Raw genomic sequence first — 72,089 nt, forward strand, 5'->3', positions numbered from 1 at the left:
TAATTAAGACGCGAGGATGTTTATGAAACGAGCGCAAGTGAGTTTCATAATTTTCATACGAGCGTCTTAATTACCATTATAGGCAAGTTTCATACGACTTTTTATGCTCGACCATATTTCTAACTTGAAATTATTCGTAAGTATTCATGTTATTATGTGAGTGCAATAGCCTACCTCATGAATTGTGAGATGTGCGCAGACGCGAAAGTATTGATTTTTTCCGAGAAACGAATGTCGACGACCTTGATAATAGTAAGATAAACATTAGTCTTGATATAACCTTGAAATTGAATTCGACATTGAAAAACTAGATGACAAATTGAATTTATTTGAATATTATTTACAATTAACGCTAATTATTATAGTAACAGAACGTAACCTTCTGCGACAGTATTGAATTTTTTCAGCGTCCGTGACCTTTCGATAGTTTTCTTTCGATTGCATATCCGAGAATAATCAAAAACCTGAACTTTAATGAATAGGTGTACTTTAATGATATGCATTAAAGGACTGCTACCAGGTGTATAATTACTACATTTCGGCATGGTCGAGCATAAAAAAAATTACAAAAACTAACAAAATTACATCACTCATAACACTGCTATTGAGCATTTGTTTATGGTGAAGGAATTTCCATAAGTTTCTTATTCTCCTACAAGAAATTGGGTTTCCCTTGGTAGTGTAGTTGGTATAGTGCTGGCTTTCTATGCTCGAGGTTGCGGGTTCGATCCCGGCTGAGGTCATGGCATTTAAGTGTGTTTAAATGCGACAGGCTCATGTCAGTAGATTACTGGCATGTGAAAGAACTCCTGCGGGACAAAATTCCGGCACACTGGCGATGCTGATATAACCTCTGCAGTTGCGAGCACTGTTAAATAAACTATAATTTATCTATTTTTTTTTTACAAGAAATTGGAAAAGTCAAGAAACTGTATTTGAAATTAACTTTGGTAACTAACAATGCCTTCAGTCTTCAATTTTGTTTCTCCTATGTCCATATTTTGTTCATTCTGGGGAAAAAGTCTTTCTACAGGAGCATAGATTCCAGGCAGGGATAGGCCAAGTTCTGAAATTTAGCAATGTTTCTAAATGACAATTTTATTGTCGATAGGTGAAATACTGGAACATTTCTACTCATCTCATATGGACTTCGTTCTCATCTTTATTCCATTGAGTTATTTTGTCTGCACTAGCAAATAATTGCTTCACAAACGAATTCGTTGAATATGGCTTTGCTATCAATATTGGAATCTCCAGTTTCTAATGTTTGTAATGATGTATGTATCCAATGCCTATCCACTTCACTTGCTTGATTCGGATTTATGTTTTTAATGATATCTGTTGGCCTACACATTTCAACATCATTCCATTTTGCAACTTCATTCAGTGAGATTCTTTTTTGTATTTTCCAACAAAAAGGAACTACTTGGCATATCAATAAGAACCATCGGGACATGGGATAGTATGTCTAAAAATGGGACTGTCTCTTTCAAATGGTGACATTTCTGTAGATGAAAATACCAGTTACGATCTGATGTTAATGCAGAAAGGCACTTTGGTTAATATGTGGACTAGCAAGGAAGGTATGTGATTCTGATGAAGTGATTTTACATTCTTGGGAAGTTCTTATTGAATAAAATAGTAGGTTTTCCTCGTCAGTAAGGTGGAAATAGCATAATTAACCATTAAGTAGACGCCAAATAAATCCTGTGCCATAATAATTGAGGTGATGTATATGTAGGGTTCCCAGACGTCCCGTAAAATACGAGATCGTTCCATTTTTTGCTAATGTGCCCTGTTGCCCCAAGAAAAGTCTTTGGGACAACTTTCCATCCCGTATTTTAGAGTTCTAAACTGAAGAAAAACGGAAAAGTTACTATGTCTATTCCATATTACAAACATCGCACTTCATCATTGCAGGTGACTGTAGATGGACTATTATGAAGCAATATTATTGTGAGTTATTAATTTCTCAAAGCGAGTGATTGTAACACCAAACATTTAAATGAAGTCTGGGTGGTCTTTTTCAAAGTACTGAAGGAGAACTCTCAAGTAGAGGGTAGTGGAGTTAATTATGTGTATCTCTGGAACAAATGCGTGTGTTGAAAGATTATTTTCTTGCATGAACGCTCTATGGACTGATGAGAAAAATAAATTTTCTGTAAAAACAGTAAAATCATTCTTCAGTGGGGACTGCGTTGCTTTTCATGATATGATTCTTCAAAATAAACAATTGTTAGGTGAAATTCATTCTTCAAAGAAGTAATTCGAGGCCAAGGCAGATTGATTTGTAAGAATATTGTCACGTGAGTAACTTAGTGTATTTTGTAGCTATTTCTGTAACAACTTAATAAAAACAATTTGAAAGCAACTTACATAAGGACGCTTAAACTTAATGCAAATATGCTCCCTAACAATTTTGTTTACTATTTGTTTACTTACCCGTAGTAAAGTGTGTGTGTAGTAAACTTACTACACACATACTTTGAAAGATTGACATGTTTGATGGGTGCACATACTAAACTTAGTCAGTGATAACTGATAAGTGTCCCATATTTTTTTTCCAATATGTCTGGGAACCCTATGTATATGGACTTGTCCACCACTAAGATTCAGATTCCCGCCATTTTTTTTTTATATGTTTTAAATATATGCACATTTCTAGCTTCTACAAAAACATGACACACTTTATATTGATTGTGCAAGTGTGTATTATGTCGGTTATAAATTTTACAAGATATTAGTTATTTGTAATGAGATTCTAAGCATATTCCTTCCAATACCAAAAATATTGCATTTATGTAGCAATTTATTATTATTTATAATACTATGAATCAGTCTGATTTGATTTGGAATAAATCACCATCGTGTAATGTTGATTTCAAATTATGAAATATTATTTCTGATTAAAATTATTATATTTCTTATGCAACATTCCCTGATAAACTGACTTGCAGGTGATTAATATGAACAAAATTTGTCCCATAAAGTTATCATCATTGTTGGTTATTTTTACCTTTTTCTTCTTTTGTTGTAATAGCATTCATTAAATATATTAAATTTATGTGAAGTAATAAACTGACACTAAGATTTCTCACTTGAAATAATGTATGTATCTAATACCTACTCACTTCACTTTATGTGATTCGGGTTCTGCATATTTTGGATAGATGGTAGGATTGTGACCCAGTGGCACCAACTTTTGGAAAACATTGAGCGGGCTGCAAATTTGTAGCGCAAACAAACCTGATGATTGAGTAGGCTCTGAGTATGGTGTGATGAAGCACCGAAACAGCTGTAAGCCGCACAGACTTACATAATTAACGTGAGTAAGTCTGCTAGTTAATCAATTTTATTACTTATATTCAAGTGTTAAAAGTAGTGTACGCAAGATTCAAAATTAATTAAATCCCTTCTGAATACAATAAAATACAACTTTCAAGACAAGCTCGAACTTCAGCACCTTTGAGCTCTCTGGTGAATAATACAAAGATAAATATTAATTTTTGGAAATGATTCATGCTTATTACAAGGATGAAGAATGGGTAGAATGGAACCCATTCTTCACTATATGGTAATGTCACAGTCTAGTATATACAGTCACGAAGCTTGAGTTGTGAGGGTGCTAGGAACAATAGATTGTGCCGGTACTATTTCACATTGTAATGAGGCGATATTAGCGATCTTAGTGGTTAGCAATTATCTATGGATGCATATTTATTACGTATTGAGCTTCGTGACTGTATAATAGACTAGTAATGCAGAATTCCTACACAGAAATATATGTACTTCAGCACACCATAGTAATATCACAAGAAGCAATGAAGCCATTACGCTTATCAGTCACTGAAGGAGCTCCATCAGTTATAGCAACAAGTTTCTAAAGAGGTAGTGGAAAAATGTCATTCTACATTACACTTTTAGGAACATACACTACCATTATACAAAAAAAAACAGGTTTGCTTTTGTATTGAATAAAACAATGCTGATCTTCCCATTCACTATTAAAACTACTGTCGTTTCGTGGCTGTTTATCCATAACTAGATCACTATACTGGAGCTAAATAATAGCTGTGAGCAGTATTGGATGAGGATAAATGTAAATAAGATGAAGACTATGGTTATCAGAAGAAAAATGAAGATGGTAAACTTGCGAATTCGAAACTATGCAGTGGAACAAGTGGACATCTTCAAATACTTGGAGTGTACTGTAAGCAATAACGTGAGCTGCTGCCAGGAAGTCAAAAGGAGGATAGCAATGGCAAAATAATCTTTTAATAGAAAAAAGGAGCGTCTTGTGCGAATCTCTGGAAAAAGAACTAACGAAGAGACTAGTGAAGTGCTTTGTGTGGAGTGTGCCATTGTGGATGAGAAATGTAGACATTACGACGAAGTGAAGAGAAACTACTAGAAGCATTTGAAATATGGATATGGAGAAGAATGGAGCTTGTGAAATGGAGAGACAAAATAAGAAATGAAGCTGTGCTAGAAAAAGTGAGTGAAGAACGTATAATGCTGAAACTGATCAGGAAGAGAAAAAAGGAATTGACGGGTCATTGCTAAGAAGAAACTGCCTAGTGGAGGTTGCACTGGAAGGAATGGTGAATGGGAGAAAAATTCTGGATAAAAGAAAACTTATGAGAAGATTTACAACATTATGGGATATGGATTGTGTGTGGAGACCTCTATTTATTTGTCTGTGGTGGAGACTACAAAGAAAGCAGAAAATAAGGAAGATTGGAGAATGTTGGATTTGCAACCCTGAAAGACCTGCCCTTGAGCAGAAAATTATGAATGAATGAATATTAAGATATTACTGATTAATAAGAAATGCTATAATCATACTCTACTTGTAAGTTGTACATGTGACAGCATCAAAATGAACGGAACTACCGGTACTTCTTCCTCTCTTTGGAAGTGAACAGCACATCTTGTAACAATGGTAAGAAGGAAGAATTTATTGTATTATTTTCCAAAATGTTCGAAATTCACCTGGAGAAAGTTTTATGACTCCTTGGTGGTAACAGTGACCATTTCCTCTAGAGTCGGGTCTGCTGGTGTGATGAGAAATGCCTTTATTTTGCAGGAAAAGTGCTATTGGTGTGTGAAGAGATGGTCGGGCATGTAGGTAGGGGCCTACTTAGATGGGGAAGAAGACCCATGGGATAGTGGTGCAAAAGAATGAACACAAAAAAGGAAGGGGGAGAAAAATAATGTATTGATGAAGATGAGATGAAAATTAGGTACCTGTACTTTTAGTTGAACTCAAAGTCGGCACAATAAATTTTGCGTATGGAAGGCATCAAAGAAAAATGTTCGTGAGCCATGGCTCCCACAGGCATCACGTTGGACAGAACGTGTATTTTGCATGGTTGGGAGATATTATGGCTAAAGCCATTCACTCCGGAGAAGAGAACTTTTACGTGCTGTAAATTCTGACATTTTTTTTTATAACGTGAAACATTTACGCCCAAGGGTGAAATGGAGAAAATATTACGGAAGTTTTAACATCAGACATCAGTTCCTCTTTGTAAGATATAGTTCTTAAAGTAGATTATAGGGCTACCACTATCGCTTTCGTTATTGCATTAATGGATAGATGGTAGTTCCCAAAAATAAATACACGGCCTAGTTCATTAATTTAAGTAGGCTTTCACATAAATGGTAACATCAAAGACGTCTTTGGGAACAACCCTGGTCACATATATAGCACATTGGCCATCCACATGTTAAAATCAGTAACATGTGGAAGAGAATCGCCACCGTCGATTGAGAACGACCGCTAGATGAAAGCACGGTTGCTCCAAGCGATATTTACTTTACTTTTTGTTGTAACGTTCTTATGCAGTAGCTAGATGGCAGCACAGTGAAATTGATAAAGTCGTTGCCGTTAAAGCCTATAAGGCTGATCAATCTCTTATATATTAATGTGATCTGGGGTGACATCATACCAATGATTGTAAATTGAGGGAAATTTCCCCTCTTCGGGAAAATTCGAGTTACCGATTTTGGAATAGTAAGTAGGGAATATGCAATCTAGATATATACGTAATCAATGTTGTATGAATGACATTCAGTGGTGCCAACGACATCTAGTGACTTTCCTGAGTTCCTATTTAGCAAAAACTGTTGGCGTGCCTGAGAATCATATGGCGCATACGAGCATTGGTCTTTGGATGAGGCACGTGTAGTATTTGGATGTTGATGTGATATCAAACATAAATAAATATGGGGAAGAAAACAAAAATTGGTAAACAACGTAAGGATAAATACTATCAACTAGCAAAAGAAACAGGTAATGTCGCTTTTAAATACGTTCTGTGAAATATTTATGTATACCATGTCATTTATAAAAGCTGACTCAGGTTGTTTTTATTAATGTATTTGTTTATATTTCAGGTTACAGATCTCGAGCAGCTTTTAAACTTATACAATTAAACCGTAAATTTGAGTTTCTGCAGAAATCTCGAGTATGTGTCGACCTGTGTGCAGCACCAGGTGGTTGGATGCAAGTTGCGAAACAGAACATGCCAGTTTCGAGTGTTGTGATAGGTATTTCTTCCTCAGTTTTACTTGCTACAAGGTAGTCCTAGTGCACCAAAGTTCTGGCTTTCCTACTGTACGCGACACTGAATCTTCCAACTTGAATTTTTCTAAGTTTTTCTGTGCGGAATCTTCCCGTGTAATGTGCTTTTCGCGTTATATTTTGAAGTGTTTTGCTCTTCATTTCACGTGTTAAATAATGACTTTTAGGTTATCTACACCGATCAGTTCTTTCCAATTTTTACCTATTTTCTAATAGTCTATGACGCCCTATACGAATTCTTCACCTTCCAAACTACCTTCCCTCTGAAAATTAGACAACTTTTCCTTTTTTTTTTTTTTTTTTTTTCTTCTTTCATCAAAGAACCTTCAGTGTCGAGTGCTATAGAAAGCCCAAACTTCTTTGTAATTATGTACTGCTGCCTTCTAAATTTTAATTTCACTCATAAAGATCTAACCAGCAGTCTGATTTGTTCAAATCTAGTAACTTCTTGATTGCATTTCAGTAAGTATATACAGACTTATTCCCACCTAAGTACTTTTTTCAGTTTTACTATCTAAATAGTTTCATCGCACTGAATAAATCCATTATTTTGACGATCGATGTTTGTCTTACAATGCTAATTATAGTTTAGAAATATATATTTAGTAACGGTTAAAATATTCTGATTGTAACTTTCTTTGGGTTAAATGTTTTAGGTGTGGATCTTTTCCCAATCAAAACCATTCCAGGCTGTGTTAGTATAAAAGGAGACATTACTACAGATGAATGCAGGGTTGCTATTGAAAAAGAACTTCAGGCATGGAAAGCAGATGTGGTATTACACGATGGTGCTCCAAATGTTGGTATGTTTGTTGCTTTATTTCTTTCATACTATTGATAAGGTCTAAGAATCAGTCGCTGCTTTTCCAGATCAATTGGAGATTTATGACGCGATATATGACTGACGCATGATGGTAATACTTCAGAATATTAATTTCATCGGGAGCTGTTGCCCTCGACATCGTCGCTACCATCACTTTGTTTCTCTCCCTCCCTTCTCCATTCCACTGGACTTCCTTCCTCACATATTTTCTTGCACTTTCCTCTTTTTTAAATTAGAATACATGACTTACCTTTGAATATGCCAGGATTCGATCCTAGGATCTTTCATTTAGTGAACTACTATCATAACCGGTACACTACAAATTTATTGACAAACACACTCTTAAAAGTTATACTTAGGCACAATTAACATCAAATACCCCATCTCCTGGCCTAGTTGCCTCATAAGTGGTGCCTTCTTGGTATCATTTGTGAGGTCTAGACCTGTCTTCGGACAGTTAACTATACAACAATTCCAAAGGTATTAAAGATATAACTTTATTATTATAATAGAACTGAATTAATTAATTTGCTATTAATCGTAGCACAGTTAATATGGCAAATAGATCACGAATTAATTAACTTATATTGTACAAGAAATTAATATGATAAATATCCGAATGATGGCGTTACTACACTTATCCATTATCAATTGTTTTACTGTATGTATGTTAAATAGATTCATTACACTACTACTTTTAGTATTGTATTAATTTTTAATTGAGCTACCACTTACACAACTTATGAGGAGACGTCATTCAATGCCGGTGGACTGTGAAAGGAGAACCAATGCTTTTCCCATGCATCTCTCTCTCTCTCTCTCAGTTCTGCATCCCTGCTCTAGCATCCCCAGGAAGAGTACAGGAGGCATTCCACAAGATTTTAAAACAAGTATTTAATGTAACTTGTGTTCTTCATATACGTTTATAGCAAGGGAAGCATTCAGAGTAAATCTTTTATGAATAATAAACTACCTTTAAAACTATTGACCTCTTGCACTCCAATATTTTTCAAAGATATTATCATGACCAGCCACTGAAGCACAGATTTTGAGGTGTTCCGAATCCATTTCTTGGTTTGAGTTGCACAATGGACAGTTAAGGGACTGATATATTCCAATTCTATGCAGGTGTTTGGCCAAACAATCATGGCCTGTTGCCAATCTAAATGCAGCTACAGACGATTTTCGTGGTAAATCGGGAATTAACTGTGGATTTTGATGCAGAGAGTTCCATTTTTTCCCATGGGATTGTGTTATCAAATTTTGTTTGTTGAAGTCTAAGTATGTAGATTTAATAAATCTTTTCACAGAGTAATACGTAGATTTAGTAACAGGTCTGTAAGTAGCAGTGCTGCCCTTCTTTGCTAAAGCCTCCGCATTCTCGTTTCCCAGGATTCCACAATGGGATGGTATCCATTGGAATACAATTCTTTTATTGAGTGATATTAATTGAGAGAGCATTTTAGTTATTTCTACTGTTTGAGATGAAGGTGTGTGTTTAGAGACGATTGATAGAATAGCTGCTTTGGAGTCTGACAATATAATGCATTCCTAAATTTATTGATGTGGCATAGAAGATTCCTGAGACTTTCACTTATTGCAATGATTTCTTCATCAAAACTTGATGTTCCATACCCAAGAGATCTATAAAGTGAGAAGAGACAGCACGTAACACCTGCACCGGCATCTTGTTCTCTGGAGATCAAGGATCCGTCAGTGTATAAATGAAGCCAGTTTTGTGGAGGGTATCTAATATTAATTGTCTCTAAAGACAATTGTTTTAGTATTTCAGTGTTTACTTCTGATTTCAGTATTTCTTCTGTTAAATTTAGATTATATTCCATATTTAATAGAGTTAAAGGGTTCGGTTTAATTTGTAGGTTTTCTTTTAAATTCGGGATTTGATTTTCTGTTTTAATTCTTGAACAATGGATATGAAACTTTTTTGAGTTTTCAATCTACAGAGAGGACTGTATGAATGCCAATTGTTTCCTGGTAATATAATAAGTTTTTCATATTGAATCAGTGCTTTTTCTTCTATTGTCATTTTGATGCTGTTAATATTAGTGAGAAATCTCATAGAATCTATTGGAGTTGTTTTGATTCCACCAGTAATGAGTCTGAGAGCTTGGTTTTGAACATATTCTATTTCGTTTATGAAAGGTGAAGTAATTAAAATTTCTCCGCAGTATGTCAGCACTGGCTGTATAAAAATTTTGTATGTAGTGTTCAAAGTATTCCTAGAGCATCCCCATTTCTTTCCTGCTAGTCTTTTTAGAAGGGAGAATCTTTTACGAGCTTTTTCAGAAATGTATTTCAAATGGTTGCTCCATGTTAACTTACTATCGAAAATAACTCCCAAGATATTTGGATTCATAAGTCCTAGGAAGGTGTTGGCCATTGTATTGGATATTGAATTGAATGACTTACCCTCCCTATTAGAGGAATCAAACATGAAAACAGCACTATTTGCAGATGATATAGTTTTGTGGACTTCCGGACCTTACAGACATAGAGACAAAATTCAAAATTTCACTATTGAATTTATATGTGACTATATAATTGATGGTTTCAGGTAAAAACTGGCTGCATGACGCATATCAGCAGGCTTGTCTTACGCTGAGTGCACTCAAGTTGGCTACTCGTATCATGCGAGCTGGAGGATGGTTTGTAACCAAGATATTTCGTTCTAAAGACTATCAACCTTTGATGTGGGTGTTCAAACAACTATTTAAAAAGGTTATATATACTTATTAAAACAGTGCTTAATCTTGTAATCTGCATTCTTAGAAGAAAGAGTAGGCTGTTATAACAAAAGGGCTTCACTTTCATAGATCCTTGTTTTTTCTAGTTCTGATATATATTCTAGCTGGATAAAATAGCATTCTAGGCTAACTGGGATGGAACTCGAAACAGGCCATGCATTTCAGGGATAACCCTATTACTAAATCTATGATGTCTCTAGACTATATTTGTGAAATATCTTGTTAAGTATTCTTAATCTTTTGTCTGATAAAAAGATGCTTGTATAATGACAGAATATAGAAAAAGATATCGAATTGAACATTAGATATCTCTAGAAATATTTATAATTCACCAGTTTGCTAAGAAAATGTTACTGAAATACTATGAACATGGCATATCCAGGAATTTAAGATGGGGAGGACAAGCTTTGGGAAAGTCACGTGACAAATTTCCCTATAACTTATGTACAACAAATTTCAGGGAAGACAGTAATAAATTATTGCTTAATACTATTGAATTTTAAATCAATTTACACTCCCAAATATTTGTTATGAAGCAAAATCCATTTTTCGTTGTTGCAGAATGAATGAACAGACCCTAAATAAATCTAATTATTGTGTTGAAAATGATAGCTTCATGGTTTCTTTGAAAATCATTTCAGTTTAAAACAATCTGTGAACAGAAATATGAAGTAATTGTTATTCTAAATATATCATTGTTGGTAGAAACAGTCAAAAATTATTTTTCTTCCAGAGTTACACTCACAACACCAGTGGCGGATTATTTCTTCATAGTTTATATCTAAATATATATAAATTTTTAAACATTTCTTGAAAAATAGGAGGGGTTTGAGCCTGGTAGAAAGCGTCAAACAATATTTCTTATTCAGTGCCGCACTTGCAACACCAATGATGGATTGTTTCTTCATGGTTTAAATCTAATATACTGGTAATTTTAAAAGTATGTTTCTTGAAAAATGGGAAGGGCTTTAGCCTGATGAACCTCTCCACCCCTCACCCCCCACCACCGATTATGTATATTACATGTAGGTAATCCTATACCGTCCACATCTGTGGAATAACGGTTAGCGCGTCTGGCTGCGAAACCAGGTGGCCCAGGTTCGAATCCCAGTCGAGGCAAGTTACCTGGTTGAGGTTTTTTCTGGGGTTTTCCCTCAAGCCAGTATGAGCAAATGCTGGGTAACTTTCGGTGCTGAACTCCGGACTCATTTCACCATCATTATCACCTTCATCTCATTCAGATGCTAAATAACCTAAGATGTTGATAAAGCGTCGTAAAATAACCTATTTAAAAAAATAATCTTATACCTTGTTGATTGCCTCCAAGTCTGGACAAAGTGCGTGTGTGCCAGATTTTCTTCAAATGTTTACTGTTCTTTACGCATTTCTTGGATGGATGCACAAATTAATATCGAGTGTTTTTCACTGTACAGTATTGTGTTAAAATACGAATATTATAACTTCCACAATTTTTTGTGTGTTTAGGTTCATGCTACAAAACCTCAGGCATCACGAGTTGAATCTGCAGAAATCTTTGTTGTATGTCAAGCGTACAAAGCGCCAGATAAACTGGATCCTCGCTTTCTTAATGCAAAACATGTATTTGAGGAGCTTGACCTAGAACCACAAAATAAATTGAGTGTATTTCATCCAGAAAAGCAGAAGAAAGCAAAACCTGAGGGTTATCCAGAAAATGATTATACATTATATCACACACTGTCCGTGAGGCAGTTCCTGGACTCTGAAAGTGCTGTGGATGCATTACAAGGGGCGTCAGAGGTAAAAAACACTTTATATACACTGTTATTCCTTGATAAATTATTTATGAGATAAATTTGATCTTTACAGTGTTAGTTCGTCTGTAAATTTTGTTACTATGTTTGTAAAATGCAGGAAACATAAATTTGTGCACCTTTGAATAAATAAGAAATTGTCTGAATTAAATATTCACTAAGCAATTGACAACTATTCTTTTTGTTTCCAATAGAAATGCGAAGCATTGTGACAAGTGAAGGATTTGATTTATTGTTACAAATACTGGAATTGTAAAGACAGAGCAGTGAAAGATTTTTGTGATGCCTCATTGGTATAACTTATGAGGTTCAAACCAGTCTTCGCACTTTTGACTTAACATATAATTGCAAACAAATACTGTATTGTAATTTCTAGAGGAAGAACTGTTATATTTCAGGGAAATAAAACTACACATAAATCTACAATAACACTATCTGCAAGTAGTAATATTTAATATCTGTTACTATGGAAACAGAGTATTAAAGATCAATAGCAATGAAACAATTGAAATCATTTGTAATTTTTTTATCTTCTAAATTGTAAGTTAATTAATAGTAACATGCGTTACAAGAGCGGTATGTTGAAGTTTTCATGTTCGAGGAAAAGTTTGAAAAAGCGAAACGTAGTTCAGCTTTTTTAATTTCCGAGAATTGAAAGAAAAGATACCACTCGTGTATCGTACATTATTTTGTGCAGAATATCGTTTATTACATATCTGAAAGAGGAATTTCTAATTAGTTGCAATGAAATCTCCATCTTGGTTTCTGTTCAATGATGGCAAATTAGCAAAACAAAAATATCTATCTTCAACATTGTTGCTTTAAAATGTTTTCTGTCTTTACTATACTCCAGCAGGCCGTGATATATGTCTGTCTTTTTTTTCCCCCAGTCTATGATGAGTCTGGAATCTTGTTGATTTTTTCACGGTTTCCTTAATGTTACTTGCATCACGAATGCAGTAACTTTAGTAGAGTTGTAGAGTTTACTTAATTTTTGCAAATATTTAAAAACAATAATTAACAGTGCAATTTAGGTGAAATTGCAGTGGTAAGTTTCCAATTTACAATTATTACTATATTGAGCGTGGTGCCGACCACACCACCTCATTCTAGTGCCGAGATCATGGAAAGCATGGGGCTCTACCTTCATGCCCCCCAAGTGCCTTCATGGCATGTTACGGAGATACCTTTACCTTTTTACCTTTTACAATATTGAACGTCTCTAAAAATAATATGTTAAAAGCCTAAAGCAGTAAAATCAATATGTCACTTCAGCAGTAAGAAGAGGGAAATTGTTATGTGTTAGGTTGGGAATACTGAATGTGGAATTTTAGACTTTCCGCGGATTGGTTTTGTGCGGAAACCAAGCAAATACGCACGATCTCGCACAAATTTTATTACTTGTCTTTGATGTAGATTTCGATCATTGTAAAAATATTTCTGTTACTTTTATCTTATTCACTTAAGTAATATAAATCACCACACAGTAATATGATACTAGAAATGAAGCCTTCATACTAATTGTTAAGTACATTATATGACAATATCTTTACTTAGTTAGCATTTAATAGTTATTGTGATTAACTTTCAGATACTATTAGATGATCCTGAAGTAGAAAACCATCCACTGACCACAGCCGAAATAAAGGAGTGTTGTAAAGACATTAAAGTCTTGGGCCGTAAGGATCTTCGTGCTATTCTTAGCTGGTGGAAGGCTCTGAAAAAAGAGAAGACTGAAGCAAACAAAAAGAGTGAAGAGACGACAAATGAAAGTGAAGTAAAGGTATATTTCATTTTAAAAATCATTACAGAATCAAACATTTCATGACTTGCTTGAAAAATTGTATCTTTAATTTCTTTTAAAGATAAAAGTAGCCATTATTGTCAGAAATACATAACCTTAAAATATAGAGGAAAAATGTTTATTTATTATTAATTAATTTATCTATAGCAAAGTAAAGCCTCAATTACAATAGACATTACAACAAAATTATAGTCACTTACGTCATGGAAATGAAAGTAAATAAAAAAAAAAACATCGAGAAAAAGATAAATACAAGGTGTAAATGTAAAAATAAAAATTGGAGAGGAACAGATAAATAGCAGTATTATTTTAAGTTGATTGTCTTCAATATTTTAATAAGAAAAAGACTGTATTTGATATAAGGAATGTTGAAATCTAGGTCCAATATTTTATAAAACTCTTTGGATTTAGAACACATTCTTAACAATGGTGCATTTTTATGTGATAAGGTGTTTGGTTTTTTGTTGTTTAATATTTAAATCATTCACTCGAACAACGTTGTAACCAACAAAAAGTAAATTTTACAGGAGAGTAAAAAAAATTATAACATTGTTCAACTAAACAGTAATTTTAAATATCTTTAATGGTGCCAACTGTTGATTTAGGCAAAAACAAAGTTTCCCATCGCATGCAGGGCAACAGACATAATGTCATTCCATCTTTAACTCATATTCAACAAAAAAGTTGGTTACAACATTGTTCGGGTGAATGATTTAGTTGACGATTGATGAAAAATTTTTATGTGATAAGGTATTTGGTTTTTTGTTGTTTAATAATTTATTCATTCACTTGAACAACGTTGTAACCAACAAAAAGTAAATTTTACAGGATAGTAAAAAAAATTGTAACATTGTTCAACTAAACAGTAATTTTAAAATATCTGTAATGGTGCCAACTATTGATTTAGTCAAAAATAAAGTTTCCCATCGCATGTAGGGGAACAGGCATAACATAGTTCCATCTTTAACTCGTATCTAACAAAAATGCTGGTTAAAATGTTGTTTGGGTGAATGATTCAATTAACGATTTCTTAAATTTTATGTTCGAGCATTAAACTGGCTTTGTGACAATATTTTACTATTAACCAATAGATCATTGAATATTTCATACAATAACAATTGGTCAGCAAGTAATCTGTAGCCACCGGCGTAGCTCATTTGGCTAAGGCACTTACCTGCCAATTCAAAGTTGCACAGGCTCGATTCCTGCTTGGGTTGATAATCTGGTTGGGCTTTTTTCAAGATTTTTCCCAACTATAAGGCAAATGTCAGGTAATCTATTGTTAATCTTCAGCCTCATCTCGCCAAATACCATCTCACTATCACCAATCTATCGATGCTAAATAACCGAGTAGTTGATACAGCGTCGTTAAATAACCAACTAAAAAAAAAATTGTAATTTGCGACTGGCAAGAGACATTAAATGAAATTCTATAGGTTGATTGTTGTACGAAATTTTGGTAAGGAAAGTGGTGAGAGCCACAACTGGCTGTGAAAGCTGTCTGACACCTGAGTATTATTATTATTATTATTATTATTATTATTATTATTATTATTATTATTATTATTATTATTATTATTATTATTATTGTCATTAGGGGAGACTGTTGTACCTTTAAACACTTTTCATACTTTATTTTTTTTTAATTTTGAGAAATGAAATTTTTTAAATGAAAAAATGCTTGAAATAATTATTGAAGATTCCTTTACAACTTCCTGTATGTATTTTCCTGTTTTACAGATCTATTAAGGATGGAAAAAATAAAATCAAGGGATATGTAATGTGTTCAAAGGTACTACAGGATCATGTGCCTTGGAACATACCCTCTTGTAAGTTAGAACACATGGAATATAGGTGGGAATATAGCTGTAAAAACTGACAATCCTATTTAAAATGTATTTGCAATCATAAACCAGAGCAGGCTTCTCTGATTGAGATTTTATTTCCTGGAGGAGCAATAACTGCTTCAACAGCTTTCTTCAAGGCATCCGAATCAATTGGGGATCTCTTTAATTCCAGACTTACTTCGTGACATGACCTTAAAATAAAAGAAAAACAAAAACCGATAGTATCGTGTAATTTAGAACATGTTCCATGGTACAAGATATTTTGTGTTCAAAGGTACAAGAGGGTGCTCGTTTAAACAAATATGGCTCCAAAAACTAGAGAGTCAAATAAATTATGGAAATTAAAATATGTTATTACTCACCAGATGATAGGGAACACACCGTACTTGAAAGATATTAACAAATGCAATCTGGTTTTGTGTTAGAAAACATACATCAATAAACGAAATGTTTACTTTTGGTACTTAAAAAACTTCTTTTGTCTACGGAACTCACACTTTGCAATAAATCAAACTGAAACTACGACCAGAGCTACTTAGCGGCTTTCTCTACAATCTACTTCATTTTGAGTCCTTTAGATAGCAGCAAAAATTAAAAAAACAAAAAATGTTGAAAGGTACACAATGCTAAAGGTTCAACAGTCTTCCCTATATAACAAAATTTTTAAATGTTGTTGAAATTAAGTTCCTTACATATTATTAGAATATTAAGCATATCTAATGACTATAAGTAATAATCAGTAAAATAAACCGTGTATGAATTGGCTCATTTTTTCATTTATTGAAGGAAACAAAAGAAGAGGAAGGTGATGAAGATGAACGTGACATGGAAGATTTGTCTCGTCAAATATCTGAACTGCAGGATGAAGAAGCTCGAGAAATGAGGAGAAAGAGGAAGCGTACAAATAAAGAACGCAAGAAACTGCAAGATAAACTCAACCTCAAGATGATTCTTCGCGGGGATGAAGGCCCAAAACTTGAGGCTGCTGATATGTTCGAACTGAAACAGATCCATAGTGGCAAGGTTAGTTACTTAAATTAGGCTTGTTAACTTTATTCTTACTTCCTATTATAAGAGATATACTTGAGTAAATCAGAACTCTTTGATGATTTCTTATGTTGTCTTGAATGGGAAGATGTATATAATTTTTCGCGAATATTTTCTTCGTTATTATTTTGGGTTATTGTATTGTGGGTCCCTATCACCACGGCATGGCGCGTCCTCAGGTTTCGGATAGAGGAGACGGCCTCCAGATATGGAGGGTAGCTGCGAATATATTGAATAAGCAGTCGTGGACAGCCGATAAAGGGTGGTCCTCCAGCTTGGGGGTTGGGCGAAGGGCTAACAACCCATCACCATAAAAAAAACAGCTTGTTACGAAACCTAACAATAAGCCTCGGAATGGGACTGATTCTCCGGCACGACCACAGCAAAGGAATAAGGTTATAAGATTTGGTACATGGAACGTAACTAGTCTTTATAGAACAGGAGGGGTAACATTAGTAGCAAAAGAACTAGCTAGATATAGAATAGATTTCGTGGGAGTACAAGAGGTTAGGTTAGATGGGAATGGGATATCACAAATAGGCGATTACTTGTTGTATTATGGGGAAGGAAACATTAATCAAAATGCTGTCAAAAAATCTGAAAGTTAGAATTTATAAAAGAGTTATATTACCGGTTGTTCTGTATGGCTGTGAAACTTGGACTCTCACTTTGACAGAGGAACAGAGATTAAGGGTTTTTGAGAATAAGGTTCTTAGGAAAATATTTGGGGCTAAAAGGAATGAAGTTACAGGAGAATGGAGGAAGTTACACAACGCAGAGCTGCACGCATTGTATCCTTCACCTGACATAATTAGGAACATTAAATCCAGACGTTTGAGATGGACAGGGATGTAGCACGTATGGGCGAATCCAGAAATGCATATAGAGTGTTAGTTGGGAGGCCAGAGGGGAAAAGACCTTTGGGGAGGCCAAGACGTAGATGGGAAGATAATATTAAAATGGATTTGAGGGAGGTGGGATATGATGATAGAGACTGGATTAATCTTGCTCAGGATAGGGACCAATGGCGGGCTTATGTGAGGGTGGCAATGAACCTCCGGGTTCCTTAAAAGCCAGTAAGTAAGTATTATTTTGGAATCCTCTCATAGTCTGTTTTGTTAATGTGAATTATCAAATTTTTTCTTTGCCTTTGTATGTAGTTAAACAGATGTTTAGTTATTTCATTATTGCATCAATTCCTTAATGGGTCCATTTCGGTATAATCTGCAGCACACCTCACGAACCCCTTTGTTAGGCATGTTTCATCCTTTTTCTAATTGTCCTATATCTCATATCTGTATCTATAGTCCGGGTCAGCTTACTTCATACCCTAAGGGTGAAACCTAACCATTTTTCCCCCACTACTACAAATGGTAGTGGATTGTGGTGATTTTCTAGTTTGCAGGTTGAATTTTCTTGTGCCAATTTTGTTTCGAATTTCGATGCTAACAAATACTACAAACGGTAGTGATTTTGTAACTGGTATATTGGCAGCTGAGACAAATATCGACAATATTTGTTGGTACTGGAATTCTATGAAATTAAAATTGTACTAGATTTCTGAGCCAGTTACTGGAAGCTAGTGAAATTTTAACATACTAATAATTAATTAATATCAGTATTAATATTAATACATAATAGTTATTTTATGTGTTGCATTGTGGTTATAATTCAAGACTATAGTCAGGTAAGTTTTCGGAGTTAGTACTAATAATTTCATGTGCTCAAACAAAATACATTTTTAGGTTAGGTCTCGTGAGTCAATTGTTCAGTCAAACCAATGAATTTCTTATTGCCAGACAAAATATTTGACATGTTGATCCCTTTCTCGTATAGTTTGCCTACGAAAATATGTTACAAATTATTGAATTATTTAGAATAACTTTCCAATATAAAATACGAAGGATCGTATGATATCTGGTAATAGTTGGCAGCACTGACAAGACGGCAATATTTGCTGTTTAGGAACTGTTCTTATATGACCCTCACTATATATACAGTTGACTCCCGATAATTTGCGTATGGCCTGAAACGTAATAAAAAAGTATATCTGTTCTTGATATATATGTATATATTTGTAGTATGTAACTTAAGTTTTATGTTAATAGAAAATTGTATAGTTAATTAAATTGTATCTTAAGTTTAATACATTTCAGTTTATTGATTGGTCTGTGAATTCATTTTATGTATGAGCAAATAAAAATGTGTTCTCTTTCATCTTTTTTTTCTTCTTCTTCTTTTCTTTAAGGCTCTTGAAAATGTAATAGATGATACTCCTGATGTCCTGGCAGAGTCAGAATCTGAGTCTGATGATGAGATTCCTAAGAAGCGGAAAGTTGTGAGATTTCAAAAAGATGGTGGTGACCATCTTGACAAATCTGGCACGTAAGTGTGAGAGAGAGCTGAAACTCTTCATGTTTCTGTATTGTTTAAAGAAACAGCTACAAAAGAAGATAACAGGCAGTGATGTTTTTGGAATTTTACTACCCATAGACACATGTGTATTTGCGCCCTCCCAGTCTTCTGTTTTTTGTTAAATTCTGCATCTTGCTCCCATGAGGTGTTATCAGTTATCTGATGACACTCATGACTTGTAAATTAAGAAAGTACAAAAAGCACTTTCGTACACCACACAGTGGTAGCTACCTTATCAAAATAAATTGCATTTATTATCACTGTATTAATTACTCATAATGTAATAATGTTTGACTTGACTTGGAGGATGGAGGAAGCACTGAACTCAGAGTGGTAAACACTAAAATTGCTTTGCTTCATATTTTGTATTTTCAGTCGTATATTTCTCGAAAGTATTGAATAATGCTACTGGTTACTGTGTCTTAAGACAAGCTAAAAATTATGTTAGCCTGTAAAAGGAAAAAAAAAAATTCACTGGTGCAATTTGTGAATTTTTTCCTTTTACAAGACTGTAGGGAGAAGTACTACGAACTTTGGTGAAGATATTGATGCTATTTGCTCTTCCCTTCAGAATATATTTGATTGGTTACACCACTGTAACAATATAAGGAAACACTGAAGGAGGAGAGTTCGATCCGGTGCTGTAGATTGGATTCAGCGTAGCTCAGTGGTCAGAGCACTTGGTACGTAGAAACCAAGAGACCCAGGTTCGATTCCCAGTGCCGGAGCGAATTTTTCTCCTCAAATATTAATTGTCAATATTACAGATATTATTCTGTAGGACAAATTAATAAAATCTTTAATATTAATATTAATAACTTTTGGTAGTTACGACAGTATTATTTTTAGGCTACGACTTTTGCTATTTTTCGTGGAAGAATCTCTTAATAAATTAATAATTGTTTCGCAGATTTTACAAACCAGGAGATATAAGTGAACCAGAAGAAGAAAGTGATTCAGATGATTCTGATGGTGATGCAAGGGAAGGTTTAGGTGAGTTTCTTTGTAAAATATAACTATTGAAGATGATATCATTTCAGATAAAGCATGAAGGAATATTTTCAATGTTCTGAAAGCTTGAAATTGATGTTGTAAAGTAATAAAATTTTTCGATAAGCATTTGTTGTCTATATGTGGAAGACTTTTTCGAGGCCCATCATGCTAACAAAAAATTGTAGTCTGTCTCTCGCTCCCTCCCTCTCTCTACCTCTCTCCCCAGCCATCCCTCTCTCCCTCCCATTCCTCATTCTCCATTTCTCTCCCTCTATCTCCCTTCCTCTGCCTCCCTCCCCTTCCTCACTCTTCCCTCATAACCTTCCGCTCCCATCCCCTCTCATTCATCTCTCCCTTCCCCTCCCTCTCTTTCCTCCTCTCCCCCTATATTCTCCCCAGTCGAGCTGGTTGGCGAGTTGATATAGCACTGGCCTTCTATGCCCAAGGTTGCGGGTTCGATCCCGGGCCAAGTTGATGGCATTTAAGTGTGCCTAAATGCGACAGGCTTATGTCAGTAGATTTACTGGCATGTAAAAGAACTCCTGCGGGACAAAATTTCGGCACATCCGGCGACGCTGATATAACCTCTGCAGTTGCGAGCGTCGTTAAATAAAACATAACATTTTTTTTATATTCCCCTCCCTCTCTCCCTGTCCCTCCATCCCACCCTCCCCCACTCTCCCCTTCTCTCATATCCTCTCTCTCTATCTCTCATCCTCAATCCCATCCCCCTCCCTCGCTGTCTTTCCCTATCTCTTTCCCCCCTTCCCTCTACATGCCTCTCCCTCCCCCTCAACCTTCTTTCCCCTTCTCTTTCCCTATTTCCCCTCTCTGCCTCCCTCCCTCCATCTCCCCTTCTACATCCCCTCCCTCTCCCAAATTCCCCTCCATCTCCCCTTCCCCCCTCTGCATCTATCTCTCCCTCCATCTCCCCCTTCTTTCCCTCCCTCTCTCCCTGTTCCTCCAACTCTTCCCTTCCACATCCCTCACTTTTCCCCTTCTTTCCCTCCCTCGCTCTCTCCCTCCAGTTCTCTCAGATTCAAGACATTAACTATTCAGATTATTTTTACCTATCTGCTTGTATAGCAATGAGCCATTTCTCTGGGGCTATTACCGCAATAGTGCACTGCAAACATTGGGCAAACACTTTTTTTCCTGCTTAATAGTGCTTCATCGAAGGAGAAGTGTAATAAATTTTTTTTATATTTAACATGTAGAATCACCTCTTAAATTTTAGTGCTGAGGTTATCATCCACCCCGTATATTGTTCTGTAGGACAAGTAATTAGTGGGAATCCATGGAAACATATAAGGTACACAAAAATACAATAAAAAGAAAATGTTAATTTATCTGACATTGAAAGTTTCTCTTCATGATTTTTTTACAGGTCTTGGTAGTAGTGATGAAGAGAAAGAAGACAAATTCTCAAAAGTAAATTCTAATAAGGGTATAAAACGTCACAAAGAGGATGGGAATCCACTTATAACTGATCTAGATCCCAGAAACAAGAAACAGAAAAAATCACACAAAGCTGAACTCTGGTTTGAGAAGGTAGGTGGAATGGTTTGTACATGTATACATATGCGTTAGTTTATAACTGACTGTGTTCGGTTAACGAATATTCGAGTTGTTTCTCACACTTTGTGGGTGGACATCAAAGGCAGACCACATTGAGCCATGCAGGAGTTACAAGAGCCCTTGCAAGGACGCGTTTATCATCATATAGACCTACTATTTAATTGATCATTCTTCTCTGACTACAGTCAATCATCCATCCATACATACATATACCCATCGACTCATTCATCCATGGATTCATTGACTGATTCACTGATTGGTTCATTCATTCATTCAGGTATTACAGTTGGTATCATCAAGAGAAAAACATATCTTCTTAAAATTGATTTATTAATGAAACAATGCATCTGCTTAGAGTAATTAAAAGGCATTAACAACTACTGCATTTTGAGTTTAAAGTGTAAATGTTAAATAGAATGTACTACCTGTTCCACTTCACGTTACCTCTTGGAGTGATGTCGCTACCGTCTCTGTTTACATCAGAACTACGGTGACTGTGGGCAGCAAGCGGAGTTGTGGGGGTAGGAAACATGGTACAGTGCGTGTTGCAATGTTATAAACAGTATGTAGGTTCTCGCATACCATGCAACAGTAGAATGGAAGCGATCATAGTGTAACAGGATTTCACACTCTTTCCCAATTGTTTTTATTGTTTTTTCGCTTACCCCAACGGCTTTTGCTGCTTTTTCTACTGTTTTTGCTAAAGATAGAATGAGACCCGCCCTTTTTTCCTCTCTACAAAATTTCAATACATTATAAATTATCTTGTACACTTTCAGGGATGGTTTCTTCTTTGGAGGAGTTCCCATATTTTGTCACAATTGCAATCTTTCCCTGAAAATTCCACACAGTACATTAGGCTATCTTATGGATTCGGTTATATAAAACCTAAACTGAACTTCATTGAATGCACAGTGTATTCAATGATACTACAACTAAATAAATCACTAATGCATTATTAGAATGCGTCAACAGCATGTAAACACGAAACGTTTCATTCAGTACACAGCATATTAAAAGATATTACAAATAAATGAATCACTAATGCAGTGTTAAAATGCATCAGTGGAGTATAAATATGTACCATTCGATTCAATGCACAGTATATTCAATGATAATACAACTAAATAATTCACTAATGCAGTATTAAAATGCTTCAGTGGAGTATAAATACGTACCGTTCGATTCAGTGCACAGTATATTCAATGATAATACAACTAAATAATTCACTAATGCAGTATTAAAATGCTTCAACGGATTGTAGACACGTCCCTCACGCTGCTCTAGTCTAGACTGATAGACTAATATTCTCTCGCGACTGTACAGTGTATGACGTAACGGATGATTCACGAAGACGCCGTGGGTAACGTGAGCTGAAACGGGTTATATGTACTTATTTTCTCTTCTAGTTAGTAAGTAATTTTAATTTATATTATTCTTGCATTTGTTTACACACCAGATTTCATATTATGCATTACACTTATTTTCTATGTTGTTTACCAGTGTCCATTTGTTCATTTATGTATTAGTTATGAAGATAATAAAGTATGCAATCAATTGTAGGCCTATATTTAGCAAATACATTTTTTAAATTACACATGGTAAATTTCCTTCAATTTTTACTCCATTTGTGTACTCAGAAAATGTCAGTGTTCTGTCTAGCCTGCAAAACATCAGGGGCAACTGGTTGAAATTCGAACATTCGATTGGATGCTCTACCTTGACAGATGCTCCTCTGATCAGTTGAATGAAAACCAGTTATAAGTGCTATTCTGCAGCTCTGAATAGCCTTCTCTTTTAAAAGCAGGTTGAGGTCTTATTAAGAAGTTGACTAGACTCGTTGCACACTGTACATCTTGGGTCTTCTTCTATCCTATGCAGGCAGTTGTGGCCTGTGAAGAAGTGGAATATGCAGACTGTGATTAGTAATTGTGTTATCTTTTGTTTATAGGATGTGTTCAAAAACTTAGAAAATGAAGCAGATGAAGATTATGAATTGGATGAAATGATAGAACAGTACAAGAAGAAGGGAGGAAAAATAATTGGAGAAGATGTTAAAAATAAAGACAAAAAAAGTAGGAAGCGAGGAAATAGTGATGATGAATTGAATGAGGATGAATTTAGTGATATGGATTCAGAATCAGATTCTGAATCAAAAGAAAATAAACTCAAGCATACAGTAAAGGGGAAAACATCTGGTTTTGAAATAGTTGCCAAAGATGGAGGTAAATTATTCAGCTGCTTGTGTAATATTATTTTTATAAGTTTCCTTCATTGCTTTTTGTCTTCAATTTTTTTTTACTGCATATTGCATGTCTTTATTTCAAAGTACTTTATTTAATTTAGAGAGTTGAATTAGAAGTAATACAAGGTGGATCAAAAGTCGCCTTCCCGAATATTCGTTCTTAGGTTTCATACTTGTACACATATACTGATGTCATCATAACTTGAATAAACGACTAGCTTGTGTAATAAGTGGTGGCTTGGCAATCACGTTCGTGCATCAACTGTTTTTCCAATGTCATATCTTGTTATATCACTCAATAAAAGAATTGTATTCCAATGGATACCACCCCATTGTGGAATCCTGGGAAACGAGAATGCGGATGCTTTAGCAAAGAAGGGCAGCACTGCTACTTACAGACCTGTTACTAAATCTACGTATTCCTCTGTGAAGAGATTTATTAAATCTACATACTTAGACTTCAACAAACAAAATTTGATAACTCAATCCCAAGGGAAAAAATGGAACTCCCTGCATCAAAATCCACAGTTAATTCCCGATTTACCACGAAAATCGTCTGTAGCTGCATTTAGATTGGCAACAGGCCATGATTGTTTGGCTAAACACCTGCATAGAATAGGAATTATATCAGTCCCCTAACTGCCCATTGTGCAACTCAAACCAAGAAATGGACTCGGAACACCTCAAAATCTGTGCTTCGGTGACTGGCCATGATAATATCTTTGAAAAATATTGGAGTGCAAGAGGTCAAATGACTTTATTGTCAAACGCCTGGCATTAGAAAACAACAACAACAATATATCTTGTTATTGTTGTTGGTTGATTTTATAGTGATGGGTTGCATCTCTATGCAATAACTGCTAGTTTCTTGCAATGAATCGCAAATTAGTCACAGAACAACGTGTTTTTGTGCTACAATGTTGGTGGAAGCACAGTAAGAACACATTTTGTATTGAGAAACAGGGCCTCCATTTTGAACAAAATCTGTAAAGGAATGTGTAGCCAAATGTAAATTAAATGTAAGGAAGTGTTTGGGAAAAGTGACTTTAACCCCACTCTGTATTTTCTGTTTATTCTAGAATTAATCACTCATTACAAAAACATATAAAAATACTGTTGCTGAACTGCACACAGTACACAGCTATTGATGATATTTATGTAACTTCGACGACAAAATTGGATTAACTTAGATGTTTTCTCATGGAGTGAACATTTATACCGAATAAAATGGCTGCAACTTATTATTACTTCTGCGTTGAGATGTCCACACCAAACCAACATTGAATATTGTTCAGTGTTTGACAGACATTTCAGAGTTCGTCAGAATTTATTGTGCTGTTCAGTTAACATATTCACTGAACTTGTTCAGTCACTTCACCAACACCAGGCAAGATATTACCCCTTGCAGACATGATGTCTCTTTCACTCGTGGTTTAAGTGATGCTTTTCAGTTGCCTTCATTCTTGAAGATGAAATCAGGGAGAAATTACAAAACATTGTAAATTCTCTGTTCGAAATATCTAAAAACTGCAGCATAATCTATATCTGCACAGTTACAAAAATTAACAGACAAAAGCAATAATGTTCTTTTTTTAGTAGTTATTCATTTATTCAGATTGATGTTGTTTTATTCTAGTAATAGCAGTGGTAATTATTTATTCTGTATTTTTATCTTAAGATTTTTTTGCTTTAGTTGTAATGTAAACTATATCTACAGGTACAGTGCATGGCATATTGTTGATTTTATGAAACCTAGTATGTGACAATACACAACATAATCTTTCAGGAGGAAGAAAATATTAATTAAAATCAATGGGTCTACATAATTTTGTAAGAAACGTTGGTGAATATGATGAACATAACATCATTGAGGATCAATGTAGGCCTATTGATGTTTAATTAATTTTTTTTTACCTCCTAAAAAATTATTTTCTGTACTGTCACATAGGAGGTTTCATAAAATCAAAGACATATACAACTTACCGGCATTATAACTGATTCAATTAAATTAAAAATAGCATTGCATATATGGGACTTCTGCCGGGACCGCAAAATAAGAATGCAAAATGCGGGGTAAATCTTAAATGGAGAAACTCAAAATCGAGGTTCCACTGTACCAGTAAGTTGTTTATGCCTTGTACTGTATATGACATGTGTACACTCATGTAGTAGTTTTTCGTAAAATTTAAAGGGTACGTCATAATATATTCACAGCTCAACCAAGCAAGAAGCGGAAGGTGAAGCTTGATGAAGAAGGACTTGCACTAGGAACACTTATGGTTACTTCCCGCAAGATTAAACGTGATATAGTGGATGCAGGGTGGAACCGTTATGCTTTCAATGATGAAAATCTTCCTGATTGGTTTGTAGAAGACGAATCCAAACATATGAAAAAGGAAATGCCTGTTCCAAAGGTATTATAATAATAATAATAATAATAATAATAATAATAAGTGCCTTAATGTGCTAAAATATTTATTATTCTATGCATGCATGTGTGTGTGTGAGTTTTCTCTCTCCCTCCCCCACTCCTTTCCTCCCTCTCTCTACCTCCCCTTTCACTCTCTCCCCCCCTCTCTCTACCTCCCCTTTCACTCTCTCCCCCCTCTCTCTCTCGATTGTGCGAATGTTAGTGATCCAGGAGAAATGTGTTGTTGTTGTTGTTTTCCACTGCCAGGCGTTTGACAATAAAGTCATTTGACCTCTTGCACTCCAATATTTTTCAAAGATATTATCATGGTCAGCCACAGAAGCACAGATTTTGAGGTGTTCCGAATCCATTTCTTGGTTTGAGTTGCACAATGGACAGTTAGGGGACAGATATATTCCAATTCTATGTAGGTGCTTGGCCAAACAGTCATGGCCTGTTGCCAATCTAAATGCAGCTACAGACGATTTTCGTGGTAAATCGGGAATTAACTGTGGATTATGATGCAGAGAGTTCCATTTTTTCCCTTGAGATTGTGTTATCAAATTTTGTTTGTTGAAGTCTAAGTACGTAGATTTAATAAATCTTTTCACAGAGGAATACGTGGATTTCGTAACAGGTCTGTAAGTAGCAGTGCTGCCCTTCTTTGCTAAAGTGTCCGCATTCTCGTTTCCCATGATTCCACAATGGGATGGTATCCATTGGAATACAATTCTTTTACTGAGTAATATTAATTGAGAGAGCATTTTAGTTATTTCTGGTGTTTGAGATGAAGGTGTGTGTTTAGAGACTATTGATAGAATAGCTGCTTTGAAATCTAACAATATAACTGCATTCTTAAATTTATTGATGTGGCATAGAAGATTCCTGAGACTTTCACTTATTGCAATGGTTTCTACATCAAAACTTGTTGTTCCATATTCAAGAGATCTATAGAGATCTGAAAAAAACGATGATTAGTAGAATTTCGACAATAATCGGATTTAAGGGTATTAAATATCTAATGATAGTAGAAAAATGATAATGGAAGCTGTATTGTAGTAATGATTTAATACGTAAAATGTGCATCCAAACATTATACACTGACGGATCCTTGATCTCCAGAGAACAAGGTGCCGGTGCAGGTGTTACGTGCTATCTTTTCTCACTTTATAGATCTCTTGGGTATGGAACAACAAGTTTTGATGGAGAAATCGTTGCAATAAGTGAAAGTCTCAGGAATCTTCTATGCCACATCAATAAATTTAAGAATGCAGTTATATTGTCAGACTCCAAAGCAGCTATTCTATCAATAGTCTCTAAACACACACCTTCATCTCAAACACCAGAAATAACTAAAATGCTCTCTCAATTAATATTACTCAATAAAAGAATTGTATTCCAATGGATACCATCCCATTGTGGAATCATGGGAAACGAGAATGCGGACACTTTAGCAAAGAAGGGCAGCACTGCTACTTACAGACCTGTTACTAAATCCACGTATTCCTCTGTGAAAAGATTTATTAAATCTACATACTTAGACTTCAACAAACAAAATTTGATAACACAATCTCAAGGGAAAAAATGGAACTCTCTGTATCATAATTCACAGTTAATTCCCGATTTACCACGAAAATCGTCTGTAGCTGCATTTAGATTGGCAACAGGCCATGATAGATTGTTTGGCCAAACACCTGCATAGAATTGGAATATATCAGTCCCCTAACTGCCCATTGTGCAACTCAAACCAAGAAATGGATTCGGAACACCTCAGAATCTGTGCTTCAGTGCCTGGCCATGATAATATCTTTGAAAAATATTGGAGTGCAAGAGGTCAAATGACTTTATTGTCAAACGCCTGGCATTAGAAAACAACAACAACATTGTTACAATTGATATCTTTGAAAAATATTGGAGTGCAAGAGGTCAAATGACTTTATTGACAAACACCTGGCATTAGAAAACAAACAACATTGTTACAATTACTTTTTTTTGTGACTTTCTATTATAATGTTATCGTATTTGTATAAAAATGTGGTATTACTCTTATTAACCATCCTAAATTTATTTTTTACAGGAACTGGTATCTCAGTACACAACAAAATTACGTGAATTGAATGTGAGGCCAATCAAAAAGGTAATAGAGGCAAAAGCACGAAAGAAGAAACGTGCGGTCAAGAGAATGGAGCGAGCGAAGAAGAAAGTAGAAGCTATAATGGAGAATGTAGACGTTTCCGAGAGGGAAAAAGCCAAGCAGATCAGACAGTTAGTATTGTTATTTCTATACTTATTACACTGTTCCTTTCTGTTACAAATATTATGTAATGAAATTAATTATTTTAATCAGTGAGGCAACCTTTGATTGAATACTTACATAATGAACTGCATCTTTTGACAAGGCATTACTAACTGCAATATAGGAAGATATGCTTATTTTTATCAGTAGCAGGGAGTTGGTTGATCATCTTGACCCAAATGTTGTCCTCCATGTCCAATGCATTGAAACTGTCTATCAGTTTGTCATTTTAGATTTAGTGGTGGCGCATGTGGAGATGCAAGTATCCCTCAGAAACTTTCCTCAAACACCATCTCCCATTACAAACTCAAGCCAATACACTAAAAGACATTTCATACAAGTTGAGAGGATGAGAAAGCATTTCTTTCCCCTTCTACTTGCCTTAAGTTCGTCAGTAACAGGGCTGTAGCTGTTACCTCTTATACCTGTACACCCCAAGTTCTACACACAAGAAAATAAAATATTAAATAAAGTAAATAAGTGAATATAAAATACAGTGACACAGATGTTTGACAGTTACATGGTTGAGTATATTTTAGTGTCTTTCTTAAATATTTTCAACTAATAATTTTATTATAGTAAGGAATGTTAGTTTGTATTATAAAGTCAGGGGGGAGTGACACAATGCAGATTGTCCCATTGTGTATGCTGTAGAGTAGCAACTAGCGGTGAAGAAAACATTTATCTTCTGCTCTCAATAGCTTTTTGATGTGCCAGTTAATATAAACAGCAATAAAATGAAATATAAACGCTTAGTATAGACTTTCGAAATATAGATTATCAGTAAACATTTTCAATAATATAATTTTTCGCTAAGTTGAAAGTCAATTAGTCGAACGTTAGTAAAATCGATAGTAGCATCTTCCCCTTCACTGATGGTTGAGAGTGTGAGTAGAGGGGAAGGCCTATCAACCAAACTGAAATGGGGTTTAGTCATTGGATAATGGGGCACTACTAAAAAACTTTCTTTCTGTTTTATATTTGAATCGCTGTACTATTATGTAGCTGGTCTAACTTTGAACCTGATACAAACAAATGAAACTGTATTCATCCATGAACAAACTGGTGATTGATGGTAATCTGGCACTGTCTGCAAATATTATGTGATAAAAGACAGGCATTCTTACATTAAACTGGAGGCCGACTTGTCAAATGGTGTAGTCAGAAAATTCTTATGTTCCTTATACTACATTTGGAAATTTTGGTTTAAGTTCTGGTGAAATATTTTAAGGTTTTTTTTTATCATTTTTCAATTTTCCCACCAAAAAAAAATAATTTTTTTTATGAGAAATATTTGTGACCTAAATATTAATTCTTTTAAAAGATCGTAAGCTAACCTGGCCATCGTTACCTTTAAATGCAGTTTCCCGGATATGAATTTTTTTTTATATTTTTCAGTTTAGGAATCAGATTTCTCAAAAAATAAGTAAGATAATGCAATAATATTTTATCACACATTTTAAACACTGTATTCTGTGGAAATGTGTATTATTTTTGTCACTTGAAATATATAGTCATTATAATTTTTTTTTTATTCCTAACCACAAATGATAACAATTAATGCACAATTCCATTACTCAATTATTCAGCTACTGTCAAATGGGCAAACTAGGAACAGTGTTTAACTTGGAACATTATCATAGGGTATTTTCGTTTTGTCACAGTGGCAACATAATCTTCACTTGTTACTTTGTTGTTGTTTTCTAATGCCAGGCGTTAGACAATAAAGTCATTTGACCTCTTGCACTCCAAGATACTTGTTACTTTGTTGTGCAGCACATTGGTTCTATTACAGTTTGGTGTTCCTGTGACAAAACGAAAATACCCTATGATAATGTTCCAAGTTAAACACTGTTCCAAGTTTGCCCATTTGACAGTACATTTTGAGGCATGAAACTAGAAAAAAAAAAAAAAATCTTTATTCATTCATGTGTAATCTGATTTATTTGCTAAGACACGCATTTTTCTATTTACATTTTTTATGGATCTGTTAAATTTATAACTTCTCTCAATTAATCTGAAATTTCTACCACATATTTCTTACAATGTGGACATACAATACATAAATTTTCACTTTGATATTTCAATTAGTTTTCTTATAATTAATTTTTTTTTTTTTAGTACTGAATTGTAATTTTCCCAATTTTCAAAGTTTAAATTTTTTTTTTCTTAATTTATAATTAATTTATTCCTATAAGATGTATGTAAAATATGACACATGTTTTCATATTTTTCCAATTTTTTTTAAAACTTATCACATCCTCAACACATGGTGATTTAAATACTTTCACTAGCAGAAGAAAACACATGTGTCAGTTTACTTCACATGCATTTGTGGACTTCTGTGCAAAATTTCACTGAGATTGGAGAAAAACTGCATACATTAGAGCATTTTGAATGTTACAAAAGGTTGAAAATTGTAAAATCGAAAAAACGAGTATCAAAATACAGCATGTATAATATATACTATCGATATTCTTCCTTCCTATACAGGTCTATCACGCACATTTTTCTCCTACATAACAGCAGGAAATATGAACTGAATGAGAAGTAAAACTAGTTAGAATGAAGAACGAAGTCTGTCAGAATGACAACTGAGTGTCAATTTAAAGAGCTGCGGCTCCACGCATTCACTGGTCTCTTTAAATTCGTTCTGAGGGGCTTTAAATTATTATAAGGCCAAAATAAGCACAGATTTAGAAAACAAGCATTATTTTATTTTTTACAGTTACCACGCACTCACTGGTCCCTTTACATTCGTTCTGAGGTGCTTTAAATTGTTGCCGGACCAAAATAAGCACAGATTTATGTTTTATAGTTAGAAACAAAATTTCCATTTCCCCCCCCCTCCCCCACCGATCCATAGCTTAATGAAAGAAATTAGTGATTAAAATTTTATTGAAATCAGTTGAAATTTGTGGAAGTTCTAAAAACTCAGTAGCACATATTCTTAAGAAAAAAAAGTCAATTTTAATTAAAAACAGAGACTTGCAAATAAGTTAGTAATACTGAAAGGAAACTGAAAATTTATAGGATAACTGAACATTTCCAAAGAAAAGATGCATCAGACAGTGAGAGGCAATTTGCAATAGGATTTTTTTAAAATAGACTCCAGAAATTTCATCAATATCATCTTGAACACACCAAGTAAAGGAATCTTAATGTCCTGTCCTGGGAAACACAGCAATGGAAGTGTTCCTGATCTCTCCATCTTGACTTCCGATACTCCAAGTCCCATTTCCCCTTATCTTTATATGTTTGATGCAAGTTTTGGAAAGTCTGTTAGTATCCATTCTCTCGATGTGCAGTAGCCATTTTTGTTGGTATGCTTTTATTTCCTCAACAATGTTCTTGGTTTTTTAAGTATGTCAAATATTTGCATGGAAATTTCACAGTGTTTAAATTAAAAGCTGATTGTGAATTATCTTCTACTAATGAATTTAAATACTATTATAGTCACTATCATGCCATAGTATGAAAGAAAAATTTCACAACCTTGAGCGGGAATCGAACCTGCGACTTCCTGTTCTCCGGTCAGGCGCTCTACCACTGAGCTATCGAGTTCGTCTCATGCCAAAGGCCTGGAATTGTCCTTTCATACTGGCGGCTCTGTTATAGAGTACTGTCCATAGCGTCTGATCTAGTCAGCACTGCTTATGGCTTGAAAGAAACTTTTTCATTAATATGTCACATCAACAGACGTGTATACGTCACCAAACATCGTAAGATGAAGATTACATTTGTAAAGTTTCTTTCAACCCGTAAGCAGTGCTGACTAGATCAGACGCTATGGACAGTACTCTATAACAGAGTCGCCAGTATGAAAGGATAATTCCAGGCCTTTGGCGTGAGATGAACTCGATAGCTCAGTGGTAGAGCGCCTGACCGGAGAACAGGAAGTCGCAGGTTCGATTCCCGCTCAAGGTTGTGAAATTTTTCTTTCATACTATGGCATGATAGTGACTATAATAGTATTTAAATTCATTAATATGTCACATCAACGGACGTGTATACGTCACCAAACATCGTAAGATGAAGATTATCTTCTACTAATTTAAAATTGGTTTATTTCTAACATATTTTTAACATTTTTCAGGTTGTATAAAAAAGCTAAAGGAAATCGCAAAAAGGAAGTGACTTATGTTGTGTCGAAAAAACATACTGCATCAAAAAGGACTCGGCGTCCTGCAGGTATAAAAGGACCTTATAAAGTGGTTGATCCAAGGATGAAGAAAGACACTCGGAGACTTAAATCTGCACAGAAAGGAAAGAAACGTGGTAAAGCACCTGTACCACCAAAAGCAAAGAAAGCTGCAAAAATGGGTCGAAAAGGAAAGTCAAAGTCCTAGTAGCAATGACGATATGCATGGTGTAGTATCATTGACATTTCGGCCTTGTAGCTGAGAACCAAATACTGTTTGTTATACATCTCTTTTCCCATTCTCATTTCATGCTCTAATAGAAGAAGAGTCATATTTTTTTCCTAATAATTCAGTGTGTCACAGTGTAAAGACTCTGTGTACGGAATTTATGTATTCTAATAATGATTAAATGCAGGCCTCTAGCAAAATTCTGTTGTTTTTCATCTTCATACTTTTTTGTAGATTGAGGCAGTTATAGTCTGTTCGAAAGATATCCAATCATTTAATATAAAAAGTATCCTCCTTAGAACCTTGGTGCCTTAGGGTCTTTTGAATCTCACACTTATTCCAGTGTCCCCTTCCACTTTTCAAAATGGTAAAGTCCTCTTTCGGGATTGCCTTCAGCTGCCTCATGACATTCTACGTAATCTCGTCCATGGACTGATATCTCCTTCCTTTCAGCAGCGATTTTAACTTTGAGAAAGGCCAGAAGTCACAGGAAGTCAAATCTGTGCTGTATGGCTTGGGTAATGCGATGCTTTACCAAAGAATCATGCATGAGATATGAAGAATAGATGCATTGTCATGATGAAGCTGTCAGTCATCACTAGGGAGCGGATTTTTATGTGCTAAAAGATTTAAATATATTTATTTTTTATGTGCTAAAAAGTACGAAAATATTTGCTAAAAATAAAATTTTTTTTTTTTTTAATATGACAAAAATACCTTACTTAGCTTGGAAAAGAAATGTTACTAGGTACTCACCAGTAATGCTAGTAGTTGGCCGAGAATTGCAGTGAACAACAAAGGTCATCTCCAAGTTCTCCATCACAAATGCATGCCGATTATCTCTGAACAACGGCTTGTACTGTGAAAACGATCTTTCCACATCACAGGACGTCAGACATGCATATTTAAAGAGAGAAATGTCACAAACACAAACACCGTCAATTTCACCTACAGGCACATCCTCCAATACTTGAGCAACTTTACACATTTTTTATATCCACTGTTTTTCCCTAACACATTCTGGAATTTGTCCCTTAGTAATTGTGCTTCTGAACCTGGTAGCGAGTCTAGTTTAATTTCCATGGCACGCACCTCCCTGTTTCAGACAAGAGGTTTTTGAATGTTTCGAGTTTTTTTATGATGTCACACAAAAAGCTTAGACTTGCTAATAGGAAAGCCAAATCGTTTTTTAAACAACCATCTTTCAGTATATCTTGAAGGATTCGATTGACGAAGCCTGATAACAGGAAATCACAAGAAGATATATTGCCTTACTTAATAGACATAAGCGAGAGGCGAGAGATTTGTTTAAATTAAATAATGTTCATACCCTAGCTCTTATCTGTTGTGTTTCACAAACAAAGCATGGAATGAAATCATCTTCAGTAACAATAAACATTCCTAATTATGTGTTGCAAGATCTCTCCTCCTCCTCTCTAATAATAACACTGATATGCTGCCTAGCAGTTCTCAGAACTTGAGGCGATACTATTACAAAAGTAGATCACGGATACACCACACAGCGCTTAGAAACACGAAGCAACCAAGAATTCTTAAAAAAAGATAATGTACTTCTGAGTCATATAATTGATTTAGTTTTAAAATATTTAAAACTTCTAAAAAAAATTAAGTAAAAAATCTCCAAGATTTATGTGTTTATAATAGATTTCCTGAAAATATGTATTTACATAATTTATTTGTGAAAATATGTGTTTTTATGTGAAATAAAATTCTGGTTTTAAACTTGAAACTTCATGTTCGGAATTTTTAACTTTGTTAATTGTGTTTTATCACACGCAAAAAGAATATTTAATTACATAGGAATCCGCTCCTTAGTCATCACTAGACTTTGAAGTTGAGGCACATTTACTCTGAAGTTAAGTACACACAGAATAATATAGTGTTTATGAAGCAGCTTTCAAGGTAGTCCTTTCCCCTCATCATGTTAGTTAGATGGAGCAATACAGGCCGAGCAGGAAAAAACTTAAATGTTCGCCTGAAGGACAAACGTAAATATTATGTTGGTTGAAATACATCGCATTTTTGTCTCTAGGTTGTAGAAACGTAATATTATTCTTAGGCCTATAAATAGAAGAATAGAATGCAGAAGTTATACGATTGAAAATGGTAATTCTTAATGTATTCATCTCAGGTATTTGGTTCTCAAGCAAAAGAACTTATTTAAGTCTTTATTGCTATATGAGAAGAATGAGTGTAAATAGTAAAATTGTATGTACAATGTACGTATTGTATGTGAGGGTAATGAAATACAACACTATAAAATTGTTTTCTACTTTTCTTTTATATTATTAACACATTCATCCATTCATAATTTTCTTCCAAAGGCCAGATCCTTCACAGCAAACCCAGCATTCTACATCTTCCCTATTTTCCGTATTCCTCTTAGTCCCCTCATAAAAAAGTATATTTTATAAAAAAAAAAAAGCCACCCTAAATAAGGGTTCGAATAGATCGGCCTACTAATCAATTCATAAAGAATAATCATGAAAACCAAGTGTGTGACAATTTGAAAGGAAAAAGAAAACATTAGGATAAATGATATGAAAACATAGGAAATCATTTACAATAAAAGTTTGTTGGATACAAATGATTACTAATTATAGCTAAGGATGATTTTAACACATGAGATCCTATGGCATCAATCGTTGCATCAGAAATTTTAAATTGTTTAAGTTGATTTAAAGTTTCTCGTGGGCTCGTGCCACGGGCACCGAACATGAGCCCAAAAACTGTCCAATGTGTGATGTGGTATTGTGCTCCAAGATGCTGACAACAAGGCTCATATATGACTTGTTTTTCACGACACACCTCTTGTGGCTGTTGCTCGTGCATATCGAAACGGATTGTGGGGTCAAGAATGACACCCTTATCTTTCTGCCGATCAGTTATGATGATATCAGCACGTCTAGTAGAGCCATCGGAAGAGATGCAACCAACCTCCTCATAAACCAGTGTATACCTGTGGGCAAAAAGGTTGTAACCTGCATTTTTTCTCAAAGGCATGTTTCCATGCAGAAAAGTTGTAGAATTCTTGAGGGGTGTATATATGAAGTTAATATTAGCTAACCTGATGTTTGTTTATATTTGAAATTATATTGTGTGAGAGCAAGAAGGTTATAACCATTTAGTAGTAATGGCTGACACTGCATGCTTGAAAGTTAGTCCAAAGCTTTGTGATGACAGAAATAAAGGTAAAAAGCGAAAAGTTAATATGTTAGAGTGGAAGAGGAATCAGAAATACAACACCCCCCCCCCCCTCACCTGGGAGGACACCCGAGGATTGTCCCTGTCATGACGGCCTCCTAACTGGTGTCACCTCTGTTTGCAGGACCGTACTTGTTTTGTCCACTCTTTCAAAAATGTCATTCCAAAAAATTGTGAGGAAGATCGTTTCTGGGTTCTCCATTTTCTCACTCATCCTTCTGTCTCTTGCCTTGTGTTCACTTCTGTGCTCTACTCAGAACATTACACTTCATTTCTGCTGAAAAGATTGTTTACGAATTTCACTAACACGTAATAAATGTACAGTTTCTTTTTCCTCACTTCATTTTCTTACACTTTCTTTAACCCTTCACCACACATATAGAATTCTCGGAACAAAATCTGCTTCCGATAATGCAAATGTACACTGTCTGCATTATTGTTGTACCCAAGCGTTAATTGCCTCCTATGAATCCGTTACAACATTCTGCTTCCATGATATTGCAAACAATAAAAACAGCAACATTTCTCTCGTGGATGCACAGATGCTAATTCTCTATTCCAAGTCGTAATTTTTTTTTCCTTCTACCGAGTTAGAGATTTTAATGTTGAAACAAAGCTAGGAAAATTATTATTACATTTTGATCTGTGCATAGATTTTCATGGTGTCCTTGGACAACTGTTCAATGTGCTCATTCATTAAAATGGCACTGATTTTGGTGAAATTCATCTGCAACTAAGCATATGTTTGTTTTACAAAGAAAGTCCTAAGAATAATGATGGGTGTGCATAAAACGATACACCATCTTTACTGATAAGGTAAAAGGATTGAGAAATTCTGAGGTAAATTTGTGAGTACCGGTAGATTCTTTCCCTGAATGATGTTTTATGTTAAAACCAATACACATTTAGTCCTAATCAAAACATACTGTACAGTACATAATTTTAATACAGGATCTTCATCTACTGTCTATTAGTCTGTTACCGGTATATAAAAAAAAAACCATTTCTCATGTATTACTGTCTTCAATGCATTGCCTTATTGTCTTAAAGCTTTGAAGAGCAGAATTAACAAATTGTCTTTATATTCATACCTTCTACTTAACTAATTAATTGTTTATGCTTGTAAATTGAATTCATCTGCTTACTGTGGAATGTAATTTTTGTATAACTCTTGACTTGTTCCACATCTCAAAGCTGTAAATGTTGATGTAAGATCAATGGAATATATTAAATTTAATTAAAAATGCATAAAAAATAGGTCCCATATTCAATAAAATCGAACCTGTAAACATTTCCAATCTTGAAATAGAGTAGCATTATCTCTTAAAATTAAAATATTTTATGAAATCATGAGTAGGCCTTGATGGCTTTACCAGCTTTACTGTAGGGATGTGAAAACTGGGTTTTAAGGAAGAAAGACAAGAGAAGAATATTGAGGCTGTTGAAATTAAATTTTTGAGGTTTGTAGCTGGGTATACGCTACTTGATAAAAAGAGAAGTGAAGACATTAGATCCGAATTAAAAATGCACAATATTATAGATATAATAAGAAGACATCAAAACAGTTGAGGGAGCATATACAGCTCATGCCAGAAACATCAATTACCAGAACAATATACAATCACGATCCTTGTGGGAGAAGAAACCCAGGAAGACCCACAAAAGATGGCGGGACCAGTTTTGATTGGAGTGGAATGGATCTTATGGTCCATACCGTAATGCAGATGATGATGATGATGATGATTAGGCCTAACCGTGAAATGAGTGGGCCCGGGTTCAAATCCTAGTTGGGACAAATTACCTGGTTGAAGTTTTCCCTTGACCAACTGAAGCAGAATTGCTGGGTAACTTTCGGGTTGGACCTCGAATTCATTTCCCCCATCATTAATTCACATATCACCATCATCCATACAAGTGATATTCAAGATGTTAACAACCAGTTCTCTCAAATGTACCTATGTTAAAAATATATGGTATATGTCCGTGGTAATTGCAAATACTACCTAAAATAATTTTTAACAACTGGTTTGTCCGAACTGGCCAAATATCACCACTGATCCAAGCATGTCCATTCGACTATCCAATCATTTACAGAACAGGAGTGGTAAGCCAATAAGCCTCAGGCTGTAGTGTAAGCCTTTGGGTCCCTCCTCTATACAAGAGAGAGAGAGAGAGAGAGGTTTTTAATAAAACATATATTTTTCAAAATTTTCTTTTGCGTTTTGACCATTATTCGACGAATGTTGATGTCAGTGAGACTTTTTTTGGAACAATATGTTTATTAATAGTTTCACATATTCAGGCAAATCTACTTCTCGCTTTATTATATCTGAGAAAAATCTTAGTTCTTTTATAATGAATTTCTCCACTTGTCCCTAACGTTATGCCCAACACTTCGTGGAACATGTTTCATTCTCATTTCTTCACAGCAGCAAGTTGTCTTCGGTCGTATTGGGAATACCATCCAAGGTTTACAGCTTGAAGCCTAGCTCAGGGCGAGGGATTTTAAAGGACGTTAGAATTCATAGCTTCTTCCAGGATGGAAGTAAAACTTAGAAGTCCGTGCGTACAGATCAGATACACTCGTGCCATAGATTTATATTTCGCGGTATCTTGGGATATGTAAGTTGCTACGACTTTGATATTGGCAGTGCCACTATATTTTTGTTTACAGATTAAAAAAGCAGACTAGCCGAACTGAAAAAGAAATCCTTCAGTGACAGAACGAGAAAAACAATTAAATTCGTGGAAAACCTAAAAGCATGTATATTTACTTAATAATATGAAAGAATTTTTAACACTAATTAACAAAGGGATTTTCATAATTTCTTCAAGAATATTTGTTTATTGTGTTTGGTCACACTGGTTGAGAAGTGTAAAGGGAAATTTGTTTTATCATGGAACACCTGTAAGAATAGAATTCTGAAATGTCAAAACTGTAATTGATCTGAAAGAAGAAGGAGGCTTAGGTATTTGGAGTTTCGTTGTGACTTTGCAAAGCTTGAATTATACTGTAAAGCATTTAGACAAGTGAAACATATTTCGTAAAACATATACTGCAAAGTTTGTTGGTATAATGGTAAATTTTTAGGCAGTTTGAACTGTATGTAAAAGTGTAAATGTAATAACCTTTTGTTGAGATTTAATTAATTATTGACTCTTAAACTATGGACCCTGAACAGTAATTCTATTTAAACTGAAGGTAAATTTACGTACAGTTAATATTTCATTCCGAGAATCATCGTGAAAAGGAAGGAAACATTTAACAGGAATTAAAAATGGTAAGAGAATGATATTTTCATTACTATTGTACCTGTTAATTTACAACACTGGATTTAGTTTAATCTGGGAAGATAAACATTACTATTATTATTTTTATTACAGTCGGAAACACAATTTCGTCAGCCTGCACTGCCAGAAATCTTAATATGGCTTTTAAACCGTGCTGTTCTCCTATGTAAGTATAAAAATCAATGAACAAATAGTTACAGGTAACATTTATGTTAATGCAATGACATAACCAAAAAGTTATATTGATTTTGAGATGATTTGTCATCTGTTGTAACATAAGTGTTGGTAGCAGATAACGTTTAATGTTATTGCAGTATTTCTGGCAAAAATGGGAGTAATATGCAGAGGACACTTATTCAATATAGGCCTAGGTCGTGGAAATCTAATAGTTTACTGCTACTAGAACTTGTCTATGGTTTAGCCCACTATTTCACTGAATCATTCACACTACAGGAAGTAAATAAACTTGGGATGTGTAATTATCGAGTTCGGGAGTCGAAAGAGGACAATGCAACAACAAAATACAGTTTGCCTCAAACTTCGCAATGTTGACGATAGATTTCAACTGCTTCAGATTTGTAAGATCAATATCAACTAGGAGGATATATCTAAAATAAAACAATTTCTACAAACGTTCTAGATGAAAGTTTAGGAGAACTTCATGCCTAACTTTGACCAGTGAAGAAAGAACCCTTCTTGAAATGTATTTACTTTCCTGTTTTTTTTATCTGTTGCAGGGCAGCAAGTTGTGATGATAGCTCAACAAATAATGGCAGAGCTGCACATATATGACTTTATGGACATGGCTGCGGTGTACATGGTGCAACACCCTGTTATGGCACTCTTCTTATTAGCTATGGCTTTGTGTTGCGGGATTCCAATATTGATGTTTGTCGTGTTTGCTGTTATTTCAGTGATACTCACATTTACAGGATTCATCGTTATTGAAGGTTAGTAACACCAGTGCTACAAATATTACCTGTCAGTCGAGGTTTTTCATACCACAGTTGATGTTTATGTTGCTTGGCGAAAGATAGCCCATTCACATATCATGAAGACACTTGGGGGGCGTAGAGGTAGAGCCCCATGCTTTTTTGACCTCAGTGTTGTGGTCAGCACCATGCTCCGACTCCCTTTTACGCCCAGAAAAGACCCAGTACTGAATTTGATAGTAGGCTGAGTGAACCACAGGGCCATTCTGGAAGTTTGGCACCACCTGGGATCGATCTCTGCAACAGTAAATTTTGTGCTAAGTGAAAAGTATGCCAGCTATGAAGATTTGCCTAACATAGAAATAAAGCAAGTTAAAGAAGCAAGTTTGCAAAATTTTGGCAAAATTCATCAGTAAGTTTCTGTGTTATGGGAACAGTCTGTTAATAAAATGTAACTCTCAGAAAATGAAGCTCAAGGGTTAGGGTTAGTGCCTATAAATAAGAATGCCATGATACCATGACATTTAAAAATAATTTTGGGGCACTTTCTGATAGACTTTCGAAATAAAATTTTGGCAGCCTAATCTTTGATCATCAGAGATTAAAATATAAACAAAATAAAACATCGAATTTTTTTTTTTTTTTTTTTTTTTTTTACCATTTTCGGAAAATGAATCATAAAATTCACACCTGTGGAGTAACGGTCAGCGCATCTGGCCGCGAAACCAGGTGGCCCGGGATCGAATCCCGGTCGGGGCAAGTTACCTGGTTGAGGTTTTTTCCGGGGTTTTCCCTCAACCCAATATGAGCAAATGCTGGATAACTTTCGGTGCTGGACCCCGGACTCATTTCACTGGCATTATCACCTTCATTTCTGTAACATTTTTCCTTTGTCAGAAGAGAGCCAATTGTTGATCCATAGGCTTGTAAAATGAGACTTTACTGAAGCAAAAGCATTGGATAGAGATATCACTTGAAGAGGTCTCGGTTGCAAATACGTTGCCTGTTTTGCAATATTATCGACTTTCTCATTTCCAGGTATACCACAATGACTAGGTATCCATTGAAATGTTATTTCCTTTTGGAATTCTTGTAGTTTACTTAGTTGTTTCTGAATTGGAATAATTCTATACATAGAATTATTCCAATTCAGAAACAACTAATGTGCATATCTATGGTCAAGAACAGCGAAAGACCGACAACAATGGAAACTAATCACAAAGTGACTTGCAACCTAAACAGTGGACCCTTCAGATATGACATTACAAAAGTGACCATCATTCCCGGAGTAGCTAACTGGGAACTGTTTGACAAGCCACCCTGCATAGTCAGGAGGCCCTTGCCCTTCATGGGATTTCGTGGCTAATTCTAATTCTAATGTGCATATAGGTTTGGTACATATTTAATTATATTAAATATAGCCCCCTTGGAGTCGGTAAGTTAAAAATGACCTGGAAATGTACAAAAACTTGCCCAGACATGTTCAAACATTTTTAACAAGAGCCAGAACAGGTCACATTGTCACACAATTGTACCTACACCGATTTCACATTTCTGATAATCCTACTTGCCTATGGTGTAATAATCATGATGAAGATCTGGAACACATTCTTCTATACTGTCCATCCATAAACCACAAAAGAAGCAAATTAAAATCATCAGTACCAGTTGCAGAAGACACAGCCCTGCAGTATATATTGACTACACCCCAACTCTGGCTACTAGCAACAGGCATCTGTAATGACTACCGATCAAAATGTCCCTCATTTCTTGTGAAAAACAACAACTGAATAGACTACAGTGGACTTTATGTTGTCAGCAAACAGCTGGATACATTAAGAAGATTGATCACCTTCATTTAATTCAGATGCTAAATAACCTGAGATGTTGATACAGCGTCGTAAAATAACCCAATAAAATAAAAAAAAATAAATAAAATAAAATTGTAACGTGAGATCATGGTATTTAATAATTACTTTGAGGCACTTCCTGATGGAATTTCGAAATAAAATCTTGGCAACGTAATGTTGGAAGTCACTTATTGTTTGTGTTTGTTTTGTAGGCACAATCTTAACAATTGGCTCAGTTGTGCTGTGTGGATTCTTGCTGGGCATGGTGGTCGTCATGATTGCGCTGGCAGCTACCATAGGAGTGGCGTACTTCGGCTTCATGGAAGTGTACGGATTGCTGCAAAATAGCCCTGAGAGCAGTCCTGTCGCCCGCTACTTGTCAAGCCACCTAACCAGACTGGACTCGCGGAATCATCAAACACCTTCCAACCAGCAACTTCTTGACAATATCCACGAAGATTAAACTATGATCTGCAAGTTTATTATGTAATTATTGTTAATATAGTTCATTCGTACGCAGTTTTCACTAGTTGTAAAAGGTTTGCATTTACTGAGGAATTATCCTGTTAGAATTACTTGCTTCAGCTAATCGTGATCTAGCATCTGAAAAGATTGGTAAGTTGCGACTTGATCGCAAGTCACACAGCTCAGAGGACATAATGTTCCCACACATTATTTACGGTAACTTTGTGTTAAATTCCTCAAAGTATAGGCAGCACAGTATGTTATAATTCTACACTGATATTGTAACTGTTATTTCGTGTTTTAGATGTTGATTGTTTGGGTATTAAAATCAGAATTAAAAAATTTGACAGTGTTGGTCGTTGTACAGACGTTTCATTATATCTCTGCCAGTTATTGAGTGTTCAAATTTCAAGTGACTTATCTTAGTTGTGGGCGTCAGCTTATTAAAAAGCATTACAATATTTTGCAGTCTCTTTTCCCCCTCATCACAGAGGCAAGAGATAAAAAAATATAAGATCTGTTTTCATTTATTAGAGTCAAATCTTTGCTTTTCGATTCTGTCTTCAACATAGTGTTAGTGATAATGAGAAGAGTTACCAGAATAAAAAAAAAAATTCTTTTGCAGCCATTTCATTTTGTCACAGATGTTACGTTTCATACTATTTTTTAGCCCTTTTCTTTTATTAAAATTTAAAGATATTATGTAAACATTTCTTATTTTAGATGAATTATAACATAACCATCTTAAATTAACAAGCCATGGTCATAAGTCAAGTACCCACTATCCGTAAAAAAAAAAAAAAAAAAAAATTATTAACCATGTTTAAGGGAAGACTCCACTGAAAATCATGAAAATTTTTCCAAATTTTTTTTAGCTATTTCACTTATTCAGAATTTATATTTTCATACCCCAAATGGATTCAGCTCAATTCTGATTACAAATACTCGTATGTTTACACTTTTTAAATTAAGGCTGGAAGGGGGCGTGGAATTTAAAGAGCTGTCAAAAATGTTTTTTCATCGAAGAATTCTTTTTTAAAAATTCTGATTACAAATCTAGTAACTTTTTGTTGGCTCTCTGAAGTTACTAGATGCTGCTAGTTTATTTTATTAATATTTTTCTTAAGAAAAGCATTTCTCACAAAATAAATGCATAGAAACATGCAGCTACCTTATAAATACTTGCAGTAAAAATTTCATCCAGATTTATTAATATTTGGCATAAGAAAGTTGGTGTTGAATCAACAAAAATGAACACAAAAAAATAGATTTGAAAATAAAATTAATATTTATGTAAATTAATATTCTCCTCCGCTACATTCATCTAGTAACTTCAGGGAGCCAACAAAAAGTTACTAGATTTGTAATCAGAAATTTTAAAAAAGAATTCTTCGATGAAAAACAATTTTGACAGCTCTTTAAATTCCACGCCCCCTTCCAGCCTTAATTTAAAAAGTGTAAACATACGAGTATTTGTAATCAGAATTGAGCTGAATCCATTTGGGGTATGAAAATATAAATTCTGAATAAGTGAAATAGCTAAAAAAATTTGGAAAAATTTTCATGATTTTCAGTGGAGTCTTCCCTTAATTAATAAAATCTTATTTATTGCAAATTATTCAAGATATAAACCAAGAAAAGTCATACGTAAAGTAAAATGTTTTCGTAATTTTGTAATACATCTTTCTTCTTCCAGTCTAATCTTTTCGAGGTACTGCATGAATCCATGCTTCTCTTCTGTTTTCATCTTTGGGGAACGAAAACGTTGTTACATGTATGCCTGATTTTAATGTACTATCATATCACTCCTTGTATACTTTGTCACCTGGTACAGTGTAAGAGAAGGCCTTATGGTCTTAACTCTGCCAGTATAAATAAATAAAATTATTATTATTATTATTATTATTATTATTATTATTATTATTATTATTATTATTATTATTATTAGTTAGTCTTGCATTCGGGAACATAGCATTGTCTAGGGATCTAAAATATAATTACAGTAGAACTTGGTTATAACGACATCCAAGGGACCTTAAACATTATGTTGTTATAAATGAGTGTAGTAGTAACCGAGATTCACTTTATCAATCTAGGGAGGTGGAAAATGAAAAATAACAAACTTAATTAGACTTATTTTAGATTTATGTATTGACTTTTAAGCCTACAATGAACATAGTAAAATACACATAGGCCTACAATTATAAATACAGTATTCTGTATTAAAACAGTTTGTTCAGTACTCACCAAACTACTTTACATAGAAGTGAAGTAATCAGTCATTTTACTCTGTTGTCTTCTACTTGCCCAATACACACTTCTTAGGGCTAAATTACATTCTATGTTCATAATTTCAGTTGCAATTTCACTGCTCCCTTCCCTAGCTTCATAGGACATGTTCATAATTCTAATGACTTCTAAAGCATCACTCACTTCTTTTAGTGGCCATGCTGCATTAAAATGCGTGCACTTAGTGAAAACTTACTGTCGAAACTGACCTAATACCGCATGAATTCGGGCAGGTTACAATGGGGTGGGGAATCCACTTGCATTCCAGAGGTCTATGACAGAAGGAGACTGTAAAGAATTTGTCAGGGTCAGATTTCAACAAAATATTTCTTAAAATACTTTGGTTCTCAGAAAATCTTATTCCAAACTGAAAATGACGTTATATGCGAGGTAGACGCATATGCGTTTGTCGTATTAAGCAAGGTACTAAAGCATATGTCTTATGGGGAATTAGTTGGGACCACAGAATATTTGACGTTATAGGTGAGGTGTCGCACAAAACGAGGTCGCTATAACCAAGTTCTGCTGTAATTAAACTGTAACGATACAAATGTGTATGGCTAAAATGAAATGACAAAATTCGTAGATTAAATAAGTTAAGTAAATATAAAAAAGATTATAGTAATTCTTACTGTTATATTTTTCTCGTAGTACAGTAAAAAGACAGAAATAGCTGTTAAAAACAATATCCACCCTTAAAAAAAACTAAATATTAATTTAAGGTGAAGTCTGACTACGATTTTCGATCATTTAGTATTTAGTATTTATTTATTTAACCTGGTAGAGATAAGGCCGTCAGGCCTTCTCTGCCCCTCTACCAGGGAATTACAATCATTCTACCACACGGCTTTAAACTCCAACTTGGAGTCTAACTTGGTCCAACGTTGCCAATTCTAACAATAACATGACTTGTTAATTTAAGATGGCTATGATTAAAAGGATCTTCCTATAGAAATTAAAAGTTGCGTAAAATTGATTATTATTACAAAAAAATCGATAACAGATGTTACAAAATTTGTGAAGTCACATTAGAAGTTTTCATCAGAAACTGAAAAAGTTAGTTCTGTGCCTTAGCCAAAATGCACTTTATATCCATAGTACTTATCTGAAAACCATATAAATCTAGTCTCTACCAATTAATTCACAAAATCAGTATTAGAATTTTGTTCAAGCTCCTTTTTTTTCTTATCACTGGTGATACATTTGACTTACAGTGCCTTTCTCCCTCCCCCCTCCTCCCCCTCCTTTCAGTCTGTATGCAGTTGTGACTAACATGGAAAAATACTCATGTAAGCTATTACAATATTTATTAACCATAACCGCAACAGTGGTCTAGTGGCTAGAGCACTGGGCTTATAATCCTGTGGATCCAAGTTTGATCACTCTCATCTCATTATGGGTGTAGCATAGACTAGCCTCCTATGGCGCAATCTGGGTAACGACTCTGTCGGTAAATTGGTCTACATAACTGGCTTCATATGGGTTAATGATAAACAGTCAAGTACCCGTTATTGGTATATAATAATAATAATAATAATAATAATAAGAATATTTATTAATCATGTTAAATTAATAAAATCTTATTTGTTGTAAATTATTCAAAATATAAACAAGGAAGATTCATATTTCAAAATAAAATGTTATCATAATTTTGTAATAATACACTTTTTTTTTTTTTTTCCTTTCATGAGTACATCTAATGATCGTTTACGGTTTCATTCCATGCAGCTGGCGTCCAAAGATCTTTCTCCTCGTGGAAGATAATTTAGCATTCTAAGATCAAGAGTCCGTTTGGGTGTATGATTTTGAATGCTTTTTAATATTGGTTCATTTTTTAAATCTTCCAAAATTGTAGTCTGTAATTTTCTCCTCGTCTAATTTAGTATATTGTGCAGTTCTTCGTGAAAACTTTCACTGGCAGTGATCAGTGTTCATTACATTTCCACATGGTCTAAGCTTCAGTACCATACATGAAAATTGGTCTTGCTCATTGGTTTGTAAGCTTTAATTCTAGTATGTTTTTGAATAAGAGAGAATTTAAAAATATTACTAGCATTCGTTGTATAATAACAACTTCACTGTTGCTGATACAGTAAAATACCAGTACAACGAAATCCTACGAACTTCTGAAATTACTTCTTATAGTGAAATTTGTTATATCGAAATACATCATTTTTGTGAAGAAAAATACATTCTTGTTCACTTGCCTCTAATTATGCTGTAAATTTCGCGTATTTTACATGTAGATCTGGAAAAATGTCCTTAAAATAAAAAGTTGAATTTGCATTGCATTAAAAAAAATAAAAGAAAAGGCATACGAAAAGTACAAAATTCAAGTTTTAAATTCATTCATTCGTTCATTTATGCTTTTAAGGAACCTGGAGGTTCATTGCCGCCCTGACATAAGCCTGCCATTGATCCCTATCCTGAACAAGATTAATCCAGTCCTACCATCATATCCCACCTCCCTCAAATCAATTTTAATATTATCCTCCCATCTATATCTCGGCCTCCCCAAAGGTCTTATTCCCTCCGGCCTCCCAACTAACACTCTATATGCATTTCTGGATTCGCCAATACGTGCTACATACCCTCCCCATCTCAAACGTCTGGATTTAATGTTCCTAATTACGTCAGGTGAAGAATAAAATGCATGCAGTTCTGTGTTGTGTAACTTTCTCCATTCTCCTGTAACTTCATCCCTCTTAGCCCCAAATATTTTCCTAAGCATCTTATTCTCAAACACCTCTGTTCCTCTCTCAAAGTGAGAGTCCAAGTTTCACAACCATACAGAAGAACCGGTACAGTAGAACCTCTATTATCCGTGGTAATGAAGGGGGTGGAGTGAACGGTTAATCGAAAAAATCGGATAATCCGTACCATAAAAAGTTTTCATAATCTAAGTACATAATATTTTCGTAATTTTCTCCATGGTCTATTCTTTTAACACGCTAGATAGTGGATCAGAAGTTCACTAATTTAAGACTGATTTTTTAAAATTCATGTTCGATTTTCCAATAAGTCAGTTATTAAAACATTTATTGTGCTTAAGTCTGGTTTTCAACGACGGGTTTTTAATGGCCAAGGAAGCTCCTTATGACGGCTGTCTTTTGAAAGATAGGAATGTTCTCATGTTGTAGACGTACAAATTTTATACAGTTTATATTTTGTTTTTCAGTAGCCTAAATTGCGCACAGTTGTAATTCCTATCGTATTGTGATGTGTGATGAACCACATTTTCTCTTTTCCCAAACCACTCAATTACTTGCAATTTTTTACGTTGTACAACATGTTTTCTTTTAACGCTTGTAGAAGACATTTTGCATAGAAATTACACAGTTAGAAGAGTAGGCCATAATGCGTAAGGGTAAAGGTTTGTAAAAAAACGCTCTGTAGAAAAATTCATACTAATATAATGTACAATACTCAATATTATTTTCTGCGAGAGAGAATGACAGTCGGATAATCCACCAATCGGTTAATAGGGTGATGGATAATCGGGGTTCTACTGTAATATAATTGTTTTATAAATTCTAACTTTCAGATTTTTTGAGAGCAGACTGGATGATAAAAGCTTCTCAACTGAATAATAACAGGCATTTCCCATACTTATTCTGTGTTTAATTTTCTCCCGAGTGTCATTTATATTCATATACAGTAAAATTAAATAATATGTCTAAAAAATTTTATCAGTATTTCTAGTTTACCTGGAATGGTTGCTTAGGATTTTGAAGAAAATACATGCTATCTACATCTATAAAGACGTTCTTGTTATTGTTTGTCTGTGATACTCATTCGTATTGAATGTTGATGAGCTGCATTATCTGTAAATAATGGATATATAGCTCTGAACGATTCTTTTGATTAAAGGATCAAAATGGTTATTTCTCAGAAATGATGGGACACTTTCATATACCGTATATAATACATAAATACCTCAGTTCACGTTTTGTGAAATGTAATTACAAATTAAAATGTTCCCTCAATAATTCTGATGAGATTTCTTATGTTAGTCACTTTTCCCTCCTCCTCTACATTTTAAATTTCTAATGTTTTAAACCAAATAAGGTAATCTCGTTTCATTGATATTATCATTTGTAGAGACGTCAACAAAAGAAGAGTTGCCCATTTGTTATTTTTAATCAATCATAGTTGTTGCATAAGAATGTATTCAGAATATTTCCACTTTCTTGTTATATTGTAAAAATGAAGATGTCAGTATTATATTGAACTTCGAGATTTTGGCATAAAGAAAACAATCAGCTTGAAATATTTGGAAGAGATGTGTTATAGGGGCCACCCATCACCACAGTGCACAAAAAAATGTCTGTGGAAGTAACAGTCGATTAGCATTTTTAGTAATCTATATTTGATAGGCTGTAATAAGCTGAAAATGTTCCACAAATAAAAGAAATATAATTTTCCCACACTGTATTTCTAGTCCAGGAAAAATACTTGTCTTTTACGAAAACTAGTATTTGCCCTCGACCAAAAGTGCAATATGGCGTTGCTACGAAAATTGTCATTCCCCTCTTACTTTGAAAATTCTGACCACACAGGATTTTCTTGAGGTGTAAGAAAAGATGGTAATCACTGGGAGCGAGACCCAGGCTGTATGGTGTATGTTGAAACACCTCCCAGTGGAATTTCTGCAAAAGATCTGTTGTGTGCCAAGCTGTATGTGGAAGAGTGATTACCATCACAGACTGCTGTTGCACACTGGTTTCGATCCCAGGGACAGGGGTACAAAAGTTGATCCCACTGTATGATAAATGCCTCAATTCTGGTGGAGAATATGTTTAAAAATAACTAAAAAATTGCTGTATCTGTTCCATGAAATTGTGTTTTCTGTCTCTAAACGGCCCCAGGGAAACTGACTTTCTGGACGCACCTCGTATTTTATATCGATAGTAACATTCATGCAATCCAACCAATCAGAATGGTGGTCCCTATAAGTTGTAATACATCTGTTCCAAATATTTTTAGTAAATAGGATAATTTTATTAATTTTGTTTTTGTTCTGTCACATTTTGTGTAAATAGAAGTGGCATGTAGTTGGAAAAGTGAGGATACTTTTATCAGAACATGAGTTAATGAAATATCACATTTCTTAAGGTGGTAATGCTGTTATAATGCCTAAGTTATTGAAAAGAGATTATTTAGTATTTATTGGTGTTCTGTTTCGTCTTGTTAAACTGTAAATATTCTTATCACTAGAAGAACTTAATAAAATGGAAATACAGAATTGTGAGATTCTTAAAAAAATTGACATTTTCATTATACCATGCACTCCTAGTTATGATGTATAGTCCCACAGTTCAATTAATACTCAGGTGGTATCAAAGAGAATGCTTTCCTTTGAAGAGATAAGATTTATTGATTAGGTCTTCTCAGTTGTCGCTCCAATGACATGACAAGGAGGGGTAACATAATATGTCTACCAATGATGCGTTAGCATTTTTAATTGATGTCCCTTCATCTCCATATCATCACATTGTCATATCTCGTGTTGATTGATAACGACAAAAAAGATTATTCATTATTCTATATACACTTTTAAGATTTACATATCACTGATTAAATTTTAACTTCTTTACTGTGTTAATTTTTTAGAAATTACCTGGCTGACTAGTTTCGAAGTGTTGTTCTTCATTGTCCAAATCCTAGTGAAGGTTTCGCAATAGATTATTACTATTTAATATTTGCTACTTATAATGAAACTAACGTCTGTTTACTATTATTATTATTATTATTATTATTATTATTATTATTATTATTATTATCATTATCATTATCATTATTAATTTATTTCAATAGAATGTAAAACCTTTAATGGCTAAATCCTATTACATTTATATAATTTTCATTATATTGATATATTTTATATTTAGATCTTTAATTCCTATAGCATAATAATTTCAGTAAACTACTGTTAAATTAATTTTCATCATTTAACTAACTAGTTAACTTAATTATAATAATTTTTAGGTTGCATATAGATCATTTTAGATCGTAAATTAAGTTATTACTTTTTCACATAGACTTTATCTCTTAAATAGCTCTAATTAAATAAACTTCTACTAGTCATATGTATTATATGACTTATGGACTTAATTCTGCCAGCGAAAATAAAACATTCTACATTGTACATTTGTGTTCATATGCAAATTTTCTCGATAAAATTGGTACTGGTGCTTAGATATTGAAAATGCTCGTTGTAACGGAGTAAGTGACGATATGCTTGAAAATTACTTAATTTCCTTTGGATATTATAGATGCAGGGTAGATATGTTTCAGACAGTCTCTCATCTTCAGAGCCATATTTAGGGTTTCTTATGCCCTTACGCCTCTGAGAAAAACAATTGTCGCTCTCCCCCTGTCAAATAAAAGATATACCTGTATAGGATTTATTTAAGTTTTGACTTGTTGCACTTGCCTAAAAAATAATGCAATTTTTGCATAACTGAAATTATAAACATAAATAAGGAGGTCAGAATGGCAGTGGATTAAGTCACTTTTCAACAAAAATGAGTTGAAGGTCTATACAAGTTTTTGTCAAATTTTCAGAAATTTGCCGTCCCCTTAAAGTCCCCAGTTTGCCACCCCCTAAATATAGCCCTGCTCATTTCGCATCATTTCAGTTTCTTAATAATTAAAAAGGGCGATATTCAGTTCGTTGCCAACCATAGTTCGGTTATTCACATAATGGTTTCTCACGAAACTAAACTGTGTTCGATGTCCTTTTATGAAACTTTACCACATGTGCTTGGGAGTTGCCCACAGGGAGAAGTACTCAGAATAAAACGTCACAACATCATACGTTCTATGATCGCAGATGCACTTCGATCCAAAAATCTAGACGTTCACGAGGAAGTTCATTGTATTGCTGATGGTGGAAGCAATCGTAGGATCGATATCATAGCTATAAATAGGAATAAACAGACAGCCGAAATAATTGATCCTACCATCAGATTTGAAATCTCAGCCACTCAATCATCTGAAGTGAACGAAGAGAAAAAGAAAATCTACGAGCCCATGATTCAGTACCTATCAGCGAAATACAACATAGAAAAAATCACAGTTACCGGTCTCTTCTTCGGAGCGAGAGGCACCATCCCGAAAGCCTTTGTAAAGTGGAGGGAAAAATACAAGCTGACGAGAGATCTTCAAGATACCATCATCACCACCATAATAAAATTTTCTGTAGCGATATTTCGTCAGTATCTTTATGGTGTACATTCAATTTAAATTACACTTGGTTCTTTTTTTTTTTCTTATGTCTTATTCACTTTTGTCTGAAACCTGTTTATATAATTTTTCATTTTAAATTTTATTGTGAGCTAGTCTGTGTCACAGGGCAAACCCAAAATATTGGGTCAGACTACTAAATTAAAAATAATAAGATTTGTGGTGCAGGAAGTCTTGTGTGTCATTCTTAGTCCACTCTTGCTCCATTAGCGGCCTGTCTTCTCTCAGTAGCCTGGCAATTAAATAAACAAGTGCAAGTTAGGTCATTAAAGCAGCTAGGAAGAGTTGTATGTCATGTTTCTTAAAATAAGGTAAGACAGACATTGCGGAAAAGAGTAAAATAATCAAAACATTGACGTGTTGCAGCGTCTCGCATTTGAAATAACGTCAGACTGGACCTTGGTAAAATAGGGGAGCAGATTCTAGCTGTTGAAAATAGAGAAATGCCATGAAAACTTTCAGATGTTGTGGCCATGAATCTCCTGATGAAATAAATAAGTTCAGGCAATGTTTATAATGTCGAATGTTGTAAATTTCACTGGAGTTGGTTCCACACTTCATTCTAAAACAAATGTTGATACGTCTGTGAAAACATTGCAAGCGCTTGAATCATCATATTGGAATCTTTTCCTTCTTCCTGCATGTCTGTTTGTAAAGGCTCTTCTTACGATTTGCAGAGAAATTATTAAGGTATACACTGCTGCAAATAGTTATTTATGATAAAAGTGTTGAAGATGGCATGTTATTTCATGAGCAGAGAAGTTTGTAAAACGAGCTGCAGGCCGAGCGTGGTAAACCTACGAACAAAATAAAATAATTTAACATGTGTGTCGTGCACTATTTTTAGACATCCATTCGTCCATTCTGGTATAGAGGGAATTGCTCTGACTTCACCACTGTTATATTCCTGCTCACTGTAATGCTGAAAATTTTTCAACAGTAATCTCACTAGAGGGTTTGATTTATCTAGAGAAAATCAAAACTCGAGAGGGATTTAATTGACTATTACACGATTAGAAGAAAGTATATAAAGATTAGAAGTAACGAAGTACTCCAATACAATAAAAATATATTAATTGGCTTACGAAGATACAACTGTCAACATCACGCTAGATGGCAGTAGTGTTTTATGATTATGTTTTCTTGTTATCAGTTGTGCCAACTATGGAATCTTCATTGAACTCTGTGGACGGTTACTAGTCAAGAAAGCTTTGTTGATTCAGTTTAATTTTTATTAAAACATTTGCATTCCACTTCAATCATCCGGATCCCAGTAATCAACGTCACTTGACAGATGATTTTCAATAAATCGTAGTATTAAACAATCTCTGATACGTGACTATCCATATTATCATATAGCAGAAGCTATAACAAACATAACCTAAATAATATAAACAAGTGTTAGAAAAGTTTTAATTAGGGATGATGAAATAAACAAGAAACGTTTTAATTAACGTTGATGAAATAAAAAATAAACATGAATAATTTTAAAAGAAACAATTATTGAAAGTACAATTTTCTAATTTGAATGTTTTAGTGGTTGGTGGTTCAGTTGATGTTATATTGGACGTGTGCGTAAAAGAAGTGAACTCGTTGATGTACATGGTGTATCCCTCAACTTATTCAGGATTTCCGAATGGTGCTCTTCATATATGACCAGTGATCTTTATTAATTCTTGTTCTTGAATGCCAATGTGAGTCATATTTGAAAGTGCTGTCCATTGACTGGAGTGGTTTGTAATTTTTTGTTTTTTGACGTCCAGACCAGTGCAGTTTGAAATGTTGGCAAACAAAGAAACAAATGCTAGGGTAGTGATAAAAATAAACAAATTCTAGGGACGCGATAAAATTAAACAAAAACTAGGGACGCGATAAAATTGTGCGATAAGCAGCTATGATTGGTTGAAAGACGTCCTTTCGTACCGTTTTATTGGTCAAAAGTAGTGTGACGTAGTAAAATGTAATAGTCACACTAAAAGCAGACAGCGGTAAAGCATTCTACTGCAGATTGAGAGGTCACCAGTACAAACTCGGATGCACCATAATTTTTTACAATTATATTTAATTCTTAATTATTTCATATGGTTATCAATAAAATAGTTGTTGAAGCAATTTATGTACGAGCCCATATAAGTTGGCGCCACTGGAAGAGCTTTAAGCCGATTCTGTTTACATTCCAATTCTGGAGTTGATGTTGCAGTAAACGTGCTGTGCGAATTGTTTTGTTTTTTTTTCGTGGATTGTGAAATAAGGTGATGCGTACTTGTCTTGGAACTGTTGTGAACAAAAGCATACAACAATGCATATACATTGGATTCTTGAAGTGTTGATATATCGATTCCCTATAACCTTGACTCATATTTATTGTGTGAAAATATTGCGTCATTTAGATACAAAGGGAACTTGTGAGCAGCTTGAAAAATTAAATTATGACGTCTTGAAGATTTTTAGGTAAGAGCCTATCAGTGGCGGCCCGCATTATGCGAAATAGTATCGGCACAGTCTGTTGTTCTTAGTATCACAGTCTAGTATATACAGTCACGAAGCTCAATACATAGTAAATATGCATCCATAGATAGTTGCTAACCACTAGGATCGCTACTATCGTCTCATTACAGGCAATGGGAAATAGTACATGCACAGTCTATTGTTCCTAGTACCCTCATAAACTCAAGCTTCGTGACTATATACTAGACTGTGCTAGTACCCTCACAACTCAAGCTTCGTGACTACTTGGTGTTCAGTTCAAAATGTGTCTTGGCTCGCTGTATGCCGTCATGTGGCTAGCTGATGAGCCTAGAGAATTCAATCTTCCTACACTTCCGCAGCTCAGGTGTATAATCTAAGAGGCAGAGAAGTTGGCTAGCAAGTACGGCGTTCATTCTGAAGAGTACGTGCCGATACGTACGGTAACGCCGGTAGTGGCAGGAATGTGAACTGTTTGGAAATACGTACTGTCGGGATATGGGGAGAGGGTTAAGACGATTACTTACGTATTTGTTGACATTAACTTCGACGGTCAACATGAACACGGAGCATTTGATTTGTGTTGTGTAATGTTATCGTACGCAACCGATGATAACAAATACCCTGCGTACGACTTGCCTGCGCAAAACACAGTTCGAAAGAGGTTATGGTAGCACACAGACCGTACAGACCGCCATCTGTTGCTACGACGTTCAAGTTATACCGTACACGTTCTCAAGTTCAGATTGAAGAACGCCTTAAATAATAGGCAACTTCTCTAACATTTAAGCTGAAACTCGCTTCAAATCGGTGACCCAACAACAGTGACGTCATGACACACTTTGAAATGAACACCCAGTACTAGACTGTGCTAGTACCCTCACAACTCAAGCTTCGTGACTGTATATACTAGACTGTGGTAAAATGGTGCGTTTGATTCCTAACTTCAACCAGCGAGTTATCGAAGTATTTGTTCGAAGAGTGGACTTCATCTATAAATAGAAAGGTTAGTGTGTAATGCATTCTTTATATTTACATTTTGCTATTTAAATTTTCAGCAATTATTCAGTATGACAAGCCTATGCTCGTGCAGTATGGGTTCAATTAGTCCAATACCGGTATTAGTGTTTTAAGTTGGGCCCCGCCATTGGAGCCTATATAGTCATGTTCACAGAAAGCTTTAATACTTTCCTCGAAAACTAAAGGTTTTTTTATGAGAATAATTCACATGACAATCACGTCTTAATTCAACAGATATCGGGCTGTAATTTGATAAATTGGTAACAACAGGAGATGGATTATACAATTTTCATCATCATTATCAAGTTCTTTTATGCAACGCACGGCGATTGTTAACGAGGATAAAACGACACCAGCTTCGGGACCATATCGTAAATTCTTATTGTTTGCCCATTGCTTTGTCGGGATTAAAATAACTGCCTACAGTACTATTGCCGACAAAAATCTTTATTGTGGGCGGCAGTGTTTGTTGGGGTTAAAATAACTTAGAGTTGCTTACAGTGATATTTAATGCCAGTAGACCTCAGTAACAGCCTAACGGTGACCTACGAGAGGTCAATTTCCCACAATATGCACCTCGTCATTAAAGTTTTAAATAGTAATTTACAGTGACGAAGTTCTTAAGAGGCTTTTGAGGCTTAGCCTACCCCCCCCCCCCACCTCCAAGAAGTTATTATACCTAATAGCAGTAGACCATGTATGTATTGTGGGTCCCTATCACCACGGCATGGCGCGTCCTCAGGTTGCGGATAGAGGAGACGGCCTCCAGATATGGAGGGTAGCTGCGAATATATTGAATAAGCAGTCGTGGGCAGCCGATAAGGGGTGGTCCTCCAGCTTGGGGGTTGGACGAAGGGCTAACAACCCATCACCGTAAAAAAAACAGCTTGTTACGAAACCTTACATGCGTATAGAGTGTTAGTTGGGAGGCCGGAGGGAAAAAGACCTTTGGGGAGTCCGAGACGTAGATGGGAGGATAATATTAAAATGGATTTGAGGGAGGTGGGATATGATGGTAGAGACTGGATTAATCTTGCACAGGATAGAGACCGATGGCGGGCTTTTGTGAGGGCGGCAATGAACCTGCTGGTTCCTTAAAAGCCATTTGTAAGTAAGTAGCATTAGGCCTATAAGTTCGTAATAACGATATATTTTAACACTTGGTTGTACTCCGATCCTTCCATATAAGTTCACTGTTGGCAGTCATTCCAGTATGTTTTTTTTTTTTATTTTAGTAGGTTAGTTTACAACGCTTTATCAACATCTCTGGTTATTTAGTGTCTGAATGAGATGAAGGTGATAATGCCGGTGAAATGAATCCTGGGTCCAACACCGAAAGTTACCCAGCATTTGCTCATATTGGGTTGAGGGAAAACCCCGGAAAAAACCTCAACCAGGTAACTTGCCCCGACCGGGAATCGAACCCGGGCCACCTGGTTTCGCGGCGAAACGCGCTAACCGTTAAGAATGGTTCACAATAAACCGGGAATGAAAACGAGAACGAGAACGGAAATAATGTTAAAATAAGTGTACTTAAATGTGAGCGTTCACAATAGTTAATTGTGAATGCTCACATTTAACTACATTTATTTTAACAATATTTCCGTTCCCGTTCTCGTTGTCGTTTTCATTCTCGGTTTATTGTGAACCAGCCCTTACTCCACAGGTGTGGACCATTCCAGTATGGAGAGAGCAGTGCGAGCAGCGAGGCTAAAGACAAAAGCCTCTAAAGGCATGGCTCGACCTTGACTCGCAAGCTTGAGGGGAGCCCGGGAGGGGTATCGATTCGCTTTATCTCCGTACGCAACGAGACTGGGCTTCCGTCACAATATTACAACGCGCTATATTGGTGTTCTCTGAATGCGTGTGTGTTACATATTAATTTTGTGTAAAATGGCTCATACCGAGAGAACATTGAGGTCAATATTTATAGAATTCGAAGAGAAACCGATTTAAAGTTGGACGTGTGAAACAAAATTTGCTTACAAAGAGAGGAGATCGACACCACATTTGCATCTGAACGGAAGGTTCGCAGAATATGCTCCTTTTTCTATTAAAAGCTTCCTTTGCCATTGCTATCCTCCTTTTGACTTCCTGACAGCAGCTCATGTTATTGCTTATAGTACATCCCAAGTATTTGAAGCTGTCCACTTGTTCTACTGCCTCATTTCGAATTCACATATTTACCTTCTTTAGTTTTTTTTTTTTTCGATAGCCATGGTCTTCGTGTTGTTTGCATTTGTTTTCATCCCATACTGCTCACAGCTGTCATTTAGCTCCAGCAACATCCCTTAGCGCTACCGGCGTAGCTGGGTCGGTTAAGGCGCTTGCCTGCCGATCCGGAGTTGCGCTCGGACACGGGTTCGATTCCCACTTGGGCTGATTACCTGGTTTGGCTTTTTCCGAGGTTTTCGCCAACCGTGAGGCAAATGTCAGGCAATCTATGGCGAATCCTCAGCCTCATCTCGCCAAATACCATCTCGCTATCACCAAATCCATCGACGCTAAATAACTCGTAGTTGATACAGCGTTGTTAAATAACCAAGTAAAAAAATCCCTTAGTATCGTCTCCTCTTCTGCTAATAACGACATATCGTGTATCTAATACTGTAACTAGGTAAAGACTGGTTCACAATAAACCGAGAATGGAAACGACAACGAGAACGTAAATATTGTTGAATTAAATGCGAGCAGTTTGTGTTATCTACTTCAGTGGGTTATTTAAGTAGTAAACTTAGAGATCCATTAAGGTTTCTTAAGCTAAATAATTTATTTAAAACATCTGCTATACAACATTACTACACATGGAAAAAGTAGATTGGATGCACAAAAACTATTTCCTAATTATCTCAAAACATTAGATTTGCAATTACCTTAATCCGTGATATCATCAGCAAATCTTATGCCCTTCATTTTTTCTTCTTAATAAGGTATTTATTTTTCACTTTTCAAATTATTAAAAGCTCAAGTTTAATTTACACATTTTGAAAAAAATTAGCTTTGAGGTTTTCCCCAGCCGTGGGACTGAAGCTGGATGGTCTATGGCGAGTCCTCGGCATCAACCCCTTTGATTTGATTACCTGGTTGGGTTTTTCCGAGGTTTTCCCCAACCAAAAAGCAAATGCCGGGTAATCTTTTGGCGAATCCTCGGACCTCACCTCATCTCACTACATCTCGCCAAAATATTGTAAAAAATTGCACAAATTACTAAATTGTAAAACTGTAAAAATTTGTAAAAATTGTAATTGTAATATTGTACAATTTTGACTTGTTCCACATCTTAAAGCTTCATTGCTCATGTAAGATCTATGGAATAAAATAAATGAATGAATGAATAAAAACTATAAGTAATTATAAGATTTTTCATGAAAATTGATATACATTTATTGATTGCTAGTATTGCACGGTACTTATATTTCATAATGAAATAACATACCAAATTTGAGTTTGAAAACTCACTTGCGGACCCCTAGCTATTAGCTCTTTAGACCTCCAGGTGTCCGCGGACCACAGTTTAAAAATCACTGTCATAGAGTTTTATTTGATATCAGGTGTTGTGCTTATTTGCTATGCACATGCTAATTTTATTAGTATTAGTTGTATCTGTATAATAAAATTAAGATTTTTACGTAATAACGATGTAAGAAATATTGTAGTCTCCACATTCATGTATTACAGCGTTTGTTGTTTAAATGCGGACTACAACTGATGTCGTTACCTCAGCGATTAGCAATTGATTAAACACATTGGCTCACAAACTCACGTGACTGCATAAGCGTTCTGAATCGGGTCGTTTTCAGAGGGCCAGTGTGTAGTATTTTTATAGTGGTAGTGAAAGGAACTTTCTTTTCGTGCAGTTTTATATTCCAGGTAAGAAGTCTATTTCTTTGGAGTTTCTGTACATTGACCTTTCTACATGGATTTAATTTAATCTGTTTAAGGAGAGTTCAGATTAAAACCGAATACAGCTTGTACTCATCCGATCTACAAAAAAAAGCAAATCGGCACAGCTGTCAGCATGTGGACATGTAGACTATAGCTTAAGAGGGAAAATCTTGTTTGCGAAAACACGTTTCAATCATCTGTCATTGCAAAACTGATCCAGACTACTTAATTTACTTTCATTAATGTTTTGTAACAAAAATGTATTTACTTTCATTAATGTTTTTATAACAAAAATGCCTGTGTTTTTCTACTTGAACATATTCGTATTCCACTTCCTAATAATTACGTTGTCCTTGGTTCGATGTGGAGAAAATATAGTCGACAATAACGTGACTATGTAATGTGGTCACGAAAATTCCAAAATTTAATTAACCAAAATAGAAATATATGTGATATATCAAAGGCATTCAAGAAAGGCACTGTCTATTATCCATGCTCTTATATTTTTCTGACAATGTTATCTGTTGGAACAAGTAGAATCGAATAAAAATTCCATTACAAGCAGTATATATCTAAATAGGCTACTGTATATTACCACAGTCTAGTATATACTCAATACGTAGTAAATATGCAAACATTAGCTAGTTGCTCACCACTAGGATCGCTAATATCGCCTCATTACAGGCAATGCAAAATAGTACCGTCACAGTCTATTGTTTCTAGCACCCTCAAAACTCAAGCTTCGTGACTGTGGACCATTTAAGTTGATACTGTACAATATCTCCAAAACTAAGTGTTGTAGAAATAAATGTCTTGAATAAAAGTTACTTGATATTATGGGGGAAAGTAAATGCCATTTGTCGTGTTTTATTTGGAGGACGTTGTGATGGTTATTTTAGGGTCAATTTAATTTTTTTAAATAGGAACCTACATTTTTTATGTTGTTTTCTCATTCCTCATAAAAAACTAAACAACTTTTGTATGAAGCACTTTGCAATTGTTCTTACACCAACGTAAATAACAAAAATTATGAATGGCTGTGTACGTAGAGCGCAATGAATGGTTGGACCCCATTCGAAACAGTTCAGCATCATAGTAGGTGAGGAGATATTGTGTCCGTTCTTTTGTACCCATTTGTGGACCATTTAAGTTGATACTGTCGAATACCTCCAAAACTAAGCATTGTAGAAAGAAATGTCTTGAATAAAAGTTGCTTGATATTATGGAGGAAAGTAAATGCCATTTGTCGTGTTCTATTTGGAGAACGTTTGGATGGTCATCTGAGGGTCAAGGTACGTTTTTTAAATGGGAACCAATATTTTTTATTTTGTTTTATTATTTCTCATCACAAAATAAACAGATTTTGTAAAACCTTCTTCGGAGAATAGGGATATCTTATGCGAAGTTTTACCGTCAGATGGCAGGAGCGTTCCATGCGGCGCAACATGTTGTAGAGCTATATTTTGTAATTATGCTACAGTTGATTACGTTTTCCCACTTGTTGGTTTCCTGTGCGTGCCAAAATTATATTTACAGTTATTTTGTATAACTCAGTATAATTTAATATAATTCAATATTTTCTTACCTCATAATTTAATTTAATTTACAATAAATAATAACGTAAACCTGTATAATATTGAGCGATTCCCCGAGATGGATGGGGAAATCTGCAGTATGCAGAATATATACACGAGTAAATTGAATGTTCATGAACCTAAACGAGAACTTTGAGAACAATATTCACGAATAAAAAAATAGGAAATATGTCGAAAGTGAATATTGCTCTCTTTAATAATTAGTATTTAAGAACCGTACGCTAAAAACAGGATATGCAGCCACCAATGTGTTTTTTTATAGGGAAGGGACTATCGAGATTGAATTCCTTGTATTTTTTCTGTGTTGCAGAAAGATCAAATGCAATTTTTAATACGATCGCAATAGTATCACAATTAGTAGTGAGTTTTGTAGGTTAAAGACATGCAGTTTTGAATACTGTGTGGGATGATTTTGAAAATTTGAACTTAAAACATGGCTTTAATAATTAGGGTACACTACATTAAAAACATTATTCACGAAATGGATTTCACTAGGGATCGTTCTGGATAATAAACATTCCAGTTCATCGAGAGTTTACTGCAGGCGTAAAATTCGGAGACTCCTACAACTGCTGCATATAATCTAAGTTAACATAGCTCGCTGTTGAGGTTGCATATGTTTCTATTATTATTTTTTCTTTTTCCTCTTGCAAAATGAAACTATAGTCAACAATTCCTTACTTGAAGTAGTTACTTTTATTTAATAGCTAGCACTTTCGAGGCCCAGTTTTATTACTTATATTTTTTAAGGTTTAAAGCATATATTCAGAATATTTCGGGACCTGATTGAAGACAAAAAGCTTTCCCTGGTTTTTACATATAGGAACATAACAACAATTTGGCATTTTGAGTTGTTTTTAAGAGTATTTAATATACTAATACACTACGTATATTCTCAATGTTTATATACCGAAAAACAAATGCACACGCAAAACGCATCCCTCATAGTACACGTGCGCTATCTGTTGGTGCTAGTTCAGGATATCCCTATTGTTTTATCACACGATAAAATGAAGCTCTTGATGGAATTCTTCTATCAGGAAACCTTTCCGCGTACACAAGAACAGCCTGTTCCACATCTCTCTTAGATTCCCCATAAATGAGAATCATTTCCACTTTTTCTTGTTGAGAAAGTTGGTCCATTTCAACCCACAGACAACTGAGTACGCTTCAAATGGAACTGATGCCTGTTACTCGGTAATCGCTAATTGTAGGTAAGTACCACCAGTGGCTCCACCTGGACTCGGAGGCGACTGCAAGTACACTAACGACAGATACAAGGAAACCGTCCTACCGTGGAAAGTAAACAAATCAACGGGCACAGTGTCTTATTGCCTCCTCGCCTACTGTGATGCTGGACTGTTTCGAATGGGTCCAACCAGTCATTGAGCTTTTCGTACACAGCCATTCATGATTTTTGTTGTTATTTACGTTGGTGTAAGAACAATTGCAAAGTGCTTCATACAATAGTTGTTTAGTTTTTTATGAGGAATGAGAAAACAACATAAAAATGTAGGTTCCTATTTTAAAAAAATAAATTGACCCTAAAATAACCATCACAACGTCCTCCAAATAAAACACGACAAATGGCATTTACTTTTCCCCATAATATCAAGCAACTTTTATTCAAGACATTTATTTCTACAACGCTTAGTTTTGGAGGTATTGTACAGTATCAACTTAAATGGTCCACCCTGTAAAGTAGATTGTGGTATTACTGTTTCTTTAAAATAATTAGTACCTAGCCATTGTAACTAAAACTAAAACCTAAGATAATTAACAAACTTTGTTTAAATTAAACGCTAAGCAAGTGAAATATAATAATACGAGCATATCAACACAGGAAAACTAAATTTATAGATTCCCGGGATAAATAGGTGCTTACCATTAAGAACTAATGCAGCGGTCATCAGCACACTGCACCCTCGGTCTAGCGTCTCTTACCCCTGTGGTGCATCCGTGGCTGCTGGCGGGTATGGTCTCTACCTCTACCTGCTGCACGACGGGGCATATTACGTTACTCCGCTTACCCTTCACCCATTTCTGCGATTGCTGACGACCATTGAATTAATGCGTTTGTTATGATTAGGGACCGTTCTGTCCAGGGCTACGGAGATAAGGCTAGTTCATAGACTATATTGGCGTGACGTCATATTTGGCGTGTGACACAGGTACTATCAAGGAACACTTGCATCTTTTTTGTGCTCCAATTGACTGCTCTATTTATGAGTCAAAACTAGATCTCGAAGGCTGTTGAAAATTCATTCTAGTGATAATGATCGATACTACGATGACATTTTCTACAATTTAAATTATAGTACGCCTATTTGATTTATTTTTACTGGTACTGACAGAGTTAAGGTCGTAACGGGCATAAAATACACAGCAAATATAAATAACATCAATAGAGAAAACAATTCATTAATAATAATAATGATGATAATAATAATAATAATAATAATAATAATAATAATAATAATAATGGTAATAATAGTAAGAGAAAAATGTGGATGTATTTAGTTACATGTGATTCTAAGAGTTGAACAGTTTACAATTTAGTGTTGAATAAGACAATTTGGATGGAAACAATTATTAACATAATAAAGGAAAATTAAAATTTATTTATTTATTTTATTGCTAGTAAGTTTGAAATGAATAGAAGTTAATACAATGTAAGATAAACTAGCCCACTCCTGAATGAGTAAGACTCGTGCTCAGGAGGGGATTCCAATACAGACAAAAATAAAATTAAAATTGATAGTTAATACAGATTATAAAATTTTTAATATGTTTAAAACCAAACTATAAATCCCATACAAATTTTTTTTTTAATTATTAATTTGGAGAGGATTCGTCGTTAAAGTAATATTAGAATAAATTTTTATACAAATGACAAAAGTGTTTATTTGGGGGGGGGGGTTATGGTAAAAATCGTGGCGGTCACTAGGGTTGCCATATTTAAAAAGTGAAAATCCGAGACACTTTGCTTCCGTCTTTAAAATGTGCGAAATAGAAAAGGTTTTTGCAATTGTTTTATTTATTTTTATTTTAGTAGGCTATTTTACGACGCTTTATCAACATCTCATGTTATTTAGCGTCTGAATGAGATGAACGTGATAATGCCGGTGAAATGAGTCCGAGGTCCAGCACCTAAAGTTACCCAGCATTTGCTCATATTGGGTTGAGGGAAAACCCTGGAAAAAACCTCAACCAGGTAACTTGTCCCGACCGGGAATCGAACCCGGACCACCTGGTTTCGCGGCCAGACGCACTAACCGTTTCTCCACAGGTGTGGACCTTTGCAATTGTTGTGTACATGAAAAAAATTCAAAATTTTTTATTATGGCACCGTAGTAGCCTACAATATAAATATTTATAGCAAAGTACATTTCTACCTCAAAATTTTTTGTTTCATCAATATTTTTCAACATTATTCATTATTGTGTATCCAGTATAATTGATAATCTGATAACAAGGCTTGCCAAAGAAACGTAATTTTCATCTTAGCTTTTTTGTGGACAGCGATTCTAAAATTATTAAGGAATTTATTGAAATGCAATATTGTTATATAAAACGAACTTCAAATTGAACTCTGAAGCAAAAGGCAAATTGAAACAGAGTATTGTCGACAATACCCAGACTTGAAGAAAAGGCTTTGGCATATCAAATGAAACAGATATTTCATTCAGTAAGAACGTAGGTAGTTGAATCGTGAACTTAAACCCAATGTTATGTATGTATTCAAGTTTTTATTTTTAACCCTTTTTAGCTGCCGTGTCCATAAATTCGAGAGAATAAAATCGTAAATAGAAAGGAAATATTATTTTAAATTTTCGTTCTTGTTCGCTGAAAACCGCGACATTTATGCGTCTCAAGAATTGTTTTTGAGACGCCAGGACGTAGATCTCGATTCCGGTACGTTCCCAGAAAATCCGGGACGTATGACAGCCCTGTTACAGGATAACAAAATTGTCCCAAATTTCTGTGTTTTTTCTTACCTCCTTTTTTTAAGGTAGGCTAACTCGTATATGGGCTATTCCATATGAAATCGATCAGTAAAAGACCTCGTATTTTTTATACTCTAATTTTTTCCCTATTTATACAAGGTGCTGAGGAGAGTGCATTTTCAAAAATATACTATCGAAAGTCAAACGGTTTTCGTACTATTGAGCGACAAATTTAGCGTATTTTATAAAAACAAGCCTCTTTCAGCGCTCAGAACTCTGGAACCATTTACTGCAGAACATTGAACGGAAGCTCATTTTGAAGCTGACATTTAGGATGTTATGATAAGATAATAATAATAATAATAATAATAATAATAATAATAATAATAATCCGTGGCGCTACAGTCCGTGAAGGGCCTAGACCGACCAGCCGGCTGCTGGCCTCACGCCCACATGCCGAAGCAGAGGTGGACGATCATCCAACCAGAATGGAGGTATCGTGTGGTTAGCACGATGATCCCCCCAGCCGTTATAGCTGGTATTCGCAACCGGATTTCGCTACCTATCGTAGCTCCCCAAGTGCATCACGATGCTGGGTGGGCACCGGTCCCAGACACTGGCCGAAATTTCATGAGAAAATTTCTTCCCCCATGAGGACTCGAACCAGCGCGCATTCCGTAACGCGAGTCCTAAGCGGGATGCCTTAGACCGCGATGATAAGAAGTAATACTTATTTTTATTGTATACAGAGAGACAGATAATCTGATTTTACTTACTTTTAGGCCTTCTGCCCATTTGTAAAAATGTAAAAAAAAAAAAAAATATTGAGAAAAAAAACTTGCATTATTAAGAGGGATTCGGCATTGTTTGCTTAGTGGTTCGGCAATAAGTTTCGAGGGTATTAAATAAATTATTTTCACACGCCTAGACTTGAACGGCGCAGTACCCCACACACTGGCCGAGAGCTGAAGATAAGCGAGCATTGGGCATAATTTTACTCCTGTGTTTATGAAAACTTGTGATAAAGCTAGCCCAGCCATGACTGCTAGACGACACATCACGCGTTTCTCTCCTGGCCTTGCTTGACTCGACTACCTACAGTCAGCTGGTTAGTTCACGCGCGTACCATATATTTTCTTTATTTGATATTTTCAATACTTTTTTATCAACGGTGCACCAGTAAAAGATATGTGTTTATTTGTACTTTCAATGCGGAATCTAACCGTATATTTTAAAAATATTTTTTCGTGATCAAAGGCGTCTTAATGAAGAAAAATCTAAATTTCTCCATTTCCATAAAAAGTAAGAAAACTGTTTACATGTCAATATATAAATTATAATTTCTCAGCATCAAAATAAACCATGATTTTGATCATTGGGTGAAAGGGTTTCGGAGCCACAACAGTTTAAAGTTGCTAATTTTATGAAAATACGATAAATTTAAATATTTTAAATTTAAACACTATGAAGTTCTGATGCCTCAAACTTTGCACAAAGCACTGTATCACAGTTGTCAGCGGACAGAAAAAGTTTCATTGTATTAAAAATTGCAAGGTCAATTTTGTCTATATTTTGGTCGATTTGAGATGGAATAGCCCACATAGGCTAGTAAATTACATAAACGAAAAACCCTAGCAAAGAAGAGACATATATAAATAAATTATTTCGTTGGGGAGTTGTATTTGGGGTTTTATTAAAATGTCTGCAATCGTGAGTTACCTGTCTACAGACGCAAATCGGGCAACCACCCTCAAAGCACGGCGATGTATTGATTTTCTGACATGCATCGTGGCAGGAATAGTGTTGAACGGGCTTGAATAGAATTTTCCAAGCTACTTGGTAAAACGAGTCATGGGGAAATATGAATCATATACATCATCCGACCCCTTCTTTTGTCTTTGTTTTTCGTATGGCCAGTCAGTCGGTCTCCAAGACGTGTCAAGGGCGATGAGACATTCAGACAACAGATTGCCGGCTGTTCATTGAACTCGACACGCGGAGCCCGGAGAGTGCTGCCATCTCTCGGCAGTGTTCTGTAACTCGCTACTACGAAGCAAGATGCCAATGTCAAGGTCACGCTAGCTGCGGTTGCTGCATTTGGGCAGGGGATTGATTTCGAGGATTAGGTTCTGTGTTGTTGAACTTGTAAGCTCAGAAACAACAAACAGGGATGCAAAACAACATGCTTTTGTTTACTTCGTTGTCTTTGACGTCTAAGAACGCGAGATAAGTCGTACTGACGTTATTGGAATTAACAAGAATGTGGCGACTATAATAATAATAATAATAATAATAATAATAATAATAATAATAATAATAATAATAATAATAATAATAAATAGAGCATATTTTATATCCCGTTGTCTTAAATGGAGATCTGATGTTTCGGTCACATATTGTCAAGAGAGTTTACATTGTTTTTCCATCTGTCTGGTTAAAAATAAAGTACAGATATCGGCTTTACACCATGTCTCTTCGAGTGGTAGAGTAGACCAGGGTAATTGTAAACACTTTTCACTGATTTCAAATATATTTCAACATTACACAACCCTCTGTAACGGTAAGCATGACAAAGAAACATTGTGTTACTTTTAGATCTTTCTTTTCCCTGAAAATGGGTTTAAAATAATAAGGTTGACTTTTTTCAACTATTAATTGCTAGTTTACATTTACCCCACCTGTTTACATTTACCCCTTTGAGAGGGATGTAATTGTAAACACCAAATTTCGCACGGGCTATCAGACACTGAACATTTTTTCTTCTGTTTCAGAAGAAAGTGCTGTACTCCTTCCTATTCCAATTTTGGTCGTTGGTACATTTCGTCCCTTTAAGCTATGATATATTACGATATAGGAACTCAGTACCTCTCCTGAGCTTCACGATAACTGTAGTTACTATTTTTCACATCTGTGACAACCCTCTCTAAATCCTCAACAGTGTAGTTGAGTGGGAGTCTCTTTGATTACTGAAAAGTATGAAATGTAACCATAGTAAAACATGTTTACAATTATCCCCAAGCAATTAAAACTATAGGGTAAATATAAACACGGCATAATTTAATGAACTGAGGTTATGGGAGCTCTCAAATGTAATAAATGTTAACTACTATACATCACTCATAAAAACAATTTACTTACAATGCCAAAAATGAAGGTAAAGCAAGATTCTTTCTCAACTTTTTTTGTAGACTCTTACAAAACATTCATTCACAATTAAGCAGTTACTCCTATTTGGTGCCAAATTGCTTTGTAGGTTAGCCAACATGTTAACTTAAATATTCCCCCGAATTAAAATTTTTCTATTGATAGTTTTGTATTTCTCACAGCATTTGTTTACTATTACCTCCTGTTTACAATTACCCTCATCTACCCTAATAATGTTAGTGATAACCAAACTTTAAATCTAGAATCGAAGTCATGACTGATTCATTTATACCGTACTTATTCTTGAAGCGAGAGAATTATCTCTTGATTAACTGTTATAAAAGTTTACATATTATAAAGTATACAATTTCATTGCGACCGGCGTAGCTCATGCGGTAGCGCGTTTGGCTGCTGATCCAGGGTTGCACTCGGACGTGGGTTCGATTCCCGCTCGGGCTGATTACCTGGTTGGGCTTTTCCGAGGTTTTCCCCAACCGTAAGGCGAATGTCAGGTAATCTATGGCGAATCCTCGTCCTCATTTCGCCAAATACCATTTCGCTATCACCAATTCCTTTGAATCTAAATAACTTAGTAGTTGATACAGCGTCGTTAAATAGCCAAATAAAAAAGTCTTTATTTTGTGACAGTTTTGCATATTACACCTGTGTTTATCTGAGTACAGAGATTTAACACTGTAATAAGAAACATACTGTATAAAACAATGAAGAAGTAACTGAATCAGTGGGCCATGTTTAGAAATTAGCAGGCTTTGGTAAAACAAGAGAACATGATTTATGGTTACGAAGCCAAAGCCTGATGTTCTCTTGTATTACAAATTGTCAAAGCCTGCTAATTTGTGAACATAGCACACCGGTTAACTTACTTCTTCATGAACATGCTTAATCCATTGTACGGGGAATGTGAGATTTAGATTGTGTTACCTGGCGGCTAAAATATACAAGAGCTTCGTCATGCTGGAAAAACATGTCCTTCCTTATAGTGAATGGAACTAAAAATACTGTTGAAGACTCCAAACTTGGAACTTGCGGAGTGAAGAAGGGGAGTGAAGCGGGGAATCAAAAACAACAAATAAGGTACTGAGGCATGTCTATCATCATTACACGTGTTCAATAGGCTATTACAAGACGTTCTGAAAATAATTTCACCCATCGTAGACTGAAGATCGAAGTATTAGTATCTGGTGCAAATAAATGAATTCCGGAACAAGGTACAATCAGCTTTTTTTTTTTTTACATACACGAGACCAGGGTGAATAGCAATATGATATTTCGAAAATGTTGGCAAAATGAGAGTGTAAGTGTCCACACGAACTGAGAAGAATTCTGTAGACACATTGAAAATATAGAAAAGCAATAGGATTCTGTGAAAAACATAGACTCCAATCATATAAGGTTAATAAAATTATTAGGTTTGTAATGTTCGGGACCAATTATACAAGTTGACTGCAGTATGGTACATAGCCGGGGACGTGAGCTAGTACGAGAACAATGACTTGGTTCTGCGATCGATTACACGAATTGCAAGGTACACATAAACAAATCTGGGCAGGTCTAAAAGTAAATACACGCTACATAGCATTAGAAAGATAATATTTTTACGTACCTTTCGTTATGTGCAGAAGAATTATAGAATTATTCGTGGGTTTGAGTTTCTTCCTTACCTAAACGGATCACCCTGTATAATATATGATAAAATAACGTATCAAATTTGTTTAATATCTGTAAGTAATATATAGGCCTATGGTTTTACTTCTCATAGGAGGTTTATTTTTTCCATTTGCAGTGCTATCAAATCATTACATAATATTTCAATTGTTGATGGGGATCAACGTCTCAACTCTCATTATAAAGGAACTCTAGAGTCTAGAAATTACAGTTAATGAGGGATTTATTATTTCATAGACCCAATAAATTTTTATTTGAGTACCGGTACATAATATATATGCCTACATTTATTATTGTGTGTGTTAATAGAGATCATGATTGCATGCAACTAAAGAAGGAATATGCTCATTGTATCAACTCTTACATTCAGTTATTATCGAGGAACTGTATCTGGAACCCACCATCTCTGTTATCTACCAATCTTTGGATAAACGACGAGGAACATCTATTGCGGCTGACGGCGACTTCGACGTCACGTGAACAAAGGAGACGCCCTAGTTTTCGAGACAGTGATAATGAAAGGGAAATTGTTGAGTGTTGGAATGATGGGAGGAAAACGTGAGAGCCCCGAGAAAAACCTTCGCAACTTTTGGCTTTGTCCATCACAAATACAACTCCACCATCACCGAGATTTGAACTCGGGTCTACGGTCTCGTAAGCCAGTGATCTGTCAACTGAGCTATCGGGAGACTACCCTGTGATGATGATGATGATGATTTCATTTAATGACAGGAAACAGTGGGTTAATGCCTAGATCATACCCAGATTACTCGGCCTTATAGGCTTTGACGGTAACAACTTTTGTCGGGTTTACTATGCTGCCATCTAGTTGTTACATAACTTCTTCTTCTTCTTCTTCTTCTTCTTCTTCTTCTTCTTCATGCATTAAGCCCTACAAAGGCTTGTTGCGCGCTCCAAATTATTAGTTCATTGGTCTTTCCATCGTTTTTTTTTTGTCTTCCTATGTTCCGTTTTCCTTCTGGCATATAATTTAATATTTTCTTTGGATATCTTCTCTCATCCATTCTATCTACGTGATCTAGCCATTTTTTTCTGTAATGGTCTATTTCTTCATTTAGGTTAAAAATCTGTAACTGATTTCTTATGTCTTCATTTCTGATTCTGTCCCTTTTAGTGACTCCCAGAACTGATCTTAAAAACCTCATTTCTGCTGCCTGTAGTCTAATTTTATCTCTACTTGTCATTGTCCAAGTTCCACTACTATATAGAGCTGCAGGAACTGCCATAGTGTTATAAAATTTTATCATCGTATCTTTTCTTACTTTCTTTTTTAAAGTTCTTTTAATTGTTCCGCATATTTTTGAAAAAAATTTCAACTTTATTTCCAATATCTACCTCTTTAATATACACGTCATAACTCCCATTTGAATTGCATTAGCGACTGTACTGCCATCTCGTATTCGTTTACGGCGGAAGGGTGGCGATCCTAGGGGTTGTTCTCTTCAAAGTGCTACCGATTTTAACATAGGGATGAGCTATCTGTTATATATACAGTACATGATCTAGGGTTATGTTAGGAGAATCGTGTGCTTACCGCAAACTGTGTCTTTCTCTACCAATGTTTTTACGTGTACTCGCCGGCGTTCGAATCTGGGTCTCTGGCGTGGAGACTATTGATTTTGTGTCACGTGTAAGTTTATACTGATTGTATCGTCCTTGTATCTTGGCATTAATGGGATCCATACAAGGCATGACTTGTATGAGAGAACAATGTGTGTATTTAAACGGCTCCAAGCAGCGGCTGGTACTGTAGAGTTATTATAAATTGCACCTTACGTGGTAACAGCAACGAGGAAAGCATTCCAGCCGGATGATGTAACAATTGTCAAGGAAACATAATGTACGTAGTAGATACACTGGAGGCAGGAAGTCCTGATCGGTGACGCAGTGTGTTCTGTTCTCAAACGGAAATAGATGGGCTGCCCTTCAACTCTTGACACCCGTGCATGTACGGGAAGCATTTCATAACAAGGTTACGCAAAAGTCTTCATACTCATCTCTAGCACAAGCGATTTAATCAGAACTCTAAGACAGTGATGTCAAAGCAAGCGCA

The 72,089-nt window shown here is 35.2% G+C and overlaps 2 protein-coding genes across 2 annotated transcripts; both read left to right on the forward strand.

The window, feature by feature from the left end:
* The first annotated feature begins 6,144 nt into the window (after window positions 1-6,144).
* On the forward strand, window positions 6,145-33,102 carry LOC138692947 (pre-rRNA 2'-O-ribose RNA methyltransferase FTSJ3). The gene is made up of 14 exons (XM_069816358.1): window positions 6,145-6,295; window positions 6,400-6,552; window positions 7,243-7,389; window positions 9,985-10,148; window positions 11,660-11,953; window positions 13,559-13,750; window positions 16,405-16,641; window positions 18,914-19,050; window positions 19,991-20,073; window positions 21,461-21,624; window positions 23,603-23,876; window positions 26,111-26,310; window positions 28,384-28,571; window positions 32,699-33,102. Exons 1-14 carry the CDS (start codon window positions 6,229-6,231, stop codon window positions 32,949-32,951), a joined length of 2,553 nt encoding a protein of 850 aa, XP_069672459.1. The 5' UTR covers window positions 6,145-6,228; the 3' UTR covers window positions 32,952-33,102.
* A 5,982-nt stretch (window positions 33,103-39,084) lies between these two features.
* On the forward strand, window positions 39,085-43,079 carry Ldaf1 (Lipid droplet assembly factor 1). Its single transcript, XM_069816337.1, has 4 exons — window positions 39,085-39,478; window positions 39,582-39,654; window positions 40,226-40,438; window positions 42,483-43,079. The coding sequence occupies exons 1-4, from the start codon at window positions 39,476-39,478 to the stop codon at window positions 42,731-42,733; spliced, it is 540 nt and encodes a 179-aa protein (XP_069672438.1). The 5' UTR covers window positions 39,085-39,475; the 3' UTR covers window positions 42,734-43,079.
* The last annotated feature ends 29,010 nt before the right edge of the window (window positions 43,080-72,089 follow it).

This window comes from Periplaneta americana, chromosome 17 (genome assembly GCF_040183065.1).
Source record: "Periplaneta americana isolate PAMFEO1 chromosome 17, P.americana_PAMFEO1_priV1, whole genome shotgun sequence".
NCBI lineage: Eukaryota > Metazoa > Arthropoda > Insecta > Blattodea > Blattidae > Periplaneta > Periplaneta americana.

Coding starts and splice junctions, on each gene's coding strand:
- Ldaf1 (XM_069816337.1), top strand. Junction 39,655..40,225: donor AAACCGTGCTGTTCTCCTAT/GTAAGTATAAAA, acceptor TATCTGTTGCAG/GGCAGCAAGTTGTGATGATA. Junction 40,439..42,482: donor AGGATTCATCGTTATTGAAG/GTTAGTAACACC, acceptor TTTGTTTTGTAG/GCACAATCTTAACAATTGGC.
- LOC138692947 (XM_069816358.1), top strand. CDS start 6,229: ATGGGGAAGAAAACAAAAATTGGTAAACAACGTAAGGATAAATACTAT. Junction 6,553..7,242: donor AGTTTCGAGTGTTGTGATAG/GTATTTCTTCCT, acceptor TAAATGTTTTAG/GTGTGGATCTTTTCCCAATC. Junction 28,572..32,698: donor AAAGCCAAGCAGATCAGACA/GTTAGTATTGTT, acceptor AACATTTTTCAG/GTTGTATAAAAAAGCTAAAG.